The sequence below is a fragment of the Peromyscus eremicus genome, chromosome 7, assembly GCF_949786415.1.
Source record: "Peromyscus eremicus chromosome 7, PerEre_H2_v1, whole genome shotgun sequence".
Classification (NCBI taxonomy): domain Eukaryota; kingdom Metazoa; phylum Chordata; class Mammalia; order Rodentia; family Cricetidae; genus Peromyscus; species Peromyscus eremicus.
This window is the reverse complement of record NC_081422.1, coordinates 91,196,799-91,267,878: the sequence shown is the minus strand read 5'-3', so window position 1 is coordinate 91,267,878 and position 71,080 is coordinate 91,196,799. Positions and strand designations below refer to the sequence as shown.

The window sequence follows — 71,080 nt, the reverse complement described above, 5'->3', positions numbered from 1 at the left end:
GGATAAATGAGAGGTTAGACATGCAGACTACTGGGTTCTTTTAAAAGATGTTTTCCTAGACGGTCCTCAGCCTCTTTTGTCATGCTTTGCCCCAGCTTGAACCAATGCTGGGCCTCACAGAGAACAGCTGTATTACCAAACCAAACCACGGGTACCCAGGGCAGCTACACCACTAACCAGGACTGCACATGGTCCCACTGGATCTGACCTATGTCTCTTTCAAATGACCTTGGAGAGCATGCTGGCCTGGCCACCACCACCCAGCAAGCCTCCTGCCTCCCAGCGCCTGCTCTCCTTGCTGGCTGACAGCTGAGCTTTTATCCCAGGAGCCTCTGACTGTGTGGGAGGAGGATTCCCATGGAAACCCCAGGAGGAGGGGAGGCTGGGGAAGCCTCATTGATTGAGCTCTAGGAAGATGGGAGCGGCAGGAATCAGGAGTCACCTGGACTGGACAGATGGCTGCTTTTGTGAGTGCTGGGGGAGAAAGGCTGGCCTGGCCAGTTGTAGAGTGAGCTCCCTGTGTGCATTATGGGAAAATCTAATGGACATCTGTGATTAAAGCCCTGGGGGTTCCATAGTTTATTCGCTGCTGGTAGGTTTATTCTGAGTGATCATCTTTTAATAAAATACCTATCCAATTTAGTGTCCGTAGCAAGAAAAGCTTACAAGTAGTCCATAGGCTCCTGGACCAGGCAGGTCTCATTAACCCTGGGGTGGCCGTCTGGAAGAGTCTGAGGTAGCATGATGCCTTACTCATTTATTTACACTGCAATTGCCAAGTCATCCACCCACCATTTTCTCTGTACCAGACCCTTGTAGATGAAGTCCTGGGAGCTCAACCGGGGCACCTCAGCTCCTGTTCTGGAGGTGTCCCAGGCCGGCTCCTCATGTTAGGTGCTGTGGTGGGGACAAGCACAGGGCCTCTGAGAACCTGGAGCCAGTCAGAGGAGGTGTTGGTCCAAGAGTTGTGGATAGCTAAGCCGAGTGGAATTTCTCAGATAGCACATGGGGGAGGGGTGCAGAGACAGGGAGATGGAGAAAGGGGTTCAGTGAGGGTTGTGGGCTGGGAAGGTACTGTTGAACATCCTAGGAGAGTGAAATTTGAACCATCTCTTAAAATCCTTAGGAGGGTGTAAGCAGAAAGTACGGTCCAGTCTTGTTTGTTATTATAAATGAAACTTACCATCTACTAAAGGACGTTTAGTGATGTCAAATGGCCTCGCTCTTTCAGTCCGTCATCATTCACAGCTGTCACTGGTTTTGACCCCTTTGGGGTGCATTTCCCTAGAGGGGCGTAATTGGATTGCATACGTTCCTCTAGCTGTGAATCCCTAGGGGGACATCATTACCGCTAGTTAAAGGAAGGTATGAAACTTGCCCTGGTCCCTGACCTCAGCAAAGCTAAACCCCAAGGCCACACTGAAGGGAGGGCATGTCACTCAGCCACCCCATCACCGAATGCCTACAGTCATCAGGGTCCTTGTAGACAGACCTCTCCCCTCTTAAGCCCAGCCAGCCAGACCTTTTGAGACCGACTTGACTGTGGAAAGTGTGATATAATATGCAAAGTACTGAGGCTTTTGGAGCAGTGTGGGAAGGCTGCTTCATGGTGCCTCATTGCCCTGCTGAGTAGTAACACCCACCAGGGTCCCGGGAAGGGCCATCGGCAATCTGAGTTTTTGTTTTCCTGCTCGGTCATGATTGAAGCCTCCGGATGAAGCAAGCGGATGCTCTAGATAATGTCTTTAAGCATCGCCGTTGGAGCATGGCATAAACATTCAGTTTGGTTTGGGAAGTGGATCCGGTGCTCTCTGGTGTGCTTCGGTGTGCCTGCTGCTTATTGGGCTTATTCCCACCAGGAAGTTAGGTTCTATTGTTACGTCCTGTGTGCCTGGCGGTGGGCCACACGCTGCAATAGGAAAGAGAGAACAAATGTGGTTGGCTAGAGGGAGGGGGGAGGGACTAAGCATGGCAGAGTCATTGCTGTGTCCCCAGCTCTCCGCTACAGAGTGCCTGGCACACAGCGGGCATTTCCCAAGTGTTTGTTGAATGAATAAACGAAGCAGAGGAGGTGTAGAGCAGTATCTGTGGAGGAGACCAGCAGATTATAGTCAAGGACCAGCTGTTCGGAGAAGATGGCATGTCCTGTGCTCCATGTCCTCCCTGGTGCCCTCCCTGGCTCTTTCCTTGCTCCATTCTCCGAGAGAGCCTCTCTGAGCTGGGTGCCTCCTCACAACAGCCTACCTGTGTTCCTGCCCTGTGTGTGGTCCCTGCATTTCTCAAGACAGGAGGTGCGTCTCGGAGGACACAGAAGTGTAGAGATAGCTTTTGTTTCTGGGTTGGTGGCCTTAGCAAAAAGCAGATGACCAGAAAGATGTCCCTCCGGACTAGTCTGGGGTGTACAGAAGTTGGGGCAGGCCTCTAGAGACTCGGAGGACCAGGGCAGGTTTCCCGAAAGAGGTGGAAGAAGTCACCATGCTGGGACCCCGCCTCCAAACACCTCCACACTGTGAATTCTGGGCATTCAGAACAGACATTCACTCCATAGCAGAATGCTACAGCAATGGCAGGGGGCACAGACAACTTAAGGACCCTTGTCCTTCCCAGGATTCCTGATGAGGAGGCTACTGATAACAGTTCCCGCCATTGTGGAGGCAGGAAAGGCAAAGAGGAAATCAACAGCGCTTTAGTGATGAGTCTCAGAAGTGAAGTCCTTGCCCAGGGCCCAGCAGATAGGCAGAATCCAACCAACCTAGATCCCCTGGCCTGCCTTGTTTCGTACTGCTGCTGGTTTTCTTTAGTGCCTTGACCTTAATGCACATGAAGACCCTGCACCGGGGAGCAGCGAAGGGACAGTCTGTTTATATGCCCACCTTGTTGTACCCCGAATGTCAGGAGCCCTGTCTGCCACTCATAGGGATAAGAACTTGGAGGGAGACTCTGCCAGAATGACCCAGCATGGAACAGTCCAGAGCTGGTAAGGAGCTGTCCCAGGGAATACTCTGGGACATCTGCAAAGTTGTCATGTTGTGTAAGTGGATATAACTGGGGGGGGGGGGGATCAGTCATGCAGAATGGTGACAATGACCTAGAGGAAACTGTTCTAGACAGTATGGAGGACGATGTGATAGCCCAGGCTTGCCCATCCAGCTACCCTAGGCTTGCTGTTCAACTAGTTATGTGACCTCGGTTCACATTATGCCGTGTCTCTGAAGCTGGGTCCTCCTTTGAATGAAAGAGCATGCTGTCTGCCTCATAGTGCCCGTGGGAAAGCTGGCAGACTGACTGGCATCTGTAACATCCTGGGTTTTCCACTGCATCCACAGGCTTTATCTCCATAGCTTCATTCAGTGGCCTCTCAGGGCCCCTTTGTGGGAACTCTGATCCTGCTACACATTGCCTGGTTTCAGTGGCTCTCTGGAGCGTGGAGCAAATGTATATGACCCACTTAATCTTGTATCTTTCATGCCTGCAAATCTAGTACCTAATAGGTGGTGCTGACAGCTGGTGGTCTTGGCCACAGCTGTGGTGGCCTCTGTATGCCATGGTGGCTGGATTGGGAATCACTTTCCTGGTGCTGATATTTGAGGGTAGTGATGGAGAGGCAAGAGAGATGGGAAGCCAATGAGGCTCTGAGTTCAGGATGGGACCAGCTCTGCCATCTTGTAGCTGTGTCTTTTTGACTGGGCAGCATCCCTCACCCCTTCAGTTTCTTAGACTAATTATTATAGGTACCTAAGGTGTCCTCTAATGAACTGGAAAAGTGCCAGGTTGCAGCTCTCTTGCCTCCCAGCTTCCACCCTTGGCCAGTCTGTATAGACTCACAGGTGTGTCCTGGGACCGTGTTGGGTCCAGGAATTACATCCCCCTATCCAGGCCCCATGCTTCCCACACAAAAATCCGTGTTATCTTTTACAGTGTGGTTGGGGCTCAAGGGCTGGGTAAAATCAACAGGAAGAGTGGGAGGACAAAAGCAAGCTGGCTTCTGAAATTGCCCTGGGATATCCACTTTGCTGCCCTCCGGCCCATCGTTTATCCCATTCTCCCTCCTCCAAATCTCCCCTCCACAATAATAGTCCTTGTCCGTTAGATTCCGTCTGTCTCTCGAATCTTCCATTCCAGTGCACTCTTTTCCTCATAGCGTTCTGTAAGATGTGTACATTTTTTTTTTCCAGTGCTATGACAGAATACTTGACAAGGAACGTGAGGGAGAGTTTATTTGAGGTTCTAGTTCAGGGGCCACAGCGCAGCATGGTGGCGAAGAGTAGGCTGCAGGAGTGGGGAGGGGCTGGTTACTCTGCATCAGCTGCCAGGAAGTAGAGACATGGAGAGAAATGGGAAAACATCAAGGAAAGAGCGGGAAGATGCCAAACCCTATAGCTCCAGGCCCAGCCCCTGGAACTCATGATGAAATCATCTGGGCTCCAAAGAGCTTAGGCAGCCCAGCCCTCCAGGTCTGCCACCTTCAACACACACAGCCTCTCTCCTAGGCCCAGATCTACTCTATACCTGCAGCTTTCCTCAGCAGATGTCCCATAATTCTGACATCTCTAACATCCTGGGTTCTCCAGGGCAGCATAGATTTTTACCTTCGAAGCTTCATAGTGGTGGACTCCCAGGACCTCCTTTCGGGAACTCTGACCCTCCCATGCGTTGCCTGGTTTCAGTGGCTCTCTGGAACCATAGAGCAAGCCTCTGTGATGATCTTCAATGCCTGGTTCAATACCTCGTGAACCAAATAATACTGCCAACTTGAGATGTAGCCTAGTCACCTTGGTCACAGCTGAAGCAGCCTCTGTAATGCCTTGTGAGATCTGGAACTGCTTTCCTAGGAAGTTGTCTGGATCAGGGAATCCCTTTAGATGCCTTCTTTGATCAGGTTCGCTCCTTTCAATTCAAGTTGGGGTGTTTGATGAGGGAGTCTTGTCTGCATAGATCTTTCCTATTGTCCTAGTATAGAGCAGGGGATTTCTCTCTAATGCGGTGAACCTCATTCACGATGACAGCCTCTCCTTCTGCATCTGCCTGGTAAGCAACTTCCAACCTCCTCATTGTCTTAGTTTCTTCTCCATTGCAGTGACCAAACACCGTGACTAAAGGGAAGCACTTAGCTGGCAGTGGTGGCGCACGCCTTTAATCTCAGCACTTGGGAGGCAGGGGCAGATGGATCTCAGTGAGTTTGAGGCCAGCCTGGTCTACAAAGCAAGTTCCAGGACAGCCAGGACAGAGAAACCCTGTCTCGAAAAACAAAAACAAAAACAAACAAACAAAAAAAAAAAAAACAAAAAAAAAAAAAGAAAAGAAAAAAGAAAAAAAGAAAGCATTTAATTGGGTGCCCATGGTTCCTGAAAGTTAGAGTCCATGTTCATTATGGCAGGAAGCATAGCAACAGGCAGGCAGGCAGGCATGGCAATGGAGCAGTAGATGAGAGCTGACCTCTGATCTATAAGCAGCAGGCCAAAAGAGGGGGAAGAAGAGATTGGGAATGACATGGATGTTTGAAACCTCAGAGCCAGCCCCCAGTGACATACCTCCTCCAACAAGGCCACACCTCTAATCCTTCCCAAACAGTTCCAACAATTGGGGGTTGGAGGGGGTGGGCAAAGCATTCCAATATATGGGCCTATGGGAGCCGTTCTCATTCAAACGACCGTACTCACTCACTTACTAGCCAGATGGCACATTTGAAAACTACTTTTCTGCTCCATACTTTTCACTGCAGACCTGGATAAGACTGGTTGGTTAGTAGTGATGGTTCCACAGCCCGAGTGTTACCTCCCCTCAGAGTTTCCTCTGCCCAACGTATTAGTTCATTACTTTAAAATCAGCCTCACTCAAGTTCTCCGGACAGGGGCAGGGCGAGGCCATGTTCTTTGCTAGAATAGAGCACATGAGGCTTCTAACCCAGATCCCACTAGGGTCCTTGTTCTGCCCTGACACCTTAGGAGCTGGGCCTCCACGGCCCACATTTCTCTCAGGATTCTGGCCTTTCAAACTCCCACCAGAATACTTTGCTAAGTTCTGCTTACAGTGTTCTGAAGTTTTTTTTTGTTTTTTTTTTTTTGTAACCCAGTGTTCCAAACTTTTCCATTTTTCTCCTTCAGACAAATGCCAAAATTTGTCTGATTTATCACATGGCCAGATTTGTCACGGCAGTGGCCTCCCTTCCCACTGCCAATGTCCTGGATTAGTTCCGCTTTGTCGTTGTGTGGCAAAGCACTTAACAAGAATCGACTTAAGGGAGGAAAAGTTCAATTTGGCTTACAGTTCACGAGGATACAGTCTGTCACACAGGAGTAGGCAGGAACAGGAAGCCAGCGGGTCACATGGCATCTGTAGTCGGGAAGCAGAGCGGATAGGAAGCGGAATCGGGCTGTAAAACCTCAAAACTCACCTCCCGAGACTCATTTTCTCCAAAAGGTTCTGTCTCCTAAAGATTCCACAGACTTCCCAAATAGGACTGCCTGGGACTCAAGTGTTCACACACACACACAGGAATGTCCCCCTATGGGGGACATTTCACATCCAAGCCACAGCAGGTAGGTCGATCATTAGTTTAATCTGTCTTCTATTTGCTTTTCCTCAATATTCTATTGTTGAAACAAATGTGGAAAATGTTGTGCACAATTGAGAATGTAGCCAAATAAGTGGGGAAAGGGAAATTGCCAGATTAGGTACGTTTGCCATTTTGAAAGATGGAGTTAATTTACCACGCACTGAGTTGACCACAATGCATTCAGTTCCGTGATGTGCTGTCAGCCTTTCTACACCTCCTGCAAGGAGTCATTCATCATCTGGATCTTAATAATCTGATACATAAAAGAAATGGCTTTCCACTGCAGTTAAAAGTTGTTTCTTGCTGGGCGGTGGTGGCACAGGCCTTTAATCTCAGTACTCGGGAGGCAGAGGCAGGCGGGTCTCAGTGAGTTTGAGGCCAGCCTGGTCTACAAATTGAGTTCCCAGACAGCCAAGACTGTCACACAGAGAAGTCCTGTCTCAAAAAACAACACCACAACAACAACAACAACAATAATGAAATGCATCTAAATGTGTTAGGTTAGGAGTTGATAAGGTAAGTGGTGAAGTTTGGTTAGTGTACAGTTTTGGTATTCCTCAATTTGAGAAACCGATTTAAGATTCAATTACAAGTGTTACTTTCTGAATAATTTTAGACTTATAGAAAAACTAAACCAACACTTACCTAGCTGCATGAGGCCCTGGTTCAATCTTCAACATGAGAGGAAAGGAGAGAGAAAGCGGTGTGGGGGAGGGGAGGATTAAACAGAGAGGTTTCATTCACTGCCGCCACATACATAGTCCTTCTTTACAGATAGCTCTTACACGGGTATTACAGAGTCGTCACAATCAACGAACCGATATTGCTACATTATTGTTATCCAAATGATTTTTGGTTTTGCCTACAGTCCTTTTTTTGGTTCCAGTATCCCAACAGGGACCCCATCCTATGTTTGGTCCTTATGTCCCCTTGGGCTCCTCTTTGCTTGTCACCAACTCTCGACCTTTTCTTGTTTTCAATGACCTTGACAGTTTGGAGGAGTGCTGGCTGGTTGAGCATCTTGGGTCACCTGCCCCACCTACTGGAATTTGTTCCGTTATCTTTACGATTAGAATGTGCTTCTGTGCTGGGGGAGAAGGAACCACAGAGAAAGTGCCACTTCCTTACGCACACTGAGGGCAATGTGACAGGCTTGTGTAAGAGGTAATAATTGCTACTAGAAATCACAGTGTGATTAAACCGCATTAGTTATTAGTTTACTTTTAGTTTTGTGATATCTATCCCTCTCTCCACAAAAAAGAGCTAGCTCTTGGATTTTCTCTTAATCCTATTATTTTTCTACCTAATTCTGGTGTGGGGTCTGGTGAGATGGCTCACCCAGAAGGTAGAGGTCCATGCCAACAAACCTGATGACCTGAGTTCAATCCCAGGACCTATGTCATAGAAGGAGAGAACTGATTACCTTAAGTTGTCCTCTGATCCCCACATTCTCACCTTGGCGAGCATGCCCCTCACCCCAAAATAAATGAAAAATTGTAAAAAAAAAATTGTTACTGTAAGCGCATTATCTATGGCTTCTTCTTCCTTGTGTCAGAGACATCCCACAGATTTAATAGATGGATTTTTTGTTACTTTCAAGATACCATGCATTTGTATATGAAATGTTAAAATCTGAATTGTTTAAAGAAAATCTAAAAAATGCTCAGTGATCAAGTTTTGTGATGTCCCCCACCTCACCCCTGTTACCAGATACTGTCATATTCACTTTTCTGAAGCTTTATTTGTGGCCTAATATGCAGGAAAAGGTTTTTAATAATTTATTTATTTCATGTGCATTCATGTTTTGCTTGTACGTATGTCTTTGTGAAAGTGTCAGGCCCCTGAAACTGGAATTATAGGCAGTTATGAGCTGCCAAGCAGGAAAAGGTTTTAGTGGTTCCATGAACACCTGAAAGAACGTGCATTCTTTGCTTTTGAGACACAGAACACAAATCCACACATCAACTAGATCCAGCGTATGACGCAGGCTTTGCCTTTTTGTTGTCTATATTACATTTGGTCAACTGACCACTCGTGAGCTGGAAGATGGGAATTAAAATCACCTGCCCTGGAGTCCCTCTAGCTTTGCTCTGAATTATGGGCTCCATCTGACGTGTTTGATCTTTAGCTGTGGATCATATTCCTTCATTACTGCAAGACATTCTCCTTCACTTCATTTAAAACTTCTGCTTTGAAATCCACTTTACTTGCCTCGTGCTGAGGCTGTTCTAGGTATGGACTTCCCATAGCTGGCTGTGTGTCTGTCCTTCCGCTGTTTCTGGCTCTGACTCACTTTGTTTTAGGATGCCTCTCCTGTGTTGTCTGTGGCAGGGGATTTTGTCTGGTTCCTGGTTTTAGTCTTTGCCTTTGAGTAGATTGTTATGGCTGTTGGTTGACACGGCTACTACTTTGGTCTTAGTTTTACTATCACGTCTTATGTCTTTATGTCTTCTTGCTTCAATAGCTTTTTAAAACAAAACCCTCCGGGGTACGGTCTGTTTTACTTTGTGCCGCCTCCCTTCTGACAGTTTAGAAGGTTTGTGCTTTATTGTTAGTTGGGGAAGTTATCTTTAGAATAACTATGTAGAATGAATTTAATCTTTTGTTTAGACTGCCTGCCTTCTAAAATGAGTAACTGCAAAGATTGTTTACCGATTCGATCACAGTTTCTAGCTGCTTTACGGCCGCTGCTTGAGATGACGGCTTCTCTTGAGTTGCCTTTTTTTCCTTTTTTTTCTTCTTTGTTTCTCTGATAGGATCTTAGCATTTTTAAATGACATGGCTTTTCTTGAGTTGCCTTTTTTTCCTGTTTTTTCTCCTTTGTTTCTCTGATAGGATCTTAGCATTTTTAAATGACATTTACTCATTTTGTGTTTGTGGGGTGAGGGAAGGGTGAGCGTGGGGTTGGGGGAAGGGTGTGAGTGTCACATTGTTCATGCAGAGGTCAGAGAACAACTTGGGAATTGGTTCTCTTCCATCTACCTTGGGTCTTGGGATCAAACTCAGGTCTTCACCCTTGGCGACAAGCACCCTACTGGCTGAGCTGCCCTCCGGTAGCTCCTTCACTACATCCAGGTATGGTTCTCGCTGATCGAGGCGCGCTGTCCTGGATTAGGATTTTGCAGACGGGATGTGCAGAAGAAGTGCTGGAAATTACAATAAGGGCGCAGGATTGCTGGTTCACGGGGTGATGATTTCTTTTGGAAGTTGCTTCTTTTCAGTCAGCAGAGAGCTGTAGCTTTGAGCTTCTCTCCTCCCTGCCCTGCCCCCCCCTCTGCTGCCTGTGAAGAAGGCAGGTTGTGGTTTCCTCTGTTAGCCTGCCTTCCCATTCCCTCAGAGGCCAAAGGCAGCTCCTGACACCGGACTGCACATCCTGTGCCCAACGCTCTTGACTTAGACCATTGGATTCTTCCTGCAGGAATCCCAGCTGCTGGTCTGCTCGGCAGGCTGTCCCCCAGCCCTGACCCACAAGGTGCCTTCTCGAGGTGTTTTGGACCAGCTTTGATCTTGGCTGCTCCGGGCCGCCTCTGACTGTGTTTGGCAGGCCTTTCCCTCCTAAGCTGGGGTTTGGGTTACAAATGTGTCCGGTTTTGCTGAAGAGGACCTTTGCATTTCTAGTTCTCTTTCTCCTTGATTTTGGGTGATTTCAGATAAGAACAGGAGTAGTTATATTCTGCTGCCTTTAAACTATGGAATGTTGGGAATTTTTGTGATCGAGTGTTCTCTCAGATCAAACATTACCCAGAACTTTTCCAAATAGAGTTGACACCAGTTGTAGCAGAGGCCTGACAACAGAAAGAGAGGAACATGGGTGCCGAGACTAAAAGCAGAGGGTTAAAAAAGAAATCCAAAACATGTGTGTCTATGCTGAGTGGCAGCGGGGGTCCTTCCTTCCCTTCTGCCCTTTTGTTGGGGTGTGCTTCTGTCTGGGTGGGGTATTAGACTTTCCTGTCTGTGTCAAAACACCTGAGAAAACAGCCTAAAGGGAGAAGGATTTGTTTTGGCTCACAGTGCCAGAGTTTCAGTTCCTTGTGGCAGATCTGATGGCAGAGGCCAGGAGCACACAGGGAATGCCTGTACAAGTACTGGAGGTGCACCTGTCTACCCTCCCAGGCACTTCTCAGTCCAGTTAAGTTGACGCTCAAGATTATCGTGGGTGGAGATGGCTCAGGTTTAGGTAAAGTGTTTGCTGTACAAACACAAGGACCCGAGCGTGATCCCCAGAAGCTATGTAGAAAAGCCAGGCATGGTGGTTTGTACATGTAATTCCAGCCCTTGGGAAGTGGAAAAGGTGACGGATCCCTGGGATTTGTTGGTCAGCCAGCTTAGCCTAGTCAGTGACTTCCAGGCCAACGAGAGACCCTTATTTAAAAAATAAGGCAGATGGCACCTGAAGAATACATTCAGGGTTGACTTCTGGGTTACTTACACACATATGTGCATATGCACCTGCATACACACATGCACCTGTACCTACAAACACACACACACACACACACACACACACACACAGAGAGGTGTGTGCACATACACTCAAGAAAAAGAACTAACTATCACAAGTTCACCTCTTATCAATTAACATGCCAGCTACAACGTTTCACCTCTGGCTCCCGAAAGGCCCAATTCTGTCTCATAATGTCCTAAAGTGCATTTAGTCGCTCTTGTGTATCCCCAAAGTCTCAACAGTTGCAACATTGTTCAAGTCCAGATTATCCTCTGAACCCCCATGCACACATTCAGCGGTGGGCCCCTGCAAAATCAAAAACAAGTCACATGCTTCCAAGATACGATACCACAGACTAAACATCCCCATTTCAATAGACAGCGCTGGGGAACGGGAAGGACAGAACCAAAACAAGACTGAAACTTCTGAGGGAAAACGTGGGGCACAGGGCGTCACGATGTCAGCTCTGGAAGGCCCCAGCACCCTTGGTCCTATGACCAGGTCATTTGTAGATCACCTGGCTTCTCTGTTGGCTGTCTCTGCTCAGTGCCCGCTGCCTTCTTCAGCAGACATCCCACCTTCCTGCCATCTCTGGCTTCTTCACCTTCACAGTTTCATGCATCCCCCTCCTGGAAGAGTCACTTGACTCTTCCTGGGACTCCCTTGCCTGCAGGGATTCCACATCTGTCACAGGCTGTCTAGCCACCTAGGCTTCCTTTGTAATTTAGGTTTAAGCCTCCATGATCCAATAGTTCTTGCATTCTGCATGCCTGCAAAACCAGCATGGCAGATAATGCTGGATTTACCACCTCCTCAAGCAATAGCCAGAGTATCTTGGGTCCTGACTGAAGTGGCCTGAGTGCCTTAATAATTGAAAACAGAGACTATTTCCTAGGTACCTGGTGCAGGCAGGGTATCCTGGAGTTCTCTTCTTGGGGCAGAGTCTTTCAAATAAGTGAAAACCTTCACACTCTTGAGCCAGTTCCCCAGATGCTCTCAAGGCATCTTTCTAGTTGCCCTGCTGCCCTTCTATAATGGTACTAACCCAGTGTTTCTCAATCTGTGGGTCGCAATGCCTTCCCCACAGGGTCGTATATCAGATATCCTGCATATCAGTTATTTACTTTCATTGTTACTCCGTAACAGTAGCAAGATTACAGTTATGAATGTAATGCAATGGAAATAGTTTTACATTTTGGGGGGGAGGGGGTCACCACAACATGACAAACTGTATTAAAGGGTTGCAGCATTAGGAAGGTTGAGAACCGCTGCTCTGATCTCTTTAGAGGCCACACAGCTCTGGGTTCTGTATTTGTTACTTTTCTCGTTGCTATAGAAACCCCGGAGGAAGCGCCTTAAGGGAAGGGTTTGTTACAGCTTGATATGGTTGGTCATGGCGGAGAAGGCTGGACGGCAGGACTGTGGGGCAGATCACACCCATGCTGAGAGATGAGGGAGAAGAATGCTGACTCAGCTCACCTTTTTGTGCAGGCCAGGGCCCCAGCTTACGGGATGGTGCTGCCCACGTTTGAGAGTGAGTCTTCCAGAAACTCCCCCATAGCACGAGCAGAGGTGGGTCTCTTAGGTGGCCCTGGGTCTTGCCAAGTTGACAGTCAGTAGTACCCATCCCAGTATCTTTTTAAGGGTTAGGATCGTCTCGCTGTGTATTTTGCTCCCAGACCTCACTGTAAATCTGGCCGAAGAGCCAAACTTAGTCATATCCTGAACACAGGGCTGCTCTGAGACTTCCTCCCCCCAATTCATTCATTCTTCACCTTTAAATTCAGCCTCTGTGAAGTCTCAGGACATGGGCAAAATGTGCACAGCTTCTTTGCCAGAGAGTAACACACATGGTCTTGGTTCAGTTCCCACGAGACATTGTTCTGCCTGGAACTAGGTGAGATGCCTTTACTGTTCATTGGCATTCCTCTCAGCACCCTGCTGTCCTAAGGTCTCAGAATCACCCATTAAGCTGTGCTTATAGCATTCTAGGATATCTCTGGCTGGCTTCTGCAAACTTTTCTGAATTCTCCCGACAAATTAGTTCCGTGCGTTTCTGTACCACATCTCAGCAGTTTTCTGCGTTTGTCATCCTTTGTGCTCTGACAAAATGCCTGAGGGAATGACTTAAAGAAGAAAGACTTTCAGGGGCTGGAGAGATAGCTCAGTGGTTAAGACTACTGACTGCTCTTTCAGAGGACCTGGGTTCAATTCCCAGCACCCACGTGGCAGCTCACAACTATGTGTAACTCCAGTTCCAGGGGACCTGAGACCCTCACGCAGGTATACAAGCAGGCAAAATACCAATGCAGATAAAATAAAAATAGGAAAAAAAAAGAAGAAAGGATGTATTTTCCTTGCAATTGCAGAGGTTTCTGATTAACATGGAGAAAAGGGCGTGGCCCAGCACAGCAGCTCACTTCGTGGTGATGGTGACCAGGAAGGTTGAGAGAATATGCTACCGTGGGCAGCTTTCTCTTTTCCCGATTTTATTCCATCTGAATCGCCAGCCCATGGAATGGTGCTGCCCACATTTAGGGTGGGCATTCCACCCTCGGTTAACTCTTTCTGGAAATGTCCTGGTTCAGATATACCCAGAGGCAAGCTTTACTAATCTCATAGGTGCTTCTTGAGTTGACAGTGAAGACTGGCCATTAGGAAGTCACAGATAGGCAAGACAGAGCATGGCAGCATCCTGTCTTCTTGTCTGTCTTGGGGAAGTCGTCCTGAGCCAAGCTGCCCTCAGGCTAGGGAAGAAGAAGAAGGCACACCCCTGTCCTCTGCCAGCTGTGGGAGTCAGGTGGGGCAAAGCTCAACCTTCCTCTTCCCACATTTAGGGCCATCTAAGCACCCCAAGATCCCAGGAGCCTGAGTGACCTTACTGTGGCCAGTTCTTCCTCCTCCTCCTGGAAAACCACCATCTTGCATTAAGGGATACTGACTGGGATTACTGTTATCAATGATGTTTCTATACCCAGGGAAAACACTGGTATATCCAGGAGAAATAATTCCCTGTGGAGTGCCTGGAGGCAAGAGGACACCTGCCTCCAGAGTCCCAGATCTGAGCTTTCATCGTATCATCTTGCAGATTCTCATACCACCTGGAGGGAGGTGTTTCATCCCATCTTCCAGAGGAGGAAAGTGGAGTCCAGGCTTCCGATAGAGAGGGATTTGTGTCAGCGTTGTCCGGCTCCACAGTTTGGACCGACCAGCTCTCTTTTCCTCTTTCTCTGCCATTTCTTTTCCTGTGGTGACAACACACCGTCCTCAAATAGTTGCTGGAATCCTTGTCCCTGGGTGACCCTGCTGGACACTTGCTCTGTGTCTCGCTTCCCAAACCTGGTTACATTTTAAGATGTTTTTTTAAAGCTCCAGACAACTGGAGCTCCAAACCCATGAGCCACATGCTAAGTGTGTATGGCCCCATGTCTCAGCACTCCAGTGTCTTGGGGTTCAGTTGTTATTGCGACAGTGATTTCCAGCGGTTGCTCTGGTGCCCAGAACAGACTCTGAGAGCAAAGGACCTTGGTTTGGCGGTTGGCTCCGTCACTTATTACCTGTGAGACTGGCTAATCACTGACCTCTTTAAGATTTAGATGAACGGAGAAACCTTAATCATTGAGGGCAGTGTATGCCATATCTCATATACTTGGAAAGTACCAGATATGAAGTATCATTAATTATTATGCACATTAATTATGCGGTAGGGCTTTGCAAAGGGCCCTACCAAGGCCTGGGTATAAATGAAGGGATGAGTAGCTGAGTGTTGATGCTTCTGTCTTAACCTGTGCCCTTTGCTTCCTTCCAGGAGCTTGGGCCCCTGCCACAGCCCAGCAGAGGCTGTGGAGATCAACCATCAGGAAGCCTGGTTCTCAGCCTCGGGGTCCATCCCTGGCTGCAGGGAGTTGAGGCTCCGGCGAGGTAGCAGTGGCCCGCAGCGGTCCCCTCCCCATAGTGAGCCATGGGTCAGAAGCTCTCTGGGAGCCTCAAGTCCGTGGAGGTGCGAGAACCAACGCTTCGGCCGGCCAAGCGGGAGCTTCGAGGCTCAGAGCCCGGGCGGCCAGGGCGGCTAGACCAGCTGCTGGACATGCCTGCGGCAGGCCTGGCTGTGCAACTGAGACATGCGTGGAACCCCGAGGACCGCTCTCTCAACGTCTTCGTCAAGGACGACGACCGCCTCACCTTCCACCGCCACCCGGTGGCCCAGAGCACGGATGGCATCCGTGGCAAGGTGGGCCATGCCCGGGGCCTGCATGCATGGCAGATCCACTGGCCGGCTAGGCAGCGGGGCACCCATGCTGTGGTGGGCGTGGCCACAGCCCGTGCGCCTTTGCACTCTGTGGGTTACACCGCACTGGTGGGCAGCGACTCTGAGTCATGGGGCTGGGACTTGGGCCGCAGCCGCCTCTACCACGACGGCAAGAACCGGCCTGGGGTGGCATACCCTGCTTTCCTGGGGCCGGATGAGGCCTTCGCTCTGCCAGATTCTTTATTGGTCGTGCTGGACATGGACGAGGGCACACTTAGCTTCATCGTGGATGGCCAGTACCTGGGTGTGGCCTTCCGTGGCCTCAAGGGCAAGAAACTGTACCCGGTGGTGAGTGCCGTGTGGGGCCACTGCGAAGTCACCATGCGCTACATCAATGGCCTTGACCGTAAGTGTGCTGGCCTAGGTGGCAAGGGGTGTAGAGGCTTCCTGCCCCAGGAGAGTTGGGGAGAGGGGACGCAGAGCAGGTAGAGCAGCAGTTGGGGAATCCTGCAGTTTTCAGCAGTGGTCAGGGCGTGGTTTTGAATTCTGTCTTCGCTGAAGTCTTGGCAGCTTAGAGTCTGTGCCTCAATTTTTCCATCTGCAAATGGCACGATGGACATAATCTAACTCAGGGCACTCAAGAGGGTCACATGGCCGTACTCCAACTCAGGGCACTTCAGAGGGTCCTGTAGGATCGATCATATTCAGAACAGTCAATGCATTTGATAAAGCCTGTGAGTGCTAAAGAGATTTATGAAATGACCCAACCTGGTCACAGCTGGAGAGCATCTCACCACTGCCCAGTTCCTGGGTGGGAATCCAGCTATTAAACAAGTAGTAGTGTTAGCAACTGTCATTTATTGACACCTACTGTATGCAGGTCCGAACACCCAAATCCCAGCTCCTTCTGGCAGCTGTCAAAGGAGGTAAACTACCCTCACCTCCAGCTGGCTATAGCCATGTGGACACGAAGCCCTGGACTACAGGATTTTGCCATTTTTCCAGACAACCTAGATACTGTGAACTGTCCCAGCAACTGCTAAAGACTGTGTGGTTGAAGTGAAACTCCTCTGTGGGCTGCTGGGTTTTACCCCAGCAACATGAAGTCCTCCTTTATTCAAAATGCATAACCTATGAGGCGGTTTAAAAGTCACAGTGATGCCGGGTGGTGGTGGCAGCACATGCCTTTAATCCCAGTACTCGGGAGGCAGAGGCAGGGGGAGGAAGGGTAGCCTCCAGGAAGGGCACACATGGCTACGTGGCCCAGCACTTGGTTGGGCTTGCTCACACATACCAGCTATTGTGATTTAAACATGAATGTCCCCCATAGGCTCATGTTTGAATTCTCGCCCCCTTCAGGAAGTGCAGCCTTGGAGGAGGAAGTTGATCATGGAGGGTGGGGGAGGATGGATCTTGAATTTTTAGAGCCTGGCTCCACTTTATGTCAGCTCTCTGCTTCTTGACTACAGATGTCACGTGACCAGCTGCCTCCTACTCCTGCTGTGTGTTATACTTTCCTTGTCATGGGGACCTTATACCTTCTTAAGCCTAAGCCAGGACAAGCTCGCCCTTAAGTCCCTCCTCGTCAGGTGTTAGGTCATAGCAGTGAGAAAAGTGTCTTATGGACCAGTCCACCAGCACCCATCTGTAGACTTCCTCCCACACCCCTACCAAAACTTACAGAAGTGAGTGCTTGCAGCCCCGATTCCAGGGTTCATTTTAAATGAGAGATATAATTGCCAGCCAGTGTGGCTGATTCCAGACCCCTTTTTCTGTTTTGAAAGACAGAGAAAATGAAAACAAACAAACAAACAAAAACCTTGAAGCACAGAACTCCAGAACCATAAACAGCCCCCTCCCCGCCCCCCCTCCCGTGAGCGTGCGCACACTCATGCCCCCCGCCCACCCAGGTATACTGGCCTCTGAGACCAACCATTTTCCCATGTTCAACCCTCTTCAGTTGAGAGCCCAAGAGTAACACTCCAGAAAAGGAACCACAGGCAAGGCCTGACGCGTGTGTCTGCTTGAGCAGAGTGAGAGCTGACCGTTCAAGGGTGGCAGGCCAACACAAAAGTGGCCGGACCTCCCAGCTCTGGGATAATTGGCAACATTTTCACTGGGATTTGTTTCTGTGCTTGTTGGACAAAGATTAACGGTGGAGTGATGCTCTAGTTTTTGTTTAACTGTAAAACCCTGGAGCAGATGAGTCAGTCTGCTCTGAGCAGGGTGGCCGTCATGGTGCCTTGTAGAAAGTGTCTGGAATCCTCTTAGATAGATGTGGTGAGGCAAACCCAAGGGATGGGGAAAGAATGGCATTAGTGAGCACTCTGGTCCAATGGGACGTTTACCGCTGGAATTCATTTGGGCTTGCACCAAAGCTCTGGAGGGTGTGTCCTGTACCTCTGTACATCCCCAGTTCAGTGGTTCTGTCTCTAGTGAGTCACTCTCATCCCCTAGGATCCACTTTACTCATCTGTAAAATGGGACATGGGATCACTTTCTTAATTTGAGTGTTGGCATCAATGGTAGCCAGGATCAAATGTCTGAAATCGACAGCAGGGGGAGCTGTGAAAGCCTGAAAAAGAATATTTCCTTTTGGTTATTGACCACTCCGGTCTATTGCTTGGTCTTCAACAGCAAAACGAAGGCACTGACATGTCCCTGTGGCTCTCTTGTGGCTGTTAGAGTCAGGGATCTCCTGCACTGCTGAAGGAGGCTGGGTGGGAAAGGCAGCCGTGTTTGATGCATTTTGACCTCAAGGGTGTTTTGGATGCTGTCATTGTCCCCTCCAGTGGCTGGGGTTCTTCGGCTTGGCAGAATCCGGAACAGGATCCAGGAGGTGGAGGAGAGTATGGGGTAGGGGGTGTGATGGCGGAGTAGGGCGTCAGGATGCAAGCCTGTAGCAGCTCCTGTTCGATGACCAGGTAAGTTTGCCTGGCATTGTGCTAGCCTGTTCTCCAGACAAGAGTAGCCTCCTCTGCCTTGGGTAGAGGTATGATGGCAGAGAGGGATGCTCAGGCCCTAACTATGTGGTAGCCCGGGCTACAGTAGAGTCCCAGAGCTGGGGGGTGATTAGGAAAGAGCTATGTTGTGTATGTGGAGGGTGACCTGGGCTGAATTCCACCACGAATTCCCAGGGAGGGAAATAGTTTGGCCCCAGAGTCCCTGGATTGGGAAGGTGGCCCAACATGAAGATCAGTGGGTTGAATTCTGAGCCTTTGTTGATTGGGGGATTGGAATGAAAGTATAGTTTGGAATAAAAGGGCTGTCCCTTGGGGTTACTTCCCTGAAAGACCTCCTTCCTCAAGGCCTCAGTGTCCCCTCTTCTGCTTGGGGCGATCAGGCACACCAGCACCGAGCAGACACCTAGTACTTGGAGCCCACTGCTGCAATTAGCCAGCGGAGCTGAAAGAGGTTCCGGGGGTCATGAATGGAATGCAAAGAATGGCCTTTGTAAAGCATTTTCCGCTAATGCAATGGAAGTTGTTAATGGATAACTCTTTTTCAATTTATGATTTTTATGACTGTAAAAGCAAGCCCTAAAAGGTCTTACCACACTGAACTCTGAAGCACGTGTTTAACGGGACAAGAGCTCCTGGCAGCGCAATTTCCTCTTGCAAATGCACAATGGCCCGGAACCTCTCGTGGATAGAATTGTTCTTTTGCTATGCTGTGGAATGATATGGTTTAGCATCTGGGAGTTTACTGCAAAGACCTAAAGGATGCTCAAAGCTCTGCAACTGAGAGAGCTGAGACGTGTGTAGCTGAGATGTATGCAGACCAAGCCAGGCACATGACTAGGCTGTCTCAGTTGTTTAGAGCCAACCTAGTCATAGCAATAGTAACACTAGCTAGAAGTATCTCATCCTGCTGGGCTCTTTTCTAAGCCCTTAACAAAACTGATCATTGAAATACTCTTTGAGCTAATATATGGATGGTCATCTTTCATTCACCCTGAAGGAATTGATGCGCAGTGAGCTTGAGTGAGTTGCTCAAAATCACACAACTCATAGCTGAGGAACTTGGATTCAGGCTGAGGCGAATGGTGTGAGATGCTCGTGGGGGTCCTAGCAGATAAGGCAGGGGGAAACACCTCAGGAGAGTCTGCTCCACCTGACTGTGGCCCTTTGTGGAGAACTCAGCTGAGACCCTGCCATACTGTCTCTTGCTTTTTCTCCTTCTGTTGCTTCCTCCCCTGCCCTCAAAGAACTCTGCAGAGACCACTGCAAAGCTAGGCTGGATGCAGAGGATGGCCCTGCTGCTGCCTGGAATCAGGTGTGCATCATCACCGAGCAGATGGTATCACAGAAGATGCCCCATCTGCTCTGACACTCACCTCTGGGGTGGCCTGGCCTTGTCTGGAATTGCTCCCCAGCCTGAAGGCTCCTCTTTCCACATGCTGGTGGCTGAGTGCTAACAGAAGGACATTATCTTGGAGCTCCCTAATGGTGAATGGGGCGTGAGTGACGCAGGTGGGAGAAAGGAGCCCCCATGGAGGCCAACAGCCTAAGGGCCTCAACAGCTTTGATACAGGGGGACTGGTGGTTCTGTTTGTCAGAGGAACCCATGGGCTATACCGTAGGCTAAACATTTTACTGGGGTGTTTGGTTTGTACTGTTTTGGGGGTGTTCTGCACAGACGGCCCCTTGGTGCTTAAGACTGACTTTTGGATAGAGAGTGGAAGCCCAGGTATGGTACCCTGAGACTAGCTGGCTGTGAAGGCCCGTCCACTTGAGCCAAGCAGAAGAAGCTATATTTCCAGATGTCATTCCTAGATGGTTTAATCGATCTGCCAACAAGTATTTATTGGTGCAACCATGCAGCAGAGGAGGCTGGCAGCCAGCCAAAGCTTCAGTTATTGATGGGGACCAGAGAGGTTTTCCACGGGATGACTGCAAGGACACCCTCCCCTTGTCCGACTGCATTCGGGCTCTGTGCTGAGCCCACCGCCTTCCCTGCTCAACGCTCAGGAGTCTGGCGTGGGCAGCGAGGTCCTCCCAGCTTCCCTGATGATGGGATGTGGCTCCTCCACCAAGGTCCGTGTCTGACCCTCCCCCCCCTTGTTCTCTCAGTTATCATCCCAGCTCACTGCCAACCAGAGAGACCCTGTCTCTGCACCGTCAGTGAGTATCCCCAGACCCCATTCAGAGGGTTTGCCCTCTTTGCTCAAGTAATGGAGAAGTACTCAGGCAGGGATGATGGCCAGGGAGACATTCGTGGGAAGAGTCAAGACTTAATGCTTTTGTGCTTCCTTTGAATAGGTAAAGGTGCGGGTTGGGTAACAGCCGTCAACAGTACACACAGTTGTGCACTGAGGCATCGTCCCCACCACGTTCTCTAGTCCCAGCCCCCTCTCATCCTTACCACCAGCCACCATCAGCGGTCTCTTGTGTAGCCTTCCAGAAATATTTACGACAGAGAATTTTTAGATCATACTGTAAGCAGAGCTCTGCATCACGGTTCCCTCCCCCATCTTAATGGATCTTGGCAATTATTTAAGTATCAGTTATGGTAGAATGGCCTCATTTCTTATTAACAGTTGCATGTATTTTCATAGTATGGCTGTCTCATGATTTAATTATTCAGATCCCTATTTTTGTACAACCAGGCAATTTCCTCTAAGAATAAACTTTTAATCTTAATTTGAATTCCACGTATTCCCCCTTCCCACTACTTAACATTCTCAAGGCACAGTTTACCCATCTGTGCAGTGGGATGCTTGGAAGATCATGCCAAGTGCTGTAGAAGTGATGTAAAAGTGAAGTCTGGCCCAGCACTTCGTGGAAACTGTCATCACACGTTTGCATTTCCCATCATTCCACGGAGCTAACCCCAGGCAGCCAGTGAGCACTGTGGATGATTTGGTTTCTAGTTGTCAGTACAGTAGAGTTACATGGTTTTGATGCCAAGAAGGCTGTAGACACCTTATTGCGCTGAGATTTTTTTCAGCTGTCCAATCCAGCCAATCCGAATGTAGGGTGTACCCCAGCACCATAAGAACCTGGCGTCCTTGCCTGCACGGAGTAGACCATGGTATGTATGTTTTGTGGTGCTGCTGCTGCTGAATGGAGATGCCTCTGAAATCTGCTGCATCTACTTTAGCATCTGTCCATCCCTCCACATAGCACCCCGTGGACAAGTGCACAAGGTGCTGCATCTCAGTCTTCACACCTACCTCTTGTGTAGCACCCATGCCCAGACGGCATAGTAGGCGTGCTGTGTATACACACGAATGTATTGGCCTCTCACTACCTGAATAGCTTTTCTTTTTTCCTCCACAGCAGGGACTGAGTCACAATTGGCCTGTGATCACGGCCCGCCCTCTTGCAATCTGACCCCTGTGACCTATCCCCACTCCTCATTGTGTGCTTTGCGGGGCACATCTGTCTCCACAAACAGACCAGCTGGAGCTTGTGTGATAGGCCAGGCAGTTCCATTCAGGACCTTGGCATTCAGGAACCGGCCCCCTACCTTTTATTCGCCACAAAAGGAACAGATTTTTCAGCTGAGAAAGAGCCTTACTCAGCTGCCACAGCCCCTGCTTTGAAGGAATTTCCACATTTAATAGTCATGAACAGTCGCACACAGCCCTGCCTTCACCAAGGGCTTGGACATGTAGATGCCAGTCTCTGGAATTGGGAGTGGGCGGGACTGGCATCACACTAAGTGTCACTCTGGGCCAGTGTGGTCTGGAGGTTGCTCTGGCCTCAGGATCTCCTGGCACCCTGGGGTCTGAGTTGCTCTACCTAGCTGGCACCTGAATAAGTCATTTTACCTCTAAGCTCAGTTTGTTCATCTGAGAAAGAGAAATATTTATTCTGCCGTGAAGTGTCAGAATCACGGAAGATGTGTTTCTAGCACACGGTAGGGACTCACAGAGTAGTAGACACAAAAGTGCTAATTTTGTTCCGTGGATTGGAAAATCACTGTGGACAACGGCTGTTAGTAAACTTTGGTCCACACTGAAATCAGACGGTTTCACACCAGGGAAGCCTCCATGAGCCGTTTCGAAGGTTTCCCTCTGAGAGTCTTGTTCAAGTGTTTCTCTGACAGGCTCTGTCTCCTAGTGATAAACTGCCTGGTGAACACGTACTCAGCAGGGCCGTGTGAACAAGTGGTACCACTCCTGCTGTGGCCATGTGTGTACCAGTCAGGAGGAGATGCTAGGTGGAGGGCCTAGCTGCTGCTGGACATTTGTGGGGGGAAGGGGAAGAGACAGAGTGTCTCCAAGCATTAGGGTGAGAAAACATGGAGTGCTGCAGCCAATTGGTAGCCACATGGTATAGGCGGTTGTGGAATGGTCCAGAGAACTGGGAGGACTTGCCAAGGTCATCTACCAATTAGCAGCAGAACCAGAGTCAAAACCCAGGTTCCAAAGCCTTTGAAGATGTTCCTGGCAAGAAATGAGAGAATGAATCACCAGTGTGGTTCATGGCTCTGGACTGGAAAGCTGGTATATGATGCAGGATAGGGGAGGTTGGGATGCCAAGGTCAGTGAGGACTAGAGGGACCAGGAAGGCTTTTGTGTGGAGGCCTTTGGCACAGAGCAAGGGATTAGGCCTGCATTGCTCCCTTCCTGCTCTCCTTACACACACACACACACACACACACACACACACACACACACACACACACACAGACGGAAAGATCCTGCCCAGAGCCTCTACAGACACTGGAACCAGATACTTGGGAAAAGAACCCTACTGTTTACTATGTGGGCAGCATAGGTACAGCTTTCTGACCGCTGTGTTTCTCAGAGCCCTCATCTGGGGTGTGACTGTAGTGATGACATTTGTCCCAGGAATCTTTTGACAGTGCAGATTATGTGTGACCCACTAGGTCTGTGGAGGTCCAAGATTCTGCATTTCTAACCAACTCTGGGCTGATGCCAATGGTACCACATGCTGCAGGTGTGGAGTAGAGCAGGAGTCCTTACCACCACCTTGTCCCCAGAAACCCCCACCTCCCATCCACCTCTTCCTTGCCCGGGGACCCTGTAGCCAGGCTCGTCTACAGTTCCTCCGTAGTTTGGTCTGTTGGAAATGGCGTGCTTGCCCATGAAAGCAAAGCCTGGTGCTGCTCAGTCTGCCTGTACCCATTGTCTCTCCTGCCGGCTGATGCCAGGGCAGGTCCTGGGCCTTGCACCCTGTCCCTCTAGGACCCCGGTATCTTATCCTCTCCTATCCTGCTCCCTTCCACCTTGTGCCCCCTCCCCCATCTGCCCCATGATAATGGCAGAGCTTTGCCGTGAGGTGACTGGGAAGGCATCACAGATCAAACTGCTTAGCTCCCCAACATGGCCAGGGCTTCTCAGGGCCCTCTGCTTGGTGGCTCACTGAACCTCTTTGAGTGCTCCCCTCCCATCCACAAGCCCATTTTGCACACAGGATGTTGGAGGCTCAGGACGATAAAAAGCCAGCTCATGGAGCTGTCTAGTACTTACCTGTAATCCACAAACTAGAACACTGAGGTCACGCCCAGTGTTTTCTGGCGACAGCTAGGCCTTGGCTACAATGTGCTTCTTGAAGATGCTGATGTTGGTGCTGGTCACCTGCACTGCTGTGTGCTCTTAAACCCAGGGCAGTCCACTGCACTAATTCTCAGCTCGTCCCATGGCACTGGGGACCATTCTGAGTAGGAGGAGCTAGGAAAGCCATGAATGAGCAAGCATGTTTTCAGGGGCTGTTTCAGTAAGTGGGGAGAGCTGCAAGGCTGCAGGCGGCAGCATTTTTTTTTATTTTATTTATTTTTTTCTGCCTGCCATCAGGGAGCCAGCTGATTCGCCCTGTCTCGTCCTTTGGTTACAGCAAGGGGGTGGTTAGCATGAGTTACAGTCTGGCCCAGACACTAATAAGGCTGCTGTCGGAGGCCTTCCATAATTCAAGGGAAGGCTGTGCTGTGTAATGGCCTTCTTCGTCAGATCTTCCAGGGCTTAGGGCCTCCTTAATGATTTATTTGCCTAGGATGAAATTAAGCCAAGACAGTGTGAGCTTGGAAAATACTGCCTCGCTGGCTTTCCCGGTTCATCCTGTGCAGAGGCCACCTTCTATAAATAGAGCTGTGAGAACCCTGCTTCGTGACCTGCCTGCTGGGAGCCCTGACAGGCAAGGGCTGCCCCACCACAGGCCCTTGAGACCGCACCTGGCCAGCACGTGGCCCCTGTCTCCTACTCACCAAGCTTGGAACCCCACTGTGGAACAGTAGAGGACAGATATACTAAGACTTAACCTTTCCCAGCTTGAGAATCCTTTCAGGACATTTTTTTTTTTTTTGATTATTTGATGTTTATGTGTGTGTGTGTGTGTGTGTGTGTGTGTGTGTGTGTGTGTGTGTGTTGCCTGCATGCATGTATGCATATGTACCACTTTCATGTCTAGTGTCTGCAGAGTTCAGAAGAGGGCATGTGATCCCCTGGAACTGGAGTTACAGATGGTCACGAGCTGCCATGTGTGTGCTGGGAACCTAGGTCCTCTGCAAAAACAATAAATGCTCCTAACCACTGAGCTGTCTCTCCAGGACCCAGTGCATGCTTTCGAGGAGCTCCATTTGGACCCAGACTAAGTTCCAGAACTTGCCCTTCAAAAATCATTTCACAGGGGTGCCCCAGGGCAGATGCAGATTTGTTTCTGGTGTTTAGTGACGTAGAGGACAGTCCCCTGCCTGAGGCTTGGGCCTTGCTAGCAGTGAAGGGCTAGAGTCGTGAACTTAGGCCATGTGCTAAGAGTCAGATGGGATGTTTATGTCAAGACTTCTTTGGAAATCTAGAATCCAGAAGAGCCCGGTCACTTTAGGGACATGAGCATAAAATCACATTAGAATTGCATGCTGGGCACAGGATTGGAAGTCTCAGCTACACATTGGCTCTAGACTATACCCCATACCCATTGCCAAGCTTGCCAGTGTCTTTTCTGTGTTTCCTCATAATTTGGGGTGTCACTTGACTGTCCGTCATCATCCTGAGAACTTTAATATGTATGTGCTAGGTGACCCATCATTTCTCGGGTCTTGATCTGAAGTTCTTGGTCCTGGCTCTGCAGCTCTCTGATTGGTTTCCTCTGGGAGGGTCTCTCAGCTGGTCTGTCACCTGTGGAAGTATTGTGGGCACCCTCAAGTTGGTCACTTGGCACCTCTCGTGGAGAAGTTGAAATACGGTACTAGATATCACCTTCCTGATCAGGAATCCTGTAGTGGCCCTGGAACATGTCAGTCCGTTTGTGCCAAAAGTTCAGCACTGGCTAGAAGCTAGCCATCTGGGATGCCCTGCTGAGATAAGGGACAGATAGGGAAAGTGTGGGCAGAGCAGAGCAAGGAGTGGTATCCTGAGCTTCTAGAAGCAGGTTGGAGAATGTTGTACAAGGCGGAAGTGAAGGTCCAGCTTCCAAAGCTCTGAGCCCAAAGACGTGTTTAGCAGATGGCTTAGCGTTTCTATTGCTGTGAAGAGACACCATGACCATGGCAACTCTTACAAAGGAAAAACTTTTAATTCAGATGACGGCTTACAGTTTCAGAGGTGCAGTCCATTATCATCATGGCAGGGAGCATGGCAGCTAGACAGCGTGCAGGCAGACATGGTGCTGGAGAATTCTACATCTTGATCCAAGGCAACAGGAAGTGAACTGAGACACTGGGTGAGCACATATGAGATCTCAAAGTCCACCTCCGCAGTGACACACTTCCTCCAACAAGACCATACCTACTCCAACAAAGCCACATCTCCTAATAGTGCCACTCCCTTTGGGGGCCATTTTCTTTCAAACCACAGCACAGGTCAGCTGCTTTCCTTCCCAAAGGGAGAAGGTGTGCCACCTAAGTGAAGTGTAAGGTACCATTGTTGGGAAAGATGTCCATACTCCACCTATGTCTCCTCAGGACATCCTTAAGGCCTCTAGGTTGATGGGCAATGTGCCCAAAGCCAGGTTCCCAGAAACAATCCCATTTTCACATGTGTCCTTCTGTCCCCTCAAGGTCATATAGGTACATTCTTAGTCCCTCAGGTCTCTGCATCTCCTTGCCATCCTGTTGCCCTGTGACCCAGTTTCTGACACTTGGTAGGTTCTCAGTAAGTGCCAGTTGCATGAATGGATACCTAGTTGAGAACTGGGACAGTGGTATGAAAAGCACCCCTGACCAGGTCGGGGAAGGGGGTGGGGAAATGTTCCCTTTCCACAGCACTTGCAGGAAGCAGGAGTGTGCACACACTCCTCACCGATGCTTCTGGGAAGGAAGCTGGAGAGCTTGCCAGTTAGTGAAGAATTCTAAGTTTACGTTAGTTGTACCTCACACGTGGCTGCTAACTTGATATGGGTGCAAAGACATGATCCGGGCAGTCATTGCTGCCCAGTGGCTTGGCACCTGATCATCTGTCTGTACTGGTGTTTATACTGACACCAGCCAGATCCAGGCTGCTGCACTGAGCTGTGTAGACCTGGTTTCCACCACTGTCCAGCCTGGACTCAAGATGAGAACAGGTTTTGTTCTTGTTGTTTTCTTGAGCAGCTCCGTGGCTCTTTTCTCCATTGTCTGATATGTGTCCAGCGACGGGAACATTGCAATGCCAATTTGAGCAAGAAACTGACTGAACGGCACTTACATAAATAAATGCATGTTTATGATCCATCTGGATATTGAGAAATGTGATCATGAGAACAGAGTGAGAAGGGGCAACTGACAACTGTTACCTGGGAACCCCTTGGGGAGATGGACTGAGAGGAACCCGGACGGTGAGGTGGGGGCTGCCAGTGAAGGTTGTATGGAGAGTAGTTCAGTGAGGAAGAATGAGCCTGTTGCCAACAGCACTGGACACACTGGGCACCATGAGCCTCGGTGGGGGGGGGGGGGGGGGGCGGGTCAACACTACCTTTCGGACTTCTTTTGATTGAAAGGTGTTTTATTATCTCATTTGAGAACGGTGTCTCCCCTCTCCCTTCCACCCGCGCTTGCCTCCTGAGTCTACAGAATAGCCTGTGGTAAGGCTGTTGAGGAGATGCCTTGGTCAAAGTGCATCTGATTCTCTGTTTTACCCACCAACTGGTTAAGGAATCAGTGGCTGAGAGCCTTGTTGGGGTCATGGCGAGCCACAGAGCAGATCCGAAACCCTGATCATTGTTCCCTCACTTTGTACTGCTCCCAGCAAAAGTCGGGCTTTGTCTTGTTCTGTTTTTAACGAAGGTCATTAGGTTTGCTCACAACCGACTGGGAGTCCAGCCCACAGAAGCCCCTGCGGGGTGAGTGAGGGTCCCCAAGTGTGAGCCGCGGCCAGGGCTGCTCTCTGGTCAGGGGCTTGCATTTCAGTTTCTCCCATCTGGAACGGTGGGCAGGCGAAGCAGGGCATGGAGCCCACCCCATTGCCAGCAGCCTCCCACAGCCCATGCTGTCCCACCACACTCCTGACCCTTTATATTCTTAGAGAGACCTGGGAAGGCGGTGCCCATGCAAGGTTCTGCTGAGGTACCCTCCACCTGTACTTCGTGTCTCCCAAGATGAGACGCCAGAGGGGAGGCTGGGTGTCTTTCACCTCCAGCTATCCAGGGTGGAATTAGTGGATTGAGGGCTTCTACTTCCTCTTTGGACGACACAGGCAACCTTCCTTGACTGGTAAAGATAAATGGATTGTACAGATGTGTGAAAAATTGAAATGTGCTCTTGAGTTGAACTAACTTGACTTCCCCAGAGTCTGGGCTGGATATGGAAGAAGGAGAAGTGGAGTGGATCCTGGAAAGCGTACTGGGTTGGGAACTGGGGAAACTGGTCAGCTGGTCCCGCTAGGAGAAATGGTCTCTGTGCCTCAGTTTCCCCATCACAGGAAAGACGTTTGGACAAGATGGCCTCCCGGGTCTCTGCCGTACGGTCATCTCTGATGTTGGTTGTCTGCACTCTCTGACTTGTTTGATAAACACTTTTCAGGCCCATGCCATCTGATGAGGTAGCTACTGACCAAAGGTGGCTTCTACAATTAAATAAAGCAGGCCTCTACTTCCCTGACTGTCCTGCTCACATTCAGATGTCCTCCAACATGCATAGAAGGTAGCCACCATATTAGACCGTGGAGATATGGGTCGTTCCCACCACCCAGGAGTTCAAGATTCTGGGGAGGATTGGAGGCTCGTGGACAGAGCAAGGGGTACAGTTTTCCTAGGGTCTACTAGGCACAGTGTGGGCATTAGGTACGCCACACTCAACCTGAGTTTTTTCAGGGCTCACGAGCCGGTCAAGGAGGGCCAGAGTTAGAAGATTCTTGAGTCCGGACAGGAAACCTTAGAGAATATACTAGGTGGGGAGGAGGCTGACAGGAGGAATGCCAGGAATTCCAAGGCAGTCTGGGGCAGAGAGGCCCCCCCGCTGTAATATAGCTGCAACTGCCCCGAACCCAGGTTGAATCTGCCGCTAGCCCACCCAGCTCTGTAATTTCCTCAAGTCCATAAGCCCACTGCGCCTCTTGTCCTTGGAGGTGGGATGAGAAGAGTAAGCAGGAAGGGGTCTGGGGTGGGAGTGAGTGGAGACCCCAGGCAGCAGTCCTGTGTGCATGGTTAGGCCACCACAAAGCGCAGTACTCCATTCTAGGGTCACACACACTCCTATTTTAGGGTTCTGTGATATCTGTCTTGACTTTTCAGTAGGGCTAAAGACCGTTTGGAGAAGCGGACAAGTACATTCCTTTGTCCCCACAACCCTGAACACCCAGCAGCTTCCCACAGCCCATGCTGTCCCACCATAACAGAGGACACTACCGGCCGGCCGGCTGCTGCCCAGGGAGGCATATTGCCTTTCTTCTTCCCCTTTGACCCTGTGACCTTCTAGCCTCGGATTCACGCTTGAGAGTTGCTGAACACTTTCCTTGTCTGTGACACATTTGAGCATCTGGCTGGGTCTGGTTGTCATTTTCTAAGCCCATGGTTCATCTCAGCTCTGATCTCCAACCCTGCCTTGTATAAACAAATCCGGGGCAGAGGGCAGAGGCCAGAGCTGGGCCTTGCCAGCGTTTCCCCTGGGATGTCTTGGTGGGAAGCGCCTGGAATCGGGTTTCACTGTTGCCCTCCCCACGCTGAGATAGGCCTTGCATCTGTGGTCCTAGTTGGGAGGTGACGTGTTTTCCTGATTTATTGAAGTCCTGGATATAATACAACCCCCTGCTGAGTTTATTGCTCAGGTCTAGAGCTGGTTTTCCTGAAGTCCTTACCACGGACAGGTAGAACAGAGGGAGTTTAACTCTTGCCTGGGAAACCGGTGGTATAGGTAAGTCAGCAACACCAGTAGTGACCACCAATGTGCTTGTAACTCCAGGTTCGGTGTGTTAACATGCCGTCTCACGACAAAAACACGGGGCATGAGACGCTAGCTCGTCTCTGATCAGAACTGATGTTTGGATTCTGGCCTGTCTGATCCTCCGCTTTGGGCCATGAGTCTTACTCACCGAGTGTCTTCCACGGCATCCATCCCTGCTTTGGCCTTAGAATGCTAATCAGGGCTTCTCTGGACTTAGCTTTAAGGCTGGGTTTAGCTGACCTATGTGACCAGAGCTAGGTCTGGAACCCTGGGCCTCTCTGGACAATGGATTGTCCAGCTTATTTTGCATATCCAGGGAGTTTAAGAGGTACATGGCCTCCCAAGGCTGGCTTGGATGTCTATGAGGATCTCTGTTGTCTCTGTGCTTCCTACACCCCCATCCAGATGACCCTGGGGGTAGTTCTCATGGTTCCTGGACATGTCCAGCGGGGTACACACTAAAGGCTACAGCCTTTAGCTCCTCCTGCCCCTAGAAGGCTGTGGCTAGGGGTGTAAGCCATTGCCTGAGCTCTGCCTCTTCCTCTGAGAAGACCCAGGGAGATGGGTGCTCTGAGTGGTCTCCCTCAGCAGGGCCCATGTCCCTGGCTCCTTAAATAACAGGAGCATGGCCTCCCAGACCTCCTCCTCCAACCTGGCCTCCACTCCCCGCCTGGATGTCACCCCATTCCCCCATCTGTTCAGAAACCATCCTCCCTCGAGGCTCTGGGATGACAGCATAATGTTTATGAAGCTCTCTCTCATGACCCAGTCCATCCCGCCTAGCTGCCGGAACACATTTGCAGTTGATACAGGGGGTCTGACACCCTCTTGGTGGGACTAAGCCATCACTCATATCCCTCTCCGATGAGTGCCAGCTCTCTCGAGGCCCTTCGGGGCATAGGAAAGTTCCGCAGCTGGGCAGGAAGCCTGGGCCAGACATTCAGCTCTGCCAGTGCGAACTCAGCCCTCGGGTATTGTCTGTCACATATGGCAGTCACGGCTGAGAGGCTGAGCCGTGGAGAGGAAAGGCCAAGCGTTACCACCTAGAACCCATGTGGCTTGCTTCTTCTCCCCAGTGCCGGGACCAGTCCCGACGCAGGTAGACAGTAGGCGCACAATAAATGCCTCTGGGTTTTTTTCAATCCCGTACTTTCTTTTGCCATGATCTGTATTGAAAACAAACAACTAGAATCTGGACTCAGAAGCAGGTGGTTGCTCAGAACTCACATCTCCCCTCTACCCCCTCAACCCCCTCACAGTCCTTTCTTTCTCCTCCCCCCTCCCCTTTACAGGCTCTCTCCACCAGCCCCTCATGCCGCCTAGGTGGCTGCCCCAGCCTATAAATCAAAACGGTCCCTGGAGACCTTTGACCTAAACCAGATGGCAATCCTTTAAGCTGAGTTCAGCAGCCCACAGTGCTTGTCACCCCCCTCCCTGCCCTGGGTTTGGGGTTCCTGTAAGCAGCTGCCCTGTCAATCACCAACAGCGGCTGGGGGCCGTGACCACTCTTAGATTCTCCAGGGCATTGTGGATGTGCTCCATTAAGTCACGCAAAGATCTCCCGAGGGTCTGCAGTATGTGCTTTCATAGTCAGTGGCCGGGCTCACCCATGTTCAGCCCGCTTTCCTCCTGGACGCCCTCCTTGGCCTTACACCTCCCTGGTCCCTCTGGGTGTGTCTTCCTCTATGCTTCATTCTTTCTATAAACATTTACTTTCTACTTTCTGCCAGGGCCCTGGAGAGGGCTGGGCAGTGTCCTTGTTACTAGGACTCTCACAGAAAGCTGCACATTGGATAACTGTAGGAACAGTGATGGGGCTGGGGGTACCTGGAGACCCAAAGCACGTGGGAGCTCTGAAGATATCCTACCACCTTGGGATCCAGGGCAACTTTCCTGAAGTTGACTGGCTCTCTTTGTTGTTGGTTTGTTTTTTTGAGTCAGGCTCTAAACCTATATCCCAGGCTGTCTAGGCTACCCTAGAACCCACAGCAGTCCTCCTGCCTCATTCTCTCTAGTGCGGGGATAATGGGTGGCCATCGTGTCAGGCAGGGGCTGGTCTGGGTGCACACGCTGGTGTTTGCCAAGGAGATGGAGGATTCTGAGAGCAGACACAGCATGTGGAGGGCCCAGACCCAGGCGAGGCAGCTTGGTGGAGTTCAAGATCAGCTCGCTGGGAAGCTGCTGGGAGTTTTGAAGGGTGTCAGTGGATATTGAGTCTGGTTGCTTATGACCCAAACCACTAATATGTAGGTTTAAACAAAACTAGATGTTTGTTTTTCTTTCATGTAAGAGAAGTCTGGAGGCAGGCAGTCTCCAGCCACCTGCTTAGACGCACTGAACGATGGCTCTGGCCGTGTCTGTGGCAAAGGTGGGGGCGGGACACTTTTGTACTTACAACTCTAAATGATAGGCTTTTCTTTAGAAGCAAAAGTTTGGTTCTGCTCAGTGAGCAGGAAAATGGAAGTGACCCGGAGCTAAGATTTAAAGCTATTCTGTCCACTGGGGGAGAGCCAGGGCCGCAGCATGTCAGGGGGGCTGAACCTGCTTTCTGCTGTGGGGCAGGAGTGGCCCATTGGTGTCCCAGCTTGCAGGCCCTTAGGGTCCAAACCCCTCCCCAAGGCCTGTCTTGGAAATGGCGGGGGGGCGGGGGGTCTCACACTCACACTGCCTGCTGTTAGCGCTGACTTTCAAGGAAATTGCTATCAGGCCACTGGGGGACACAAAAGCACACAGAGTGACAGGTCCCACAAAAGCCTACGTCACGGAAAATCCTGGCACTAGGCCATCTAGGGACCTCCTTACCTATGGAGGGTGGGGGGTGCACCCCGAGATTCCGGAGCATGCCGACATGCAAATACCACACCAGGCCCTGTGTGTCCTGTGTTCTTTCCCAGGCAGACAAGCTTATGACAGAATTTAATTTATAAAATAGTTGCCATGAGAATTAACAACACAACTGGGCCAGGTGTCATGGTATCCACCTGCAGTTCCAACACTCCAGAGACTGAGACAGTAGGATTACCACAAGTTCCAGGCAAGCTTGGGTTACAGTTACAGTCTAACGATGACAAGAACAAAAGGTAGACAAAATAAAATAAGTGACAATGTAAAAAGACACTATAGTAAGTGTTACTGAAAATGGATGAATGGTTCCCTTCTGGAGTTTTCCATTCAACCTTTTTAGACAAAGAGGACATAACCCTGAAGAAAATGAAACCGTGAGTAAGGGGGTCTACTCGACTTCAGACAGGTTAGCTAAGGTTGTCTCCGGCAGCAGGAGGAAAGTAGTCTTTTCTACTTTTTCACACGTGTGCATGCACATGTGAGTGAGTGTGTGTGTGTGTGTGTGTGTGTGTGTGTGTGTGTGTGTGTGTGTATTTATATGCACATGGGAGCTTAACAGCTGAACCATTTTCCCAGGCCCTCTAAATGCTTTTAATACTTTCCAACCCATGTGTACAAAGTAATACAAAGGCAAGACATCTAATGTCCGGAACATACTCTTTATGCCCACACCACAGCCCTCACCCCTGGGGCTACAGCCCTGCTGTGGCCTGCATCTTCTGCAGACAGTGCCTCACCAACAAGGTAAAGCCTGGACTTAACAGAAGCTAACACTCCATAGTCCCCCAACCTTGGACACAGGGGCCCTTGTACAGCATCCCTGAGGGGCATTCTGCATTAGGGCTCGAAGGGACCATAAGGGAGGGCCTGCTGCCCACTGTGGGCAGCTCATTCACTCTCCCTTGCCTCCCTTTCTCATCTCCCCAACTCAGTTTTATCTCCTAAGATCCTTTCCCCCAAACTACCTTTCCCCAGATCTTTGTGGAGGTAATCCAAGCTAAGATCGGCCCCGTGAAACTGTTTCCCACGGAGCTGCACAGAGCCAGTCCCCATACCCATGCTTGGTATTCAGGGCACACATAGGCTGGACTCACCCATCAGCAGCTTGCTTCCCGGGTAGCTGAATGAGAGACTCTGTAGGAGCTTGGGAAGCTGGTGCTCAGGCCTTTCTGACAACCTCGGCCTCGCATGCCGTGGCTGAGACCAGCCCAGCTAGAGGATGACTGTCAAGAGAGGGGCAGTATGGGGAATCCTTGTCCCTTCTGGGAGGTCAGCCCAGCCTTGATCAAGTTTCCCCCCACTTTTACGAAGGCTGAACAGAGTGCCCAGATCCACAGCCCTGGTCCAACCCACATGTCCAGCGGAACAGTCTAGAGGGATACCAGGTGCTTCAGACCTCAGAAAGGGGACACCCAAAGGAGAGAAGGCTTGGGGTGGGCAGAGGTGGTGATGTTGTCCATCCTGCCGGGGGGCGGGTGCTGTGTTGGGAAGAGCCTGGGCTGGCAGGAGGGTGAGGTAGCTGCAGAAAGCAGTCTCCGTTGGGATCTGAGTGAGTCTGAGCAGATCTGGATACTCCTTTGCCTGTCGTTGCCTGGACCACAGTGAAATCACCTTCCCTTTCCCAGTGCTGGAGATGGAGAGACGGAACTCACATGCTGGGTCGGCGATCTGCCCCTCAGCCAGGCTGTCACCCCAACCTCCCCAACACCGCAGCCCTGGCTGCTAACAGCCTCAGGGTCAGGAACCAGATGAGGGATGGATGCCTTTGGACCAAGCTTTACCTTATTTTCTGGGGAATTTGTCAGAAGCTTGTTATCTTTGAAAAACCAGTTTTCAGGGATTTCACAGGAATCAGTCCAGAATCTGTGGGTGTTGACAGCTTGGCTGTTAATCAGCACTGTGACCTTGGGAGAGTCCCTTCAGGCCCTACTGTGGGATCACTCTTCTTGCTGCTTGTAAAGTGACAGGCTGGCCAGACCATGCGCCCTGCAGAGGTGAGCAGGACTGACCACTACACCTGCCTCCCTGCCAAATGCTTCTAACTGAAGAAGCTGAGCAGGAATTCCCATCCTACCCCCTGCCCTGACTCCCACATGGGGGGGGGGGGTCTGCCCAGAATTAAACCCCCAATCCTATTCCCACCAGCCGGTTCCATTGTGTGGTTGGGTTTTACCCATTTGTTCTTTTCTTTTTTTAAAAAAAATAAACTTTTTTTTTTTTTTTTTTTTTTTTTAAAGACAGGGTTTCTCTGTAGTATAGCCCTGGCTGTCCTGGAACTCACTTTGTAGACTTGGCTGGCCTCGAGCTCATAGAGATCTGCCTTCTTGTAACTCTCAAGTGCTAGGATTAAAGGTGTATACCACCACTGTCTGACTGAACTTTCTTGTGTATTAAAAAGAAAAAAAAAGAATTGCAAATAAAATAAATTCCACATACCAAAATAAACCAGACCCCAATGTCTTTCCATCTCAGTGAACTTCTATACAGTTAGAATAGGCATTCTGAAGCCATGGAGCTTCACACTGGGTTTTACAATTTCACTGTCAAATATATTCTTACACACTTAATTCATCACCCAAACTGAAAAGCTATGACAGAATCAGAACTAGACAAACAATTCACTTTATATCCTTTTTTTACACCCTCCTTCAAACTGGTGTCCAATGACCTACCCTCATCTCAACTCATCCATTTCTTTTTAGTTTCTTGTTCTCTTTTATACATGTTATACTGTGCTCACACACACACACACACCTGTGTTTACATCCGTACATGTGGTATTGGCTAGAGTCTACATGAGGGAAAGCATGATAGTTTTTTCTTTCTCAGACTGTGTAACTCTTCTTAATAGTACACATTATACATCCATCCATTTTTTGGCAAATTTTGTAATTTTGTTTTTCCTTAGCACTGACTAGTGTGTGTGTGTGTGTGTGTGTGTGTGTGTGTGTGTGTGTGTGTGTGTGTATACTAAATTTTCATTATCCGTCCATTCTTTGGTGGACCACTAAGTTGATCTCAGTTCTTCGCTTTAGTGAAGAAAGCAGCAGTAAACCCACGAGAGTGCACATGCCTCTATGGTAGGACAGAGTGTTCAGGGCATATGCCCAGGAGTGAAGTGGCTGGGACATGTAATAGTTCTGTTTTGAATTTTTGGAAAAATCTCCAAACTGATCTTCACAACGGCGTATTATTTTTACACCCTCACCACAACAACGGGCCCCTTTCTCTCCACATCCTCTCCAACTTTTCGTGTCAGATTCGTTGATGACAGCCATCTGATTGGGGTATCTCAAAGTAGTTTTAATTTGCGTGTCCTTGATGGCTAGGGATATTGAGCTCTTGTAAAAACAGTTATTGGCCATTTGTGTTTCTTTGTTTTTGAAAACTGTCTGTTCGGTTCGTTTGCCCATTTGTTGATTGGCAGTTTTATTTCCTTGATGTTTAATGTCTGCAATTCTTTGTAAATTCTGGACATTAACCCCTTGTCTGACATGCAGCTGGTAGAGATTTTCTCCCATCCTGTGGGCTGTCTGTACGTTAGATTGTTTCCTTTGCTGTGCAGAAACTTGTTATTTTCATCTAGTCCATCTGTTGATTGCTTGGGCTAGTTCCTGTGCTGTTGGTGTTCTTTTCAACAGTTCTTGCCTACCCCAATATCTTGGAGGGTATCCCCTGTGTTTTCTAAGTTTCCGTGTTTCCGGTTTCAACTTAAGGTCTTTCCCATTTTGAATTGACTTTTGCACAAGGTGAAAGATGTATGTCTGATTTCATTCCTCTGCAGGTAGAAATGCAGGTTTGCCAGAGCCATTATTGAATGTGCTCTCTTGTCTCCGATGTCTGTTTTGGCCTCCTTTGTCAAAAGTTATGTGGACACAGCTTTGCTCGCTAATTTATTTTTGGGTCCTCTATTCTATTCCATTAGTCTACTTTGATGCCAATACCAGGCTGTCTTTGTCACTATAGCTCTGGAGTATAATTTGATGTTGGGCATTGTAATACCTCCAGCAGCGTTCTTACTCCTTAGGATTGCTTTGGCTATTTCTGGTCTTTTGTGGCTCAGTAGGAATTCTTGTATTGTTTTGTCTAACTCAGTAAAATATGACATTGCAATTTTGAGAGGTATTGCGTTAATTCTGTAAATTAAGACAGAACTAATGCCTGATTGTCTGCAGATATTAGGTGAGCACTTTCTATGTGCCAAGGACTAGGACAAGCACTGAGGATACAGATCAGCAGGGGACCAGTCAGCCACAACTGCCTGTCCTCAGGAAGCTTCCATGTTACTGGTAGAGATAGGCAGTCGGTGCAAAGACACACCAAAACTTTAGCTAACGATAACAAAAGGTAGGGAGAGGAATAGAGCTGAGAGCTGCTGGAACTGGCAATTTTAAGTAAGTAGTTAAGTAAGGAAGGCCCCACTGAGAAAGTAACATTTGAGCAAAGAACCGAAACTGAAGAGAGGAAATGAGTCATATGGTTGTCTCTGGAAAAGGCTATTACGTCATAAGACGCTGCAAGCGCAAAGGATCTGAGGCACGTGTGCTAGGTGGGGATGAGATGAGGGATGGGCCAGAGAGGGGCTGGGCACAGAGACGGGCAGATCAGGTGCAGTGTCTCTGAGTGGGATGTGAGGTCACCACAGGCTTTTGGCATGAGAAGTGACAATATACAGTCAGGGTTTTTGGGGGTTGTCACTTTGTATTATAAATATATGGTATAGGATCAGTGGAGACACAGGGAGGCCAACTCAGAGGCTGCTCCCACAGTAAGAATCGTGGTGGCTGGTCAAGAGACTGAGCAAATGACTGGCTGCTGGATCTGATGGGAAAGTAGGGCTGCAGGATTGGCTGTGGTAAGAGAAGAATCAAGGCTGACCACAAGACTCTGGGTCCAAGCAACCCACAGGATGGAGTTGCCTTGGAGAACTTCGAGCTGGCGTGGGTGTTGGAGCTGGGCAGGCACACATGAGGGTCAGGAGGCAACCAGGCATCCCAAAGGGAGCTGGGTATGTACAGGGTCAGTGTAAGAGGCTTCATAGCTCTACTGAAGTTCCCAGGTAGGAATGAAAGAAACTGCTGAAGACATAAGGCCACAGGACTGAGTCCTTGGGCACAGCAAGGCTTAACCCAAGTCTCAATTACTCCTGCAAAACAAGGGCAGTCCCTATCAGCACCCCCTCGGTGTCACTGTGACTCTATATACGTGAGTGTTGTAGTAAGTGCTCAGAGCTGAGTTCTCTAAGCGAAGTTTACTGTGTACGAGAGGAATTACCATCTCAAAAGCATGCTGCCTCCTAGTTCAGCTTTCTGGCATTGAAACCCCCTGACCACACTGTTGACCATCGAACCTGCTAGAGCAACAATACATAACAGTCTCCCACGTCCAATCAGTGAGACGCTTTGGTTCAGAGAGACAGAGGTGCTGGTTCTCCACTCCTGCCCCTCTGGTTCCTGCACTGCCTATTAACATTGACCTATGGCGTCACTGAATGATAACAGGTGCCATTTACCAGCAAAGGGGTGGACTGAGCTTTGCTTACAATTATGCCCAGTGGCCATACCTACTGTAGGTGGCACAAGAGCCAGGGTCATTCTCTGTGGCGGAGGGACACAGTCTGAAACTCAGGGAGAAGGTGACAGGGCAGAGTGACTTCTGCATCACTTTCCGCTTCCAAAGCAGACCTGCAGACCCCTCCACCCCGCACTTCCGCCCTTCACAGTCCAGACTATGGAGCATCAAGCGTTAAGGGCCATGAACTCGGGAATTCTTGAGGGAGCCAAAGCTAGCAGCATGGGGTTAGGTGAAGCTGCGATTGCAGGAAGCTGGATATTAGTTTTGAAATAGATGGAACTGTGTTCAGACCTCAGTGTCCCTTCTCTCCGGGTCAGGGACCCAGGACAAATTATTGCATTTCTGTACACTTCGCCATCCTCTTATGCAAGTGCGTTCCAGGGTAACACTGGGTTCTTTTGTGTGGCTTGAGAACTAGAAGTAACACATGGAAAGTGAGTGACGGGGCCTGATAAATAGTGGAGACCATCATTGCCACCAGTGTTAGCATTATTAGCAAGGGAAAGAGGTAATCGGTCTGAGCTCGCCACAGCCTTTTCCCTTCACTCACCCTGTGTGTTTTTCTCTACCAGTGACAGATGACCAGTCAAGGAGGCCTGGTCAGAACTTGCTACATGGAGTCCTTCATTAGTGGTGGAACTGGTCCAAATGCCCCTGTGCACCAGCCTAAACTTGGCTGGGATCAGCCAGATACTGGAAGGTGATTCTGAGCAATCAGGCCCCTCTCCAGACTCTGCTGTACCATCTGGCCCTCCAGATGAATGCCCAGCACAGTATAGGGCTCCGACTCCTGCCGTGGGGTGTGAAGCATTTCCAATGGCCTCCTAGAATTGGTGACTGCATCTCGGGCACCTGAGAGTAGGGAGAGAAACTGAGGCAGAATGAATAGCCTAGGCATTGTCCCAAGGTAAGGAGAGGGAAGGGAGCCCAGGAGTGCCAGCACAGCACATCCTCTGTATTTTAATCTCCTCTTTGTCCTGACCACAGCACAGGGGGGCTATTCTCCCCATTTTATGAGGCTCACAGAGGCATCCAAGGTCACTCTCTTCCCAAGCCAGTCTGATGCTCCAGCTCTGCTCTATCCATCCACCCCCACAAGGTTCTGCTCACCACCTGTAGCGCGAATTGTTAGACAGTCTTATTAATAAAAACAAACCCGAAGCCAGGTATTGAGGTGAATTCTGAAAGATCAGAACAAGCCACCTCACTTCACCAATTCCTCAGCTGATCCTGTTTCCTCAGACTGGAAGCCTCTGAGTCCTCATCCAAATGGATCTCAGCTGAACTGCTGCTCAAAAGCCTAAAAGCTTAACCAGCCAAAAGCTTCTAGTTCCTGGTCCTCAAGCCTTATATACCTTTCTGTTTCCTGCCATCACTTCCTGGGATTAAAGGCGTGTGTCACCATGCCTGGCTGTTTCCAGTGTGGCTTTGAACTCACAGAGATCCAGATGGATCTCTGCCTTTGGAATGCTAGGATTAAAGGCGTGTGTGCCACCATTTTCTGGCCTCTATATCTAGTGGCTGTTCTGTTTTCTGATCCCAGATAAGTTTATTAGTGTTCACAATATATTGGGGAACACAATATCACATAGCTTTATGAGCAGAGGCACAGACCAGAAGTCAGGATGTCCTTGTTGATTGACGCGAAGAGTCTATGCCCACTTCCCTTGCCATCCAGAGCCCAAGCCAGGCCTTGCTGAACCTGGACCAAATGATTATCTCCTCTAACAGCTCCTCTTCTGGTCACAGCCCTGTCCTGTACCTCAGTTTCCTCTCTGGGCAGTAGAGGTGAGCAGGACCACTACCTTGTGTTTGTAAAAGATACAGGCAGAACTCATCAGGCGATTTGGCAAGTGACCCATGCCATCCTGGCCTGCCCAGCTCTTGGTTGGAAGCTGGGTATGTTCTCTGTACTTCCAGAGCAGCGTCTTCCTCAGCCTCACCACCTGGACACAGTGCCTATGGTCACCCTTGCAGGCTGGCACTGCCCCTGTCCTCTTCCTTCTCCTCCTCCTCCTCCTCCTCCTCCTCCTCCTCCTCCTCCTCCTCCTCGACTGCCACAGGCTGCCCTGTTCTCTTCCTACCCTGCCTTGACTGTGAGCCTTATTGAGCTGCCCCTGTGACCTCCAGCACTGGGTAAGCAGAGCAAGCATGTGGGAAACTGGGGCTGAATGCATCGGTGAACATGAACTTGGCTGTATCCATCTCTGTGCTGGCTCCCGCCATCTCCCAGGGAGAGCCGTCCCTGTTCGGAGGATGGCTTGTGAGCTGGAGGCTGCTGGAAGACCGTTCTTGAGAGGGCCTTGATGAGGACAGGTTTTAGCTTGTGTTTGCTACAAGGCCTTTTTTGATTTTTAATTACCCTCAAAGCCTTGTAAAGAGAACATTTGATGGTACTCCAGGAGGAAGCTAGTTACCTGCCAGGCTGGGACGCTGGCTAGTTGAGGCTCTTTCATCCCTGGGCCCCTCATGCCAACTCACATTCTCCTCCTCACCCAGTGGCCAGACTCCAGCGCATACTTCTCACCCTAAGGTTTTTGAGTTTTCCCTCATCACCGATTGTCCCCGAGAGCTTGGTTGTCCCTTGGTCACTGTGGGGTTGACCATACCCCAGCTCCTACCCCTCAGGGCATCTTAAGTGGCCCAGGCCTTAAATTCATTGCATGAGCTAGCCTGAGAGCTGTCCTGGTACCCCTACCTGTGTTTGTCCATCTTTCCGCCTTCTTATGAGGATGTTCTTCAGAAACTTTGGGGCCTTTGAAGGGTTTGCCCTGTCCTGGAAAGATGGGAAAGTATTTAATCACAGGAGGGGTGATATGGAGCCGAGGTCTAGCCAGCTAGCAGGGGAGGCTGAACTACGTGGCTCCTATTTGATTTTGAGGCTGGGGAAAAAGCTAAGGCAGGTGGGGGACAGGGTGAGGAACTGGACAGGCTGGACCAGGGCCAGGACCTAGGTGTGAGAGGGACAGGGTGAGGAACAAGGCCTGTTGAAGGAGAGAGCAGGGAACCCTCCCTGGACTACTGCAGGGCACATGTCTGATGTTAGTCACGAGGATGCCACCAGACCTGCACTGCACCCTGGGAGGGAGTCTCACACTGGCATGTTCAGGAAGGGATTTCCGGGCTGCTCTGAGGGGGAAAATGTGAGACCATAAGCTCCTCAACAGCTGTGTCTTCTGTATTGTTTGGGCCACTGCCTGGAATGCCATGGCTACAGTGAATACAGATGCATAATGTATGAGGCCGGCCAGGGGCTCCAGTGAACTCACCCAGGCCTGCCTGCCCACCTGCTCCCTGCCCCCAGCTCTACCAGACTGCAGGCTGTCCAACCCTCTGCTGCTCCTGAGGCTGAGGCTGCTGCTTCCGTTGCCAGGAGGAACAGCCCCGGGCGGGCAGGCGGGGAGGCTGCTTGTCTCTGCATGTGATGGTGGATGGACAGGGCTGGGGCCTCCCCAGTTTCCTGAAGCAGCTGGGACCTGCAATGCAAAGCAGAGAGTCCCTTCAGGAGATCCACAGAGCAGGGAGACCGGGCCGGCAGGAGGTCCGGTGTTGCTGGCCCTGAGGGCAGAGAGCCACTCTTCCGAGGGAGGGACCAGGGTGTGTCATGTGACCCTAGTGTTAATCTGGGGTCCACTTGGTTGACAGCCAGGGGACTGCTGCAAGCCAGTCTGGCCTCCAGTCGGTCATCAAGTCCTGGGAATCCCTAATGGATTTTATCTAGGCCTGGGGTCAGACTTCCTAGAGGCTGGAGACCACTGGGTTCCTGATTCTATGTTCCTTGTGTTCTCTGTCTATTCTAGTTTGTGCTGAATTCATATGTTGAAGCCCTAATATCTGGGATCTCAAAAAGTGACCTTATTTAAAAATGAAGTCATTGTAGTTGTATGGTGAGTTAAGATGAGGTCACTTGGGTGGGCCTTAATCTCTGTGACTGATGTCATTAGGAGATGGGAAACTTGGACAAACATGTAGACTACACGTGAACATGAAGGCAGAGGCCAGACAGAGACAAACGCTTTGTCACACCTCACACATTTGGTGACAGCATAAGAACTGTGTTAGAATATGTCAGGACTGATCAGAGTGGGTGTGAACTCAGTGGATCTAGTCATGTGGACTTGTCCTGAACTGCCCGGCCTAAGCTCTTTGGAGGCAGATAATTAAATTAAATAGATATTCATTTTAACTTTGCAACTTCCTCTCTGTAGCTTTGAACCCATCAATTCTCCCCAGATCTCACTGTGTTTCAAAGTCCTGGCAAAGTGTGTCACGTGGGGCCTGTGTGTGCATGGAGTGGTTTGTAGTTGAGGTGGACAGCAGCACTTGCCCCTGACTCCTGGCCACCTGAATGCACACCCCACTCATCCTTCCATGTCGGCTTCTCCCATGCTTACTTAGTCCTTTGTCTTCTGTAAATGGCTTCCTGATTCATCACCCTGAAACTTCTCTTGGTTCCAGCCTCCCTTGATGTCTGTGATGGTGACAGGAGCCAGGCTACCTGCAGGGGGTGGGGGGTGTCTTTCCATCTCAGATCTCAGCTCCTGTGTGAGAAAAAAACAGGGTCTTTCTGTCCTCACAGAGGCCATCACTTCTGTCAGCCTTGGCCTCTGTTGATTCTGGGATCCACCATGCAGGGGTTTCCATTTTCACTGTTGTTCACTCCTAACTGGCCTGGGGCTAGAAGGGGCTGAACTGTACCACCCTAGACCGGTGGTGATAGCCTCCAAACCACAGGAATGATGCTGCTGAGGCTGACATGTTTCTCACCCCAGGCTCAGGCTTCCAGGGTTCTTGTCCATTCTCTCTTCTGACTATGAGCTGCTTGTCCACAGGACACAGATTGACATCCCTGTCACGTGAGGGACGGTGGGTTCTGCTGCTTGTCCACAGGAGACAAATTGACTTCCCCCTGTCACATGAAGGATGGTAGGTTCTGGGATCTGCAGGTGCCTGCACGTGAGAGGAAGGATCAGATAAGGAGCTGACACATGCCTAGTACCACAGAGCAGACCAGTAAGCCTCCAATCAAGTGGCAAATTGATGATATTTGATAATTAAAATAACTTTTTGAAAAAAAAAAGTAAGCAACCCATGGTACATAAATGTCAAATGCAAAATTCAGGAAATAAATTCTAAGTTCTAAATTGCGTGCCACTCTGAGTAGTGTGATGAAATCTGTCACTGTCTGCTCTAGCTCTCCCAGGACCCCGAGTTAGCCCTTTGTCTGGTATCTCGATGCTCTATACCGCCTTCCCACTCCCTGCCGCCCCCAGTCTCTCCGAAGCTGTCAGAGCATCAGATCGGCTCTTACAGTACCTGTGTTCGAGGAATGCTTACTTCACTGAACAGTGGCTCCAAAGTGTCAGAAGAATGCTGCTAGCTATTTGGATTTGCTGAAGAGAATGTGTTGAGTACTTGATTTGAGCGACCATGCTCAACTGAATAAGGAAAAATGCAAACGCTGTACTGAGGTTGCTAAGATGTGTGGATGAACCTGTAGAACTGTGAAAGAGAAGGAAGCAGTTCCCGCTGTGGTTGACTGCTTCGCCTCAAACTACCAAAGTTGGAACCACAGTGCAGTGGACAACTGAGATGGGAAAGGTATTAAATGATTGGGTTCTGTGATGGCTGATCTTAACTGCCAACCCAACAGGACTTAGAACAAAACTTTGTCTTGGTCTGCGAGAATGTTCTCAGAGAGGTGTAACTGAGGAAGAGCTGTGGGTGACACCATCCCATGGGCTGGGGTCCTGTACCGAAAGAAAAGGAAACTGAGGAAATGTGACCAACTGCCTCCCACTCCTTCTAGCACAGCTAGCGCCCCCATGCCTTCCCACTGGGGTGGACTGTCCCCTCAGACTGCAAGACAGAAACAAGCCTTCCTTCCTAAGGTTGTTTTGGCCAGGGCTTTGGTCACAGCAACAAGAAAAGTGGCTAATACAGGTTCCATTCTATTCGTGGCTTCAGGAACCCACTGGGGTCTTAATGAACACACTGATGAGGACAGTGATTGTTAATGAATGCCCACTCCCGAGCCTCTTCTGAGCACTTCACATACATGACCCTTATGCAGTCTTCATAATACATAAGACAAAAACGAACTCATGGCAGATAGCAGAGATGCCCCAGGTCATTGAGCTGGGTCTCAAATCCACCATGCCCTTTCTTCCTCATTAGGCTATTCTCTTGCCAGCTGTCTTAGTTACTATCACTGTGAAGAGACACCATGGCCAAGGCAACCTATGGAAAGAAGCATTTAATTGGGGGCTTACGTATAGTTTCAGAGTGTGAGTGCATGATCCTCATGGTGGAGGGCATGAGATCGAGCAGGCAGACATGGCACTGGAGCAGTGGCTGATAGCTCACATCTGATCCACAAGCAACAGGCAGAGAGAAAGACTGGGTCTGGATTGGGCTTTTGAAACCTCAAAGACCATCCCCAATGACACACCTGCTCCAACAAGGCCAGCATCCTGACCTTTCCTGAACAGTCAACCAAATGGGAACCAAACATTCAAATATATGTGCCTATGGGGGCTGTTTTCATTCAAACCCCAACACCAGCCAAGAGGTATTTACCAATTCCTGTAGCAAGGCTGAGTTCCATTGGTTAGTCTGTTCAGTCCTGTCCAGTGCTCAGTAGCAAATGGCTTTAATTACTGTCATGCCATGATTATGTGTTTCAATAGCTGGTAGAACTCCTCCTGCCTCCTTTCTCAGAGCATTCTTCTGTTTCTTCTTTTGTGTTTGCTTTTCCAAATAAACTTTAATCAGTTATGGTTAAGGTCTCCAAAGTCCTGTTGGTATTTTGAGATTATACTATGTTTATATGTTATTCTGGGGGCGGGGTAGGTGATGTATCCAGTCATTGGGCATGCCCATCCAAGCATAAAATATACCATCCTCTTTCAAGCTGTCCGTTATGGCCTTGAGTGTGTTTACATTTTTACTCTCATGAGTCTTAGGCAATTCTTGTCATGTTTACCCCTAGGTAGTTCATCTTTGTGTTTTTATTATGAAAGGAATCCTATCTTCCATTATATTTCCTAATCTGTTGTTTATCTTAGAGGGAAGCAGATCTTACCAGGCTGTAATGAATGGCCTCACTGAATCCTTACTTCCTTAGTAGAGCTCTCTTAGGGGTCTCTAGGGTGGTCCAGACATACTGTTGCGTTGTCTATAGCTAATGACGATTTTGTCTCTTCTTCTTACCTAATTGTTTGGATACTCTACAACAATGAGATCAGTAATAGTAATGTTTATGGAATCATGTTGGTTTTGGTGACTAAATACTAGGTCACTCTTTGGTTGTACTACAACTTAACTGTCCTATACTTTGTATACTGAGGTTGTTCCGAACTTTCCGGTTTATAAATAACATTACACAGAATGCTTTTCTTGCTCCGGTTCATTCTATTGACTTTGTCTCAGCATGGTAAAGTTGTTAGAAGTAAAAATAATGAGCCAAAGCCCATGAGCTGTTTTAAGATTGTCAATACTGAATGCAGCCTGATTTTCCAGAAAAGATTTTTCTGTAATATAATTTAAAGTGTACACTTCAGAGCTTCAGATGGTGCTTAGCCTCCTACAGAATCTCTGGACTGGGAAACATCTCCTTCCAGTAGAATTTAAACCTTGTGAGGTTTACTTGGTTGGAACGGGGTTTTATTGTGAACTTAGACTTAGTTAAGAACAAGGCATGGCATCAGAATTGGCTGATGCTAAGGTCAAGTCTGACTCCCTGGTTTTGCTTGCGCTGAGGTCTAAAACACATAGCCCTGGTCAACCTCCTTCCAAGAGTCCCCTTCTGTCAGGGACAGGTGTGAACTACACAGCAGTCAGACATGTGCCCAGCAATGTCTTCCATAGTCCGGGCTCAAGAAGCCACCATCTGTGGCGGCTGTACTGACCTCACGCAGTGGGCGGCTCCTGCGGCCACCTCCGAGCTGTACACCTATCTCCTTCTTCTCTTCGTGATTTGTTGGAGGTATCTTATCAACCTAACCATGCACTCCCATGAGTTCCAAGACCACATCCGCTCTTGCTTCACCTAGACAGAGGTACTATGAGTTTAACTGAAGTCCCTCCTGACATTACATGTTCAAACCCTAACATCCAGTATCGCAAAAGATGGCCTTCCTTAGAAATGAAGTCATTATAGTTGTAGTGAGTTAAGATGAGGTCACTTGGGAGGGCTTTAATTTCTGTGACTGGTGTCCTTAGGAGACAGGGAAACTTGGGCACACGTGGGTAATGCATGTGAACTTGAAGGCTGGGGCCAGAGACCAACAGTTTGCATACACCAGCCAAGCTGTACTAAACATGGTTGGTAAGGCACTGGAAGCTAGGGACCAGGCACTGTAGAGTCTCCCTCACAGCCCTCAGAAGATGCCACCCCTGGCCATGCCTTCACCTTAGGCTTTGGGCCTCCAAAGCTGGAACAGAACAAACTCATGTTGTTTCATGTGCACCAGCCTGTGACACTGTTTTGACATCGTCAGGAAACCGGCCTGTGGGGCACTCAACCTTATAAGCAAAGGGGTTAGATAGGTGGACAAGATGGCTAGAATAGGTGAGACCCGGGATCGGGTATGGGTGGAGAAAGAGGAGAATCTGTGGACTCGGTCCCTCAAGTTCTGGGGCCTGGTAGCCCTGGGTGTGGCCAGTGGGTAAGGGGATAAGTGGATAAAGAGATAAGGGAAAGTAGCCTGGGCACTCATGATACTTGGAGAGCAGCCAATAGTACCCTGCCCCTGAACACTTTGGTACAAACCCAATAGGAAGCCCCTGGGAAGTGGTCTGGGCCCTCTTTCCACTGAGCTGAGGAGATCTTGCATAGTCAAGCAGAGGGTAAAGAGTATCTTCCTCCAAAGCCTTTGACTATAACAGCTTCCTATAGGTCAAGGGCACTGACCCAGAGAAATCCTATCCAGAAGAGCTCCTTTGTAGATGGGAAGGCGAACCTGATAGCACAGTCCTTGTCCATTGGAGATGGCCACATCCCCTCCTGGCTGCCCCTGCTGTTCTGGAATACCCAGGGCCAAGTAGTCCAAGGGACCACGCTTCCTTGTCTCCCCTCAGCACTCTAGACCCCTGGTCAGGGACATTGGGGAAGATTTGACCCAGGACTCTGAGAAATGCACTTGGCAGGACCAGAGACTGGCCTCCTGGTTTCTATGGCAGCACGTGCACCTTCAGACTTGAGGCTAGCTGCCCAACATCTCATTTAGCAGCTGTGGCAGAGGCTTGAGAGTCCAACTGCCTAGTTAAGCCATGCTGGTTCTGGAACCCTAGACTAATTCTCAGCCATCCCAGGCCCCTGTCTCACTTCTAAAGTAGCAACAACAACTTACACCTGCCCAAGTTCTCCTGAGGCACAAATAATATAACAGGTATAAACGGCCAGCCCAGGGCCACCAAACACATGGAGGAGATCTCTGCTAAGGGCTCTTGTAACTTGCTTGCTATTTCCCCAAATGATGGACACCTAGGTTCTTTGCACTATATGAATATTCTTTACTTTTCTAGAAAAGCTAAACTTGCTAAACATGGAATACGTCAATAGTGCGTTGTGTGTCTTAAGTCAGCCCTGATGACTTCATTTCTCTCATTGGCCGTGGCTCACCAGAGACACTTCAGGATCTCCCCCAGTGTTTAGGAGGATGCTCGTCAACTCGCTGTACTGTGGCGGGCAACCTGCCTACCCCTGAGCCTTGGGGTCCATGGATACTCTTCTAGGCGTGTCTTGGAGTCTTGCCAGCTGGGCAGCAGGGCGCCTGTGGCTTTCACATGGACGACCTGGCGTTCTAACTCTTCTATGCTTTCATTTGATTTCTTCCTTCCTCAAAGGGCAAGAGTTGGGCAGGGAATGTGTAGTGGTCTGAATGAGGTGTCCGCCATAGTCTCCAGTTAGTGGCTCTGTTTGGGGAGCTTAGGAAGTGTGGCCTGGGTGGAGGAATCATGTTACTAGAGGCAGGCTTTGTTCGGGAGTCTGCCTCCTGCTGGCAGTTTAAGATGTGAGCTCTCAGCTTTCTGTGCCAGTTGCTATGCCTGCCTGCTGCTGACAGCGATGGCCTCTTATCCCTCTCGAACTGTAAACCCCAAACAACCCTCTCTCTAAGTCACCTTGGTCATGGTGTTTTACCACAGTAATAGGAAAGTGACTAATACAAAAGGCGTGTCTAGGTAGAAAGACCACGGGATCAGAGTTAGGAGAGGGCTTGAGCACAGGTAACAGTGGCCCAGACAAGTGAGAAGTACAGTCACTGGCTGGCAGAGGACATGTCACTGAGTGCATGCTTGGTGTCAGGCCCTGCTGTCACTGATGAAGATGCAGGGAACGGAGAGAGGGATGCCAGCTCCAGGAGGAAACTGAGCAGAGGACCGAAATCCCTTAACTAGTTGCAGAAATTATCATGTAGTTACTTCTATGGTGGGTAGCATGTGGGAGAAATAGAGGCCTGGGAGGGGAGTGTGACAGAAGCGGATCTATCCTGAGGGTCATAGAAGGCTAGCGGTGGGACCCTGGCAGACACAGTGGAGGATTTAACCAGTAAAGAGTCTGGTGAGGGGGAGGGGAAGAGACAGGGTATTCTCAGTAGAAAGATGAGCATGGGCAAAGGCCCTGGGGTGAGAAGGGGCCCATACAGTGCAAGAGCCGAAGTGGCGGCGGTGGGCGGCATGCAGGGGACATGGCAGGACGAGAGGCCGAGGAGACAGTTATTGCCTCCCAAACGTCAAAGCAAGTATGCAGGAAGTAAAACTTTCAGCTTGGAAGAGTTCTCAGTGAGGATGCTTTGGGGGAGGAATGGGATTGTAGTCATTATTGCTGCTTAGAACCAGGCACAGCACCTCTGAGTGTCTTGTAGTCAGAGTGGCTGCCCAAGGAGAGCACCGCCAAGGAGCGCTCCAATCAGCACAGCTCATCCATCTCCTGCCACAGGACTCTCAGCGGAGCTGCGGGGTTCCCCAAAGCCCCTGCACCCTGTCTGCCTGGTGCTCATTGTCCCTAGCCCCTCAACATAGAAGGAGGACTCCATCTCAACCTGTATCAGATGTGGTCACATACAAAACCCAGAAATGACCCCAAGTGGCCGTGCCTGTCTTACGTGTTACCTAAGTCTCCTTGACATCTCTGTCTTTCCATGATCAGGGATTGCAACACTCTGCTACGAGCTTTAGAGTCCCCACAGGTGTCAAAGGGCATCCTCTGAAGACAGCAGCTGGCAGATGGAGCCAGGGCGCGCATGCTTTGATCCCACCCAGTCTTGGTCCAGCGTGCCCTTCTAAAATGCAATCAATCCTAAGCAGGATGCCACAGTAGAGGGCTCCGTGGAAGCCACACCCCCTGAAGCAAGTCACTCAGGACAGATTCCTGAGCTATTCAGGTCAGACATGAGTGGTCACAGCAGGGCCCTAACTAAGAAAGTGTGGACACAGGAACAGATTTATTTACTGGTGCCTACTAGAACGGCTGGGAGAGTTCCTCCGGGCCTTGAAAGGAGCATGCTTCCACTCTGCAGTCTATGGAAGGTCTTCCCAGAGGCAGTCTGAAGTTCACGGACAAGTTGCCTCCCTTTCGTACTCAGAGTAGAAGCAGCTTGTCCGTGAACTTGTGGGTGGATTCTTTGAGGGGAGCCTGCTTGAGCTGGCCGGTGACCCGGACACTGCCACTCTGTGGACAGTTCCTGGGTGGTTCCCTCTGACCAGAAGGTGAGAGGGGAAGCCAGAGGTGGGCCCGGCCACTGCTGCCGCCCCACAGTCTGACTACCTGCCTCCAGGAAGGGCAGTGACAGACAGCAAGGACCCTCTGAGAATCATCATGGAAGGCCCTTCCGGAAAAGCAGCACACTGCCCCAACCTCAAAAGCCACACAGAGCAAGACACGGTACCAAAAATGACCCTTCCTCTTTCCTAATTCTGAGCCATCCCAAATGGATTCAGTTATTCAGAGTGATCGGTCTAAGAGGAGTGCATAGGCATTTTAGAAAATTCCCACCCAGAGAGATCAAACTAAAAATACACCATTCACTTAAGATGAGAGCTGATCAGGAAAATTCACCGATGGTGAAAGGCCTCTTTCTCCAGCAGTTTTAAGTAAGTGAGGTGTCAATGAAATAAATAATCCTGGCATTAAATAATAAGCCTCACCCAGAAGGGGATGATTAGCTGCTGAATGAGGGGTACAGGCAGCGAGGGCTGTCAGCTCGCGGGTGAGATCAGTCCCTGTGGTGCAGAGTTACAGGGGTGGGCCTTGTGCAGAGCTGGTATGTACAGGCAAGAGTGGTCCAGAGGGAAGATGCTCCAGGCACGCCAGGCAGGAGCGATGGCTGTGAGGCCAGACAGCCTTCACTTCTGGGGGGAGAGGAAGGAATATAGGAGTCTGGCAGGAGGGAAGTTGTGGGTGGATTCTTCTTTTGAATCTTTGAGGGGAGCCTGCTCGAGCTGGCCGGTGACCCGGACACTGCCACTCTGTGGACAGCTCCTGGGTGGCTCCCTCTGACCAGCCACCGAAGCTTCTTTGAGGCCTCCCAAGCACAGCCCAAGGATCCCTCTGCCCGGCCCTGGTGGCTGTTGCTTTTGGCAACAGAGGTTCCGCAGGTCCGTTAGAGGAGATGGCGTGGCAGGGTTGAGGGGCTGCCAGGTCCCGTGGCCTGCACACAGGTGGCCGGTGTCGGGCGGGCCATGCTGTCTGTGGACCTCACTGCCCAGACCTGGGCAGGCCTGTGAAGCATCTTTGGAGCCAACACAGGCTGCGTGGCTGGCCCAGCACAAGCGAGCCTTTGTAGCCCTGGTTTACGAAACCAGCCACATATTTCCGCGTCACTTTATGAGGTGCTAGCTCTACCCCTGCAAGCTGGGGAAAATAAAGCGTCACATAATTTGTACTGCTACAGTTGAGGAGGTCTGAAGTGAACCAACGCTCCCTTGCAGAGAATTCTGTGCCCCTTGACCAGGCCTTGTGGCTCTAGGGGGAAGGGCAGACTCATGATTCCACCCCTGGAGGGACACTGCTGTCCAAGCTGGCTGATGGAGAACAGAGGATGAGGCCATGAGGCTGGAGGCGACATCCAATGCAGAACTGTAGACTTTAGCGTCATATTGTCAAGGCCCGCTTTCCCATGGATGAGGTCCTTTAACGAGGCCCACAGAGGGCTGAGTGGGAATGCTCCTGCAAATTTTGCCACAAGGTAGAGAGCATTCTAGAAGGGCTTTGACACAAAAAATACCCAGCAGGGAAGGCGTGTTTTCACCTGAAATTGAAAAGGATTAGTCCCCTGCAGTGAGTCTGTGGCCAGCCACCCATGCACTGTGATTTCTGGCCTCCCGGGGAGTCCCATCATCTCCTGCTAAGTCCCCTTTCTTACTGCCTGTGGCCTATCATTCTATTGGTGAGATCTGTTCCCTTTTTACCTTTACCTGTCATTTGTTGATTGCTTCCAATATTATGCCCAATATTTCACTAGGCACCTCATTGCATTAATTCTTCTGAGGTTTACTGGACACCTCCCGGTGCTTCCTGAGAACCCCGTGCCGAGTGTGTGGCGTCTGCCGTGACAGATGTATACTTTGAGCTCAGAGATAACTGACTTGTCAAGAACACCCAGCTAGTATCTGGCAGAGTCTGGTCACTCATTGGCAGGGTCAGAAAGAGGGACACCAGGCAGGGACTGGGAATGCAGCTTGGTGGTAAAGCACTTGCCTAGCATGTGCAGTAGCCTAGGTTTGGTCCCCAGCACAAAGCAGGAGAGGAGGATTAGTGATGAAGAGATCATGTTTGTAGTCCCAATTATAATTCAGTGGTTTGCTACTGAAGTGACAATCAAATTGATCGTAGCTATATATTCTAATTACCTTTTGAGCTAAAGTCAAACTACGTTTGCGTGAAAGCAAATCCACGATGTCCACTCAGAATTCCACACCACACCGGGTAACTCCTCATTGCCCCCTGGTGGCTCTACTTTTGCTCAACAGGGAATGTAACTAAGAGCAAAGGCAGCTAGACATCAGCCTTGGGCCACTGAGAGAGACTCCACTTTGAAAGTGGGAGCCCAGAGTTCCAGACAATGTTGTGCCCCAGCCACAGTAGCAGACAGGGGCTACCCTACCCCTTCAGCTTCCTGGGTGGCAGATCCTTAGTTCTACAGCTCTTTGAAGACTGATCTTTCTGGAGTCTTCCTTTAAACATGTTGCAGTGAACACATACAAAAATGCTCAGATGGGTTTTGAGGCGCAGGGGATGAAGGCAGTGGAGGGTTTTTACGAGTCCCCAAGCCCTTCCTAAAAGTCGCACTTCCTCCTCTTACAGTGCACTTGGGCTGGTCCTCTGCTATCCTGACCCTAGGCCCCTCAGATCACTTCGAGTCCTGTGATGGCTGATCGGGATGGTCAACCTGACTAGATGGAGAGATGTCTAGAATTCACAAAGCAAACCCACACTCCACCTTTCCATGGGCATTCTGCAGAATGAGCTAGCCCCCGGTGGCAGAGCAGTGAGAAGCCCACACATGCACCCACTGGGTTTATTTCCTGCTCAGGGGGTATCCCTTCTTCCCTGCGCTTTGCTCCAGATGTTAATAATCAACTAGGCTGGCGTGCCAATGAGGCCAGAGGTCAGATGAGTGCAGGAACCCCTGGGTTTTGGTGGACAATTGACAAGAAAACCAACTAACAATGGCCTGTCTGTGCAGAGGATGGTAGAGAGCAGCTTTCTGTCCAGAGGCCACTAATACTCACACCGATGACTGCCTCAAAGTGTCTCCAGATCACTGGGGCAGCCACCAAATTAGGACTGGTCAGGTGAGCATTAATAAGGGGTAGGAAGTACAGTAGAGAGAGAATGGCCGTTTGGGCCCGGGAGGGAGAGGGAATTGTGGAGGGGCACACAGCAGGAATATCGGAGTGAGCATTAACAAGATTGCTAGGTGGGGAAAGCCATGAAAGGCATGTCAGAGGAGGAGTCAGAGTGTGCAGAGGCACAGAGGCCTACAAAGGCGTAGAGGCTTTAAAGAGACACTGCAGAGTGCAAGAGATCTGAGCCAGGGCTGGCAGTGGGAGGGAGAGCCCAGCAAGACCTCTCCGGAGTTCAGAGAAGCCGAGCTTGCTAATGTAACCGACTCTACTCACCGAAACCTGGGAATTTGGAATCGGCCGGGGGTTTGATTTTGTTTTGTTTTACTTTTTTTAATTTTTAAAATTTTCCTTATTTAAGGTCAGGCAGTGGTGGCGCACACCTTTAATCCCAGCACTCGGGAGGCAGAGCCAGGCAGATCTCTGTGAGTTCGAGGCCAGCCTGGTCTACAGAGCGAGATCCAGGACAGGCACCAAAACTACACGGGGAAACCCTGTCTCAAAAAAACAAAACAAACAAACAAAAAATTCCTTATTTAAATGCATCCATAAGGTTTAATTAAAACATGACAGTGGTAAGTCTGCCCACTTCTGTGTCCAGCCACCTTCCCCAGAGACCACTGAGGCGGTTGGATTCTTGAAAATTCCTCTCAGGTATTTCCCAAAGACACAGGCACACCCCACGATGTGGAAGTGACTCAGCACCCAGAGACTGCCTGCTGTCTTTTGCCCGCAGTGGTTCCTTCGGTTTACGAGCCTGAACTGTGCCTCAGGAACTCAGAGACCTCACTCAGCCTCTCATTTGTACTGGAAGGTCACTCTGCACAGTAGAAGAGGCGGAGCTGGTGGGGCACGCACCTAAGGTCCCCTGGCAATTCAAGGACTTAGCCAGAACTCCAACTCCCCTCAAAGGCCTGGCAGGTCCATGTCCTGCCTCCTTGAGCACAGTGTGTCAAGCCATGAATTGGAAAAGGTGATAGGTGAGGCTGCCGTTTTTTTGTAAGCATTACAGGCAGTAGTCTGATGTCTCAACAGTTTTCATTGTAGAGTTGTTATTTCAGGCTTCCTTGGTGATTTTTTTTTAAACAACCCTTTCTTCCTCCTCTTCTGCCGCCCCACCCCCAAGCCCCAGCAGCCCTTCATCAAGCCTTAGCTCATCTTGGTCCCGATGACTGGTCACTATGACAACAAGGGCGCCCTGTCAGAAAGTGGCCTTCCAGGTATTTTATTTTGAGCCTCAATTAAGCAGAGCAGGCTGAAGGCTGGGAGCAATGCAAGGAAGTGGGTTTTATGGCCTTCGAGACAAGCCGGGTGCTATTTATAGCTCCTTAATCGGTGTTGCTAAATGGGGTCTTAATGCAAGCTCCCATGGCATTGAACATTTTCATCACAGAGACTCCTCCCCCAACCTCACTCCCGCATCTCCCTGCTTGAGGGGAAGCACCTCCTTTTTGGCTGCCTCCCCCACCTTCCTGCCCTCTGCAGTGCAGCCTTTGGGAATATTTGTTCTGCCCTGTCACAGGTCTATCAGGAATCAGTTCTCAGGAGGCTGTCCACCTAAGGGCCAGAATTCTATTTCCGGTCTCCACCACCTCTCCTCAGATTACCCCATCAAAGCCGGGGTGGAATGAGAGACGTATATGCTTGAATCTATTAAACATCAGCATCTTTGTGATTGTTTAAAGTCCTTTCCATTAGCACTTGATGGGTTAACACGGTCTACCCATTAAAACAAAGCAAGTTAAATAATTTCCTATGACTGGAGGAACTGAGTCTGGGACCAGGAAAGTCAGCAGACATCTATTACCGTGTGCTGTTTTGGAAGATTGTATGTGGTATTCACTTCGGTCTTTACACGACTTCTCTGTAACAAGAAGATTAAGGAAAATGCTGTGTCAGCGTTTCTGAACATAGTGTCCATTGCATGGTGAATGCTCAAAACATGGTTCTCCTTGACTCCCAGGCCGAGCCGAGGAGCCTGGAAGGAACACCGGCTGGAGGAGGTTGCTGTGGGGACTGCAGCCAGAGCCAAGAGGCGTGTGGATGCCCGTGCAAACTCCAGTCAGCAGCTCTCCCAGTTTCCTGAGTGTCCCTTCCTCGGGTAGAGAGGTTCTTTGGGGCCTCATTATTCCTTGAGTGAGTTTTTGGAATGATTCACTCCCGCAGTAAATGGAGTGTTTATAAAGGTCCTTGGAAAAGACAGTACTTTGTAAGGATAAGTACTGCGGTGTTCTCACACTGATTAAACCTAAACCAAGAGTGTGGTCTTCCCATTGGCAAGTCTTCAGCTCTGTCTCCGTTCACTTCTCACATCATAGAGCTGGCAAGGCAGAGCCGACGGCCTGTTCCTTGGAAGACCTTGGGGTCCTTCCTTATGGTGGGAACTCAGGACTCTACTGTCCAAAGCCACTTCCTCCTTAGATGCTACACTACTCTGGACTCTTAAAATTGTCAAGAAGGCTTTCTTTTTCTCCCTTGGAAGAAGAGACTCACCAGCCTTTCCACTGGTGGAGAATCATAGTCCAGAACTTCCACAGGGTGTGGCCACCAGGACCTGGGCTAAGACTTCCTCCTGGATGGCCATCCCAGGGACTCCTCTGCAGCCCAGAGGTTCCTTGGGTGTGGAGGCAGGACAGGACCTTCCTTACCTGAACTGAAGATGCTAAGGTGTGTGAAGAGTAGAAAAGTTCATTTCTAGAGGGTTAGAGTGGCCCCTGCTGTGGCAGATATACTAGAGGAGCTGACTCCTGCTGTATACCTCTAAGTGAGTTTGTGGTACAGCCAGTATCCCTGTCTCTCACCACTGAACTGTGCGACTAAATTCCCAGATGTGTCCTCCGCCCACTCACCTGAGCATCCTGTCAGTGACCCTGCATGGGTTTAGGAGGTGCCAGGTTCTGTTCCCCTCAGTTCTCTGAGTCGTCAGGCAGGGCTGTGGTACTGGGTCAGCGACAGCTGTGGGACCCAGGAAGAGGCAGAGTCTAAGGCAAGGCAGGCCGGGTGGTATGCTGGCAGGGTTCAAGGGCAGCTGCTGCAGGCCCTGGCAACGATTAACCAACGTCAACGGGATTCTGTGTAACTTTGGGAAACTGGTTTTGCCACTACCTAATTAGTACATTAAAAAAAAAAGTTGATTTTCTCTGTCAATTTTTTTTCCTGCCAATACATTTTGGCTCATAAACCCTTAATGTCTGCCATACCTAGTCTGTAGTAAAATAAGACATAAGATGTTTGGAACTGTGGGAAAACAGATGTTGCAGGCATTTTATATCAAATATATCATCTTTCTCAGCATTGAGTGGTGTCTTGTAGAGTTCAGGTCCCAGAGGCCAAAAGCTCTCTGTCTGCCCTTTCTAAGACTGGGTAAGCCTGGAAATCACATGACCCCTCTGTTTGAAAGTCCTTAGCTCCATTTGGAAGGAACCTGGTGGTAACAGGGGACCCACAGTCCTGCTTGGAACCCAGCGCCGGTCCCCTGGTGTCTGCTCCTGGTCTGCTGGGCCGGGTGCTGTTCTCCACACCTGCTCTTCAGGGTGCACTTAGAAGATCCCGGGCCCCAGAGGGTGGAAGTCTGCAGCCTCCAGTCTACAGTGTTAGTGCCGCTGGAGTTAGTTCCCATCCATGCATTGGGCATTAACATTTTTAAAGTTAGTAACACAGGACATCACTTGCCTTGAAGCCAGAAGGGGAAACAGAGTCAGCGCTTCCAAATTTGGTGATTCTTGTTCTGCATCGTGGTGCTTGTACGACACATACATTTACGCACAGACTTCACCACTCATCACTTCTGAGCAGACCCCGCTTTCTCCTCTGGAGCGATCTCTCCCATAAATAGCGGTTCCTCCTGAGCCTAATTGAATCCTTTGGCTGGGAAGGGGAGGAGGGTGAGAGAATGAGGCGGCCCGTATCCAGGAATTCAATTTACTCATCACTTTTGCAGAACGTAAGGGAAACAAACCTCTCCATCTCCTCTGGGCCTGTTTCTGAGTTCACACTTGGAAAGGTCAAATAAACACAGCCAATCCATTAGAAGGCCTTCGTATTAAGCCCCCGGGGTTTAGGCTGATTAGTACGAGGCTAACATGGCAACATTTCCCGAGTGGAAGGAAGTTTGTCTGACCTTGGCTATTTGAAAACAGAAGACGGCAGTGCCAGCTAGCCTAGCGGCTGTGAGCAGCAGCACCCAGGATGCTTCCAGAAGGAAGACTAAAGGTGGAGAGTCTGGCCGCTGGGTCTCCTGGCGGAAACAATGCCACAGATGGCATCCAAATCCCATGTGGAACCCTGGCAAACTGGACCCATTGAACTGTCTGACACTGGGCAAAATCCTTTACTAGGGCCCAAAACTCCCAGCTCTCCTGCCAGCCTGTGGCTGGGCTTGCCTGGGTCGGGGTCCACGGTCAGTCCTTTCAGGGGTCTCTCACGCACACACAACACACCAGATGATGTCACTGCATGAAGCGGTGTTGAAGAGGCAAGACAGGGGAGTCTCTTGACCAGTTAGCAGACTCCTCAGAGCTGGTAGGCAGGCTGTATTCACACACAACACTACAACATACACACACACACACACACACACACACACACACACACACACACACATCCCAGATCAGACCCTGAGTGCCAATCCCATTGTCATCACTCAGCCGCGGCCTTGAGCTAGTTACACGGACCCTCTCTGCCTCAGTCTCCCCACACCTGTAGATGGGCATACGTAAACAACTGCCTCATCGGGTTGTTGTGAGAGTGAAAAAACAGGGAGGAATAGAAAACACTAGAATGTTCCGTAATGTGGGAAGTGCTGTGTGAGTCCTAGTACAGCTCTTCTCACTGTAACTGTGGCCAGAAATTGAGTTCGAGAGTCCACCCAATGGCCCTGAAGATGTCAGCAGTCAGGACTTCTCCGTGCTTCTGTATCTGATGGAAAAACTGGAAGGTGGATCCTAAACCCCAACAGGCTGGTGGATAGGGCAGGAGGTTCCCGTCACAGGGCTGCTGAGTCCTGGGTCTCCCCCACATTAGCTGCTCTGGCCTGCTCGGATCTGTTTAGAGTCGTCTCTGGTTCTCAACACAGGCATAGCCTCCTGGGCATAGCCTACCTTCTACACCAGTTGCCTCATTTTATCTTTGTTCCCAAGGACACCGGCTACTCTGGAATATTAATAGTAGCTGTCACTGGTTGAGTGCCACCAAGGCCAGGACCTTCGCTAAGAACTCTGTCCCATACCTGATCCTCCCACTGTTCCTCACGAAGCAGGGAGTCTCTCTGTTTTACCAAACAAAAGCAGCCAGTTTTATTAAGGCAGGCCTGAACTTAGGTCTTCGACTCCAGGTCAGGGCTGTTTCTCCGTTGTAGTAATGCCTCTCTGAGGCAGCGCAGAGTTCTGTGCAGGCTCCAGTGACTTCATTATTACTCATTAGCTAGAATTAGCTGTCATTCATCTCCTGGCCAAGCTCTTGTTTGAGTTAGACTGGGACTCCAATTCTCTTCTGTGATTTTGCTCTTGCCTCCTCTCTATTTTTAACAACTCCTGATAGCAGTAGGGCCGTTTCCACCACTTAGCTGTGACCTTCCTAATGACACAGTCATCACCAGTCCCCTGCCCAGCTCTCTTTTGTTCTAACTTGCTTATTTATTTGTTTGTTTGTTAACTTGTTTGAGGTTTAATGCACGCGCCTGAATCCACCACCCATCTGGAAGACCAGAACATTGACAACCAAGTGCCTCTGTACCGATTCCTGTCTCTTTTTTCCTTACTGATTTTCAGCATTCATGAATACACTTACAAGTTGGTTGGCCTGTGTGTCTCTTCCTGAACCAGGACCACCCTGGATTCACTGACTAACCTGCCATTTATTTAGTGGACAGTCTGGCTGCCCCGCGCATACCTACCTCACTCTTCATCTTTAGAAGAAGATGCATCCTGGGAATAGGAACCCTATTCCTGAGGTACTTCCACACACACTAGCTGGCTCTTAAAACACAGCCTTGACTCCCTGCCCCATGATGGGCATATTTATCTTAGTATCTGCTGAGCAGCAGGTAGCCCCAGGGCCCTTTCAGAAAGGAAACCAGGAGGGCGCGCACACACACACACACACACACACACACACACACACACACACACACGCGCGCACGCACATGTGCCTATGTTCCATCTTGTTTGAGACTGGATCTCTAAGGAGCCTGTGAGCTTTTCGCCATCTTTCTGTGTCTACTTCCCAGTAGGAGTGCCGGGATGGCAGATGCAGCCTCCCACCTCCAGCTTTACATGGGTTCTGCGCATCTGGACCCAGGTCTTGCCTCTTGTGTGTGTCACGTGCTTTCCCCCACTGAGCATCTCCCAGGAAAGGACTCCCTTCTATTATTAGTACTCATTCCCTGCCTCAAAGTGCTTCAGTGCCTTTTGTAGAGAGGAGGGCTCACTTCAGCTGCTTCTGTCTCCCAGAATCTGGGCTTCTCCATCCCATTGACCCTGTAATCTCCAGGAAGGACTAAGCAGCAGGAATGACACCCATTCCTTTGGGAGCCACAGTCCCCAGGGGAGGAGATTCAATAGCGACTCAAGAGCTCAGGACTTGCTGGGAGCCGGGGACAGGGACCACGGATTCCCCTTCCCGGAACCTCCTACTTAGGACAAGATCTGAGGGTAAGGCAAAGTTCTTCAAATGAGTTTTGTCTCTGAATTCTTGGGTTCGGTCACCACAATGATGCTGGCCTTGCTGAGGACTGACATGAGGAGGGTCAGGGAGGAGGTTGGAGCTGTTTGAGAAGGTAGAAGGACACCTGAGCCCGCTTCATGGTGGAGTCAGGAAGAGACGGAAGGGCTCAGAGTGAACACAGAAGCTAACAGAGAACCCAGGTGCTTAGAGAGTGGGTGGTAAGGGGCGTAGGAGTGGGCGCCATTCAAAGACAAGAACATGAAGAGCATGTCTGAAGGTGTGGGTCAGGGATCCACTTGGCAAAGGTGACTTCCCTTAGATTCTGATAACGTCCACAGACATGTGACATCATTCCTCCCAGGACAGAAACATCTCAAGCATCAGAAATACCAGCATTGATCATTATGATCAGAATTTAGAAACAGAAAGGTAGAAGGGAAAATATATGTGTTTAGAATTTTTCTTCATTTCAAGAACTGCTTTTTCTGTCTCTTCATGGGTTATATATGGCATCTTTTGTTATTGGGACATTTCAAGTTGGCTGTAGAAAGAGTCTGTCTTTGGCTGTGAACCAAGGTCAGGCTAAGCTGGGGTTTGCCTCTAGTATAGGTCTCTATACCCAGCCCAGCTCTCTGAGGCTGGACAAATGATGAGGCGTTCCTCCCTATCTCCCCGCCCCAGCCCAAACAGACAGGTCTGCTTATTGCAAAGGCCCCTCAGGGCTAAGCTCACAGCCAGCAGGGTATGGCTGCAGTCCCCAGAGCCCACAGAGCTGTTCATTCTTCCTTACAGCTGGCAGAAGCTCAGTAGCTAGCCAGCATCTGACTCCACCAGGGCTGGGTATGCAGCAAAGCCAGCAGTGGACAAACACCCAAGAGCCTGGCCAGGAGCCAGAGAAGGCCTGTGGACAGAGGCCTGGGGTACACAGTGGGGTCTGCTGATGGGAGTCCTGGGGTACAGGGTCAGGTCTGCAGATGGGAGGCCTGGGGTATAGGGTCAGGTCTGTAGATGGGAGGCCTGGGGTATAGGGTCAGGTCTGTAGATGGGAGGCCTGGGGTACAGGGTCAGGTCTATAGATGGGAGCCTGGGGTACAGGGTCAAGTCTGCAGATAGGAGCTGGGGTATAGGGTCGGGTCTGCAGATAAGAGCTGGAGTATAGGGTCAAGTCTGCAGATAAGAGGTCTGGGGTACGGAGTCAGGTCTGCAGATGGGAGCCTGGGGTACAGGGTCAGGTCTGCAGATGGGAGCCTGGGGTGCACAGTCAGGTCTGCAGACAGATCCCTGCTCCTCTGTGGATGCTACTGTAGACCAGTGGCTAACATCTTCCTTGGGTGGAAAGCTGAGTGTGTCCTCTAAGCAGCCTCGCCTTTGATGAGTGCCGCCTCGAGCCAGCTTGTCCCTGGGGCCTGCTCCGGATATCTGCCTCTTCTCTGTTAGAGGCTTGGTGACCACAGCCCTGGTCTCCAAGGCCCACCCCACATTTCTCTCCCAGGTATTCCCCGCCTTACTCCATCCTGTGCATTTGTTCCCCTGAAACCTAGGTTGATGCGGTACCGTCAAGCTTTCCACTGCCAGGACCCGGGTTCAAATCCCAGCACCCACATGGTGGCTCACAGTTGTCTGTAACTCCAGTTCCAGGGTACCCAGTGCCTTCTGGCCTCCACAGGCACCAGTGGTACAAGTGGTACACAAGCCCACATGCAGGCATGACACCTGTGTATCTCCTCATTTCCTTTATGAAAAATAAATAGCGCCCAGGTCTTCTTATGTTCAGCTTTCAAGGATGCTGTGCAAACAACAGTGTGACTGTTTTCAAAGATACCTCTTGAGCTGATGGCTTGAAGGTGTGTTTCAGCAAGGACCGTGCTAAGGCAAAGGGCAGGCTATGGCATGGCATCATCACCGTATAGTCCATGATGTGATGTTATCATCCCATCCCATTTTACAGATGAGGAATGTGGGGCTGGGAGAAGAGGAGCCAGCTGCCTCTGGCTGGCAGGGCTGAATGTGAGCTGGGCTTCCAAGCTCGCCCCTTTTATCCTTTTCAGCTTGACATGTGTGTAGCTGGAAGTTTTTCTGTGTTCTGCCCTGTCCCATAGCCGTTCAGACCCAAATAAACACACAGAGGCTTATATTATTTTCAAACTATGGCCATGGCAGGCTTTTGGTAGCTAGCTCTTATATCTTAAATTAACCCATTTCTATAAATCTATACCTTGCCACATGGCTTGTGGCTTACCAGTACTTTTACATCTTGCTTCTCCTGGCAGTGGCTAGCAGCGTCTGCCCACTCTCCATTCTTCTCTCACTATCTCTCTTGGATTTTCCCACCTGGCTCCATCCTGCCCTGCCATAGGTCAATGCAGCTTTATTTACCAACCAATCAGAGCAACACATTATTCATAGCATACAGAAAAATATCCCACAGCACTTGTGTGTTTACGCTGCCTGCTACCCCAGGGGACTAAGGCCTGACTCAGTGAGTAGCTCCTTTATTTCAGATCTAACTTCCTTTTGAAGAGTAATAGGTAGAGTAAAAATGTCCAGATCTCAAGCTGCTGCCTCCTGGCATCAAGGCAAGCTGGCTAGGAGAGCCAAACACAAACCTAAAAGTAACCCCTCCACCGTCACCACCACCCTGGTCACTACACCCTGGACATCATCAGCTACTTTTAGACTTACAGGGTTTTCAGAAGTCACACACAACACACTTTTCTTTCACTTAAAACTCTGCTCGAGAGGCTCATCCCTGCAGTCACTTGTACTTGGGACCCCTCCATGACTAGAGCTGATTTGTTTTCTATTCTGTGAACAGGTGAGGTTGATTTTGGCACCCGACTGGTGAGCGGCAGTAACCTGGCTGCTTCCAAGCGGCACTGTTACAGTAATGCGGGAGAGGTGGGCAGCAGTAACCTGGAAAGTGGACATGGGGGGCACAGTAAGAGCCTGAGACTATGGCACAGTCTGCCAGGGGCCTAGAAGACAGGTGATGTCACCTTCACTGTCCCCTGAGTCCACCTTTTTTGGTGTTGTTTGGGGCAGGGGCAGTATGACACTCATGTGCAAACTTTGCAACTCTAGATAAGTCTCTCCTCTCCCAGCCTCAGTTTCCTCTTCTCTCAGACAGGAATGAGTAGCTGCATTGACTTCAGAAGGCTGCTTTAGGACCTCAGTGAGATACACTCAGCCTAGCAATAGGTCAAGCAGATGTGCGGTAAATGTGGATAAGATAGAAGGCAAGTTCCCACTTGTGATTCCGTGAGTTTGATTCCTGATTTTGCCACTTACCAGCTGAGTATCTTTAGGTAAAGGGCTTGTGCACTCTGTTTCAGCTTCTGCCTCCTTAAAATAGAGACGATAATAATAATATTTATTGCCCCCAGGGGTTCACGTGAATTGAGTCCCCGCCCCCACAAGAGCTTAGTATGTGTATGGCCACATACTAATCCTTCAGGAGAAAGCAGCTACATGCATATCTTATACCTCACAATCCCTGCTAAGTGACCAGCCAGGGTTGAAAGGCAGAGGGATTAGAGCAGGGGCTTGATTGACAGGGCAGGGCACCACCGTGTGGACTGGTGCTGTGAAGGACGAGGGGCAGGGAGTGTTGGAGGTGCTGCTGCAATAGAGGTGGGAATCCTGTGAGGGGCAGCTCAGGTCAGGACGCATGGCCAGAGTCCCCTGGCTAGCCTCGTTTTTGTGTGGGGATCAAAAGACAAGGAAGAAGTAAAGGTAGTAGTGCCGGAGTCTGGCCTCACCGAAGGATAGCAAGAGGTGTCCTTGGACAAAGCCTCTGACGCTCATGAGTCCCACTTGGGTTCTGATGGCGGCCCATTAGCACTGCATCTCTAGCAGAAGTTCCCTGGAAATGCCAGCTGCTATCGTCTCCATCCCTCCTGATACCATTCCCGTACAGCTGACATATTTGTGTTTGTTACTTCGGATTTAACCATGCCTTAGAATGCCTTCCAAAATCCTACCTGCTCCATTACCCAAAGAACACTCATTTGCAATGAGAGCATCTCGACCCCATGTCAGGCACATGAGGTAACATGGGGCCACTGTCCTCCTCATTCTCCGCTGGCCTGTGTGAACTGCCAGCCCTGTTCTTCTCAGCTTCCCCGTCTTCCTGGTCCTTGCCTGTTCTCCCTGCTTACCATACTGCCCAGCCTCGTGCCTAGAACACTCCTGCTCATCCTTGGAATTCCATTCAGAGGTCTGTCCTCAGAGCTTTCCAGCAGCTGCTAGTTTCTGTGCACTCAGGAGCTCTCTCATGGATAACACTTTTAGAATAATTCACTTACACGTGGTACACAGATATGCATGCAGGCAAAACACCCATGTATTCAAAATTAAAAACAACAACAACAACAACAAAAATCCCAACAACTTAAAAATCCCAGACTACAGGCTCACCCCAGGGCTGACTCTGCCTCGGCTTAGTTGTCTCTGTACCCCGACAGTTACCCACAGAACCTGGAAGAGATAAATGTTAGTATGAGTACCCTCAGTGAGTCTGTAACTCAGTAAACTATCCTGTATCCAGAGGTGCTGCTGCTGTGCTTTGGTTTTTACTCTTCGGGGTTGGGTAAGTGCACCATGGTGTGCATGTGAAGGTCAGAGGGCGACTTTGGAGAGTGGGTTCCCTCCCTCCACCACGTTGAGTTGGGGTCTCTCGTCTGTTTTCCATCTCGATGTAGGAGTGCTGGTCTTACAGATGACTGCCGCTGCATCCGGCTTTTTAAGTGGCTCCTGAGGATCAATATCACGACATCAGGCTTGTGTGGCAAGCACTTTTACCCCCTGAGCCACCTTCCAGGCCCCTGGCGGATTTTAACTTATGGATTTTTCTAGAACCCGAGTGCTGTGAGAAAATGTGTCCTTCCACTGTCCATCATAGACACTACAGGGAAAGTGTGAGGGCTTGAAAGAACTGTAAAAGCTGGTGGAATCTAACCTGTTTGCTTGTTTGTTTTGAGATAGGGTCTGACTGTGTTGCCCAGGCAGGCCGTGAACTTCTGGGCTCCAATGATCCTCCTGCCTCAGCCTCCTGAGTAGCTGGGACAAATTATTCTGTTTCTAAAAGGATATCCCTTTCAAACACTTTCGAGTCACACACTCCACACCAGAACTTATCCTTGCTGTAGATAAGTTGAATACCACTGTTAATCCTTTAATGCCGCTGTTCGCCATTGGTTATTCCAGATCTTCTGTTCTGACCAGCTATCATCCCCCTTTCATTAACATTGCTGAGGACTTCTTACTGCAAGCAGGGTTGGCTCTTTAGGAACAGGGGGCCCTGAGCTAGGTCAGGGTCAAGGGTAGGCAGGGGGCAGGGGGGGCTGGGCGGAGTAAGGAGGTGTGGGCACTCACACTTTGCTGTCTTTGCAGCTGAACCCCTGCCGCTGATGGACCTGTGCCGGAGATCCATCCGCTCAGCCCTGGGCAGACAGCGCCTGCGGGACATCGGCTCCCTGCCCCTGCCTCAGTCTCTCAAAAACTATCTGCAGTACCAGTGAGCGGTGCTGAAGGCCTGCTGGCATCTGGTCACACGGCGCCCAGCTCCAGAGCATCGGGATGTGTCACTGACTTGGAAAAGGAATACCTGTTGCCACTGCGGCTGCCAGGGCCAAATTGCTGCCGTCAACCGGGACCAAGAGGCCACCTAGTCAACCAGAGTGTAGAGACCATGTCTTCCTCAAGAGAATGAATAAAACATTTGACAGGAGACGGCGTCCTGTTCCACACTGCAGACAGGCCCAGGAAAATTGGCCAGTGGAGAGAAAATAGCTTCTGAATAATGAATGACGGAGGGAGGCAAGTCCTTGATGGTCCCCTCTCTGCCTGGCCCTGGCCAGGGCAGGGAGATTGTCCTTCCATTTTAGACTTAGTACCACTTTGAGAGACAAGTCACCAGGGACCACAGCAGTGCAAAGAACCTGGGCTTTCCTCTCTGAGCCGGCTTCCTCGCCCCTTCCTGCCCTCTTCCACATGGGTCCAGTCCTTTGGCTGTCCCCACCCCTCTATTCAGGGACATTAGTCTGAATGACTTGCCCTGGGGACAGAGCTCATTCTTGGTATGATCGTTTTAGGTAGCGTTTGCATTTTGAAAGAGGAGTGTGGTGAAGATGGCTTTCTCCCAAAGGTGCTAAGGAGGATGGGGGCCTCGGGACACCAAGTCTGAGACGCCATGAGTGTCCAGGGCTCTGGCTGCCATCATTCAGGGTGAAGCCTGGCTGTCACAGAGCTTTCCTGGAGCAAATTATTTTTTCACTTTAGGAGACTTCCACAGTTTGTTTCTCGTTTCCAATATGTGTGCGACATGCTGTTTATTTATCAGCTGGGGCCCGCGGTGTGGCCTTGGGAAAGGAAGGGTGGGTGTGACACACAGTCTGAGGCCCTGAGACCCATCCTCTCACAGAATGTTGCTGCTGCCGCTGCTGCTGCTGCCGCCGCCACCGCCGCCGCCGCCGCCGCCAGCACCACCCTTCAGCAACTTTGGTGTGTTCCGGATACTCGCCACCCAGGCTCATTTTTTAACTGGAAATCGTCACAGCATGGGATACCAGAGCCAGACAGCGCAGCCTCCACTTTAATGTGAATGTGACCTACAAGCAAGGAACATTTCTAATAAAGTTTGTCATTCTGTCCTTGAGCTGTGTGTAAAGTGTTCTTTCAGGGGCGTGGAGACAGCACCAACAACCTGGCCGGTCTGTCCTGAGATCCACAGTCATCACACCCGGGAGTGCCTCTCCATACACATCTTCCCTCGGCTGTCCACAGTCCCCATTTGAGCCCCAACCCCAGAGATGTTTCAGAGACCTGATCTGGAAGAAGACACTCTGTCCCCAGGTTCTGGAAAGACGGCCATATCCCCTGAGGCTGGAGCGTAGATCATCAAGGTGTCCAAGGCTAGCCAGGGCAAGCAGACCTGGAGCTGGGGCTGAATGCATGTGGCTACCAGGGAGCGGTGCAGACCGCTGCGGAGTGAGGGACGGCTGGGCTGCAGAGTGAGGGACGGCTGGGCTGCGGAGTGAGGGACGGCTGGGCTGCGGAGTGAGGGACGGCTGGGCTGCGGAGTGAGGGACCGCTGGGCTGCGGAGTGAGGGACGGCTGGGCTGCGGAGTGAGGGACCGCTGGGCTGCGGAGTGAGGGACGGCTGGGCTGCGGAGTGAGGGACCGCTGGGCTGTGGAGTGAGGGACGGCTGGGCTGGGCTCTGCTGGGGCTGGTAGCAGGTTAGCAGTTAGGAATAGTTAGGGGTCTGGGTCAGGACCAGTACAGTATTCGTTCAGCAGCATCAGCCACCAATATGCCACATCACACCAGACTCCAGGGCAGTGTCAGACTGGTGTCTCTGTCCCCAGTGGAGACATTATAAGACCTTAGAAGCTCAGCAGAGAGTCGGGGAGGGGAAGTGAAAGAACAGGTTCTTGTGACTGGAAAAGCAGATGTGAAACACACAGTGTCCGCCCACCTCAAGACTGGAGATGGGGGAGAAAAAGACATCCCCAGACTGCAGGCCCTAGGAACCTGCCTGATGGCTGGAGTCTCGGCCTCCAAAGCTTTCAGTCATTGTGGTTGCTAAAGGCAGCCTCCTGCCGGTAGCCAGTAACTGCCTAAAGACCTCCCTCTCCCAGCTCCTAGGGTCTAAGTCTCCGTCCCATCTTCCAGCTTGGATGCAGCTGTCTTGTTTCAGTTCCTAAGCTTCACTGGTATGGCTTCTCTTATTCCACCAACCTTACCCACCCTTACCTCACCCTCTCATGATCTAATGAGACCAGCCTTTCCCCAGACACCCTATAACCGTTTGCCTGTGTCTCCTGCCCTGAGCTATTAGTTCCTCAATTCCTTCCAGAGTATGTATCTCCTGGTACCAAGGACCCTATCCTGAGCACCTGGAATGGGTCCTCATGTACCCAACAGGCTGTGGGTCTCTGGAGGGCAGGGCCTGTGCCTGTATGTACCACATCATCATAGATCAGACACAGCCTTGCAAAAGCCTGCAGAGGGACAGGGTGGGCAAGACGCCCTGTGCTAACTGGGACACCCATAGGAGTGCAAGGGAAGTGTTGGAAAGGGGAAGAGATCCTCCCCAGGATGAAAACATGTGCCTAGGGACTCCTGGACCCCTTCCCTTCTCATGCGCATGCCTACAGCACTGTCCTGAAGTGAGATCTGGCCCAGCCCTGCCAGACCTCACAGGCTAAAGTGGAGGGGGGGATAATACGGATGACCTTCAAGCAAAGAAGCACTATGGTGTTTGAAGCAGGAGATGAGGTGAGGTGGGGCCTAGGAGCTAGACCACAGAGTGCCACTGGGGAGACACTGAGCCCTGACCAGGAGGTAGATGTAAGAGGAGACAGAACATTCTTTTTTTTTTTAAACCCTTTACAAAATGTTGGATCCAGCAGCAATGAAGACACAACCACATCCAGGTATCTCTCCATAATTCCCCATCATTGCCTGTGAACTACCCGCCGCCGGATCCCGGGGTTCTGCTTCCACCAAGGGGCTCCTGCACATCTCCCCACCCAGGATGGACCGAATGGGGGAGGCTTGTGTTACTCCACTCAACTCGTGCCCAAAGGAGAGCGGGGCTGCCCTCCAGCTTCCTGTGCTGTGACTGGAGGCAGCTCCCTGACTCTGACAAGCTCCAGGCTGGTCCTGTGGCTCTTGCCTGTCCATCATGGCGGTAAACAGACCCCAGGCTAGATCAACAATCCCGACCCTCAGTGCATTTTCCTTCAGGGAAGAAGGAAGGTACACCACATACCCTGAGAGGACAACTCTCCACCCTAAGGCAGTCAAAACCTTTTTCAGCTGCCTCTGTTTCATTTTTCCTGTCTTCGCTCGACTGTTGCTCAGGCTCTTATAAGAAATATCCTAAACATAATCATCTACAAAATGCATACCCCAGAATCAAAAATTGGGTTTTTTTAATTGTAAAAATATAATGTTTAAGTAAGTTTACACTTTTGTGTTGGGCCATATCATTGCTGGCCTTTGCCTCATGCAGCTGACAGTCTGCAGGTTGGACGTGCCTGGAGTCTACAGCTTCATCGGCATAGCACTTGGCTTTCTGTTAACTTTACCCTAAGGACTCTGGTTCCATGAGAATCTTGCTGCATTCACCTTCAAGGGAGAGACCCTGGACAGACCCCCTTTCCACTTTGCTCTTTTCTCTTTAGTACTTCACAAGCACAATCCATATGCTAGTCTAAAATACTCAGATCTGTCATATCCTCTCCTACCTTGAAAAAATTATGCCCTATCATAGTGTTCAACAAAGTCACTGTAATGCTGTGGTGGTCTGAATGGGAATGGCCCCCATAGGCTCATATATTTGAATACTTGGTTCCCAGTTGGTGGAACTGTTTGAGAAGGACTGGGAGGTGTGGCCTTGTTAGAGGAGGTGTGTCAGTGGGGGTGGACTTTGAGGTTTCAAAAGCCCGTGACATTTCCAGTTAGTCCTCTCTGCCTAGTGTTTGTGGATCAGATGTGAGCTCTCAACTTCTGTTCAGCACCATGCCTGCCTGCCTGCTGCCATGCTCCCCACCATGATGGTAATGACTTCACCCCCTGAGACTGTAAGCTCCCATTAAATGTTCCCTTCTATAAGTTGTCTTCATCATGATGTTTTGCCATGGTAATAGAAAAGTGACTAAGACAAACCCCATGCTGGTCCTGAGGGCCCTGCTAAATCAGCCTGTCTCTAACTCTCTTGTGGACACACACCTATCTGGCCTTGTGAACTGGACATCAAATGTATCATCTTTCATGCCCAGTCACTTCATGTATGCCTGTCATTCCTTTATTCTCCTCCAGTCCATGATATGCACAGTGACTGGCAATAACCAAGTGTTCTTAATGACATCCATGAGCCTGCACATCAGGGACTGATTTCTCCTGTATTGCTGCAGATTCTGCTTGGGGGAAGTAGTTTTATTGGTTTCTCTGCTTCCAAAGCACTCAGACTGATATCATCTGCCCTCCCATCCCACAGCTGCACAAGCCAGGCTGTGAGAAGCATTTTTATTCCTTGTTTAAAAGCTTTCCCCATTCAAGTAATTCAGATGTGGGATATTCCTCGATTATCCCAGTTTCCGGTGCTTGGCCATTATTAGGGCCTGCTCTGCATGCTGATCTAGGTTTTCTCTTTCTCTGTACTAAAGGTTGGACCTGAGGGTTATTTTCTATCACATCTACCTTGTTCTGTCTCTCGACACACTGTCTGAATCCTCTCACCGGTTCTGAAATCCCAGGAAGCGCTCTTTAGCACACAGCTAGCTTGTTCTCGCTCCTTTGCATCCTGCCAACTGTATAAAATGACGAACTGAAACCTCCTTCTCATCCTCCCAGGTCCCACTTTTCTTGACCAATCAGAGGCCACGGCAGAGGACAGCATCTGCAGATCGTTTTCCCTGTGGTATAGGCAAGCTCTTTATGGGCAGACGCTGAGCCTCCATGGCATCTCTTTTTGCACATAGCAAAAGCCCCTAAGAGTTGCCAAAGCCTGCCTTTTTTTTTTTTTTTTTTTTTGGTCTTTCGAGACAGGGTTTCTCTGTGTCGCTTTGCGCCTTTCCTGGATCTTGCTCTGTACAACAGGCTGGCCTCGAACTCACAGAGATCCACCTGCCTCTGCCTCCCAAGTGCTAGGATTAAAGGTGTGCGACACCACTGCCCGGCTCAAAGCCTGCTTATGAACCTGTCCCATGTGTACTTTAAAAAAAAAGTAGATTTTAAAAAAGAGATTGCAAAGTGTTATCTAGACCATCAATCATTTGTTGTTGTTTTGTTTGTTTGTTTTACAAGACAGATTTTCTCTGTGTAACAGTCCTGGCTGTCCTGGAACTCACTTTGTCAACCAGGCTGGCCTCGAACTCACTGAGATCTACCTGCCTCTGCCTCCCAAGTGCTAGGATTAAAGGCGTGCACCACCACCACCCGGCTTAGACCATCCAACTTTGAGAGTGTCTCCTTATTCATGAGGTGGAACTTACGGATCAGTGAGGTGTGCTCCCCATTCCACACACAGGAAAGCGCTCAGTCCCGAACTCACGCCCAGGATACTCCACTCTCAGATGGCGTAGCCTTTGTAACAGCCTTTATCATCTACTGCAGGGATGTGACCACATAACAACGAGAAGCTCACCATCCCATGCCGCACAGGATGCCCCGTTCCAGTTTGCTTCACTGTTTCTCTGATGAAACTGCTCAGGCCAAACCAACTTAGGAGAGAAGAGGGCTTATGGGCCTTAATGGTCACAGTCCATTACTGTGGGGAGTCAAGGCAAGAACCGGAGCAGGGACCATAGTGGTATGATGTGTATCGGCTCGCTCACTGGCATCTGCTCCGCTGGTTTTCTTATGCCATCCAGGCCCACCTCCTTGGAAATGGTACTGCCCAGAGTGGGATACCCCTCCTACAACAATTAGCAATCCAGACAACGCCCCAGACACATGACCACAGACCAATCTGATGAAGGCAATTCTTCAGTTGGGGTTCCCTCTTCCACGTGACTTTAGGTTGTATCACGTTGAGATAAAAATTAAGATAGCCCCACAGATGCTCCACTTCAAACAAATCAACCTCTGTTGCCCGTCTCAGGCAACACTGCAGGGTCATAGAGCTACTCA

The 71,080-nt window shown here is 50.1% G+C and overlaps 1 protein-coding gene across 1 annotated transcript; it reads left to right on the top strand.

The window, feature by feature from the left end:
- The first annotated feature begins 14,856 nt into the window (after positions 1 to 14,856).
- On the top strand, positions 14,857 to 64,961 carry Spsb4 (splA/ryanodine receptor domain and SOCS box containing 4). The gene is made up of 3 exons (XM_059269074.1): positions 14,857 to 15,655; positions 62,258 to 62,380; positions 64,834 to 64,961. Exons 1-3 carry the CDS (start codon positions 14,962 to 14,964, stop codon positions 64,959 to 64,961), a joined length of 945 nt encoding a protein of 314 aa, XP_059125057.1. The 5' UTR covers positions 14,857 to 14,961.
- The last annotated feature ends 6,119 nt before the right edge of the window (positions 64,962 to 71,080 follow it).

Bases quoted from the DNA above. Each gene is read 5' to 3' on its own strand.
- Spsb4 (XM_059269074.1), top strand. From the start codon at position 14,962: ATGGGTCAGAAGCTCTCTGGGAGCCTCAAGTCCGTGGAGGTGCGAGAA. The intron at 15,656-62,257 runs GTAAGTGTGCTG...TTCTGTGAACAG, and splicing joins CTACATCAATGGCCTTGACC to GTGAGGTTGATTTTGGCACC. The intron at 62,381-64,833 runs GTAAGAGCCTGA...CTGTCTTTGCAG, and splicing joins AAGTGGACATGGGGGGCACA to CTGAACCCCTGCCGCTGATG.